The following is a 71221-nucleotide window of genomic DNA, read 5'->3' as shown; positions in this document are numbered from 1 at the left end:
CAAAACCCGTGCCAAAGTCGAACTGGTTTGGGCCGGGCTAACTTTGATAACCTCTAGTCCAAACCCATCATGTACCACTATATTGGGCCACATCATGCATGCGTATCAAAATCAAATTTCACTGATTACACCATGCTTTGTAGAATTGTAGTGCCAAATAGGGCCGAGTTAGGCCTAATTGTGCTTTTCCCAAATAAAGATTGTTGAAACCTTGCTTATTCATGTTGGGATGTGTCATGCCTTTTGTCAACCCACCTTTATTCAAGAGTTCTTACATTAAACGTGTGTTCTTACATACAATTTGATTTTATAATTTTTTTTCTAATGATATGAAGTACTCCGTACTTATTTAGTTATAACAAATGTACATCCAAAAAAAAAAATTACACCTAAAATCTTTATCTTCCGTCTTACTCGTACTTTTATATTACACCCTTTTCATATCCCGTATGAGTGTATGACTCAGGGCCAGGGCCCAACACACTTCACATGACGTCCATATATGTACTTTAAACTGTTTAAAGGATCCATGTTGTAGCCTTGTAGGATATATGGCAATCGGCAAAATCTAGTATGATATGAGAAATCTAATATATGTAGTATATATAAAGTGGAGTTTTTTCCCGAGATTTTAGAGCGCCATGTAAGATTTTTATTTTTAAAAAATTATTAGAGCGCCACATGTGATTAATATTTTTAAAACGCTACAATAGGATTATGCCACCTAAAATTAGTTAACGTGTCACGTAAGATTATAAATTATAGTTATATTCAATAAATAATTCAAGTGCCACATAAGCATAATTGACCAATGAGATTTTAATGGTTACATTAATTAAATACGAAATATAATTTTTTGAGATTAGGAATTTTATCTAATATTTTAAAACAAATACGGAGAAAATGATATATTACGTACAACTAATAAAATAACAAATGTAATCACATAAATATAAAAAATATTTTTTAGAAAAAAATGCACGGGCTTCATCTAGTTGTTATATACATCCGAGTATACAATGTACGGCCTATACTCATGAGAATTTTATTCTCATTTTGATGATTGTATTTAGTTTAATCATCAAACGAAAAGCAAAAACTAATATTGGATTAGTTGGGTGCACGTACACCCAGATGATACGAATACATAATAATTTAATGGTTTTTTACAACAATAATTTAATGTTAAGCTAAGGGAAATAACTGTTAATGTCTTGCTCATACAATGTTAATCATCACTACTATTTGTTTACAAGAAAATACACAATAACACAGTACACGCACAAAGCTGATTTCCAATGTGGTTTGTGAAAGCAGGACTAAAACAAACCATAACGTTGAGAATAACATACACACAATGTGTACTACGTGAACAAGGTAGGCCCTTGGAAGAGTTTATCACACCTATAAAGAGCTTGGACTTGACCAAGAATAACCTTTTTTCGGAAACAAATGTAGATCTTAAACTTAACTAGAAATACGAGTAATCTTTTTTACAACGTAATCTAAACGTATGTCTTAGAATTGACGGAGAGCAACCTTTTCCCGTACAACAAGTGAAAATCAAACTTGATTAACAATAACTTTTTCACAAACAAAACGCTTATTCATACAACGTGTTTCGTATGTCAATCCCAGGAAACACATATGATCAAATCAATAATCTCGTTGAATCTTAAATATGATATGTAATTACAAACAATTATCGTATTAAAAGAAGCTTAGTGTTCTAATCGACCATATTATTACCAACTTACCAAGGCTGATATTGATCCCAAATTAACAAATTACAGTCTCAAATCAATTACAATTAGTAACGTATTACACCATCATCAATTCATTTTTATATGGCTTGCTTGCGTAGATCAAGGTCGTCATTAGTTTAATTTCTAATTTAATTGTGAAAAGATTAAGAATTTAAGATCGTGATTAGGATATCTTAAATCGTTATTATTTATTCTGAGCAAGAACAATTAAAAAGCAGTGAATTTATAATTAAATCGTAATAATTCAATTATTCTGATTTAAATAATTATTAAATTTAATTTAAATGGTAAAAAATAAATAATTGAATTAAAATCATAATGATACATAATTATGCGCAATAAATCAAGGATCAACCTCAATCTGTAGACAGATAATTATTTAATTGGATTTTAAATCATAGTATACAAATTATTAAATCAACATAGAATTATACAAACTCAATCTCAGGTGGAATTCGAATAATTTATTATTATTATAAATAGGGACAAAAAAATTGAGGGGAATATTCACCAACATATACTCTACTCTAAACATAAGAAAATATTTGCCTCAATAAAATGCTCGAAAAAACATTAAAAATATACCAGAGAAGAAAGTATAGGAAGAGAATCATGGCTAGTCGTAAGTTCAATCGAATAATTATGATTAATTAGTTATGCATTTAATTATAATTTACATAGAGTACTAGCAGGTATATATATTGTAATGGAATAGGTATCTTTCAAATAAAAATAAAATTTGTGATCCAATAATTATGATTGTTCATTGGAAGAATATTGTCAAATTATGTTATCAAATCAACTTAACCAAAAGATTAAATTGGTGGTTAGGTTAAAGTGTACCACACTTCTTATGAGTATTTTAAACTTAAGTTATGTGGATGGTGGATCGATAAAGCGTAAGTCTTTTCATATATACCCAATAATGCTAGATATTCCACTTAAAGTGAGGAATGAACGAGAATAAAAGATTTATACTCAATGTTATTCCGGAGTTGAAGCTTTCTAGGTCTTGTTATTGTACCATTGCATGCGTACCTGTACTTGTACCCCGTAAGTGCTAGTTTAGCTAAATGTATAGTAGGACTTTGATGTTGAATATAATAACTTGTCTTTTTTTTTTTTTGAAAACAAGTTGCGATCATATCATTAAAGAAGGTCAATTTCCGCCAGAGTAATCAGGCTCTGCAGAAAGGGACCCAAAGAAACAAATTCATTACAACCTCTAACGTCCCAACGAGCTACGTTGTGTGTTAGAGTATTACCCGCACGCTTGATATGAGACAAATAAACAACATCAAAACAAGAGCCTTGTTTGGTCTTTAGAATGCCCACCTAAGTTGAAGAGCTTGCGACTGTTGTATCGTCACATTGCTATATGATAACTTGTCTAGTTATGCAAATGTAAATAATAATAATAATAATAATAATAATAATAATAATAATAAAGGTTGCGACTGTTGGGAGAGTATATTGCTAGTGCTCCTCTCACACCACTTGTTAAGCCTGGAGGTGGTATTCGGCCTATTGCTGTAGGTACAGTTTGGAGGCGTCTAGTTTCAAAGGTTGGGGCTGCTTTAATTGGTCCGCGTCTGGGAAGCTATCTAGGAGGTCTTCAGTTTGGTGTTGGGGTGCCGGCGGGTGGTGAGGCTATTCTTCATGCTATTAATCGTTTGGTTGAGGCGCGTGGTGGTGATGTTGGTCTCTCTATGTTGTTGGTGGATTTTAAGAATGCTTTTAATTTGGTAGACCGTTCGGCTATGCTGCGTGAGGTTCGTCTCCGTTGTCCAGCTCTCTCGTGTTGGGTTGAATTCTGTTACTCTACTCCAGCCAGGCTTTTTTATGGGGAGCATACCTTATGGTCATGTCAGGGAGTGCAACAGGGTGATCCTCTAGGCCCTTTGCTTTTTGCTTTGGTTCTTCATCCTTTAGTGTGCCAAATCAGGGATTCTTTTGACTTATGTTTGCAAGCTTGGTATTTAGATGATGGCACTATTATTGGTGACACCTTAGTGGTAGGAAAGGTTTTGGAGTTGATTTTGGCGGAAGGACCTCGTCTCGGACTCCATGTCAACGTTGAGAAAACAGAAGTATTCTGGCCCTCGGAGGACCCTCGTAGTCGTCTCGTCGGTGTCTTTCCTCCGGATATTGGTCGTCCTGTGCATGGTGTTAAGTTACTGGGTGGCCCTGTCAGTGCTGATTCCTCTTTCTGTGGTGAGCTTGTTTCACAGAGAGTGTCGAAGACCGTTGTGCTACTGGATGCTGTTGCTAAGCTCGATGATCCCCAATGCGAGTTGTTTCTTCTTCGTGCGTGTACTGGGGTTTCAAAACTCTACTTTGCTATGCGCACTTGTCCTCCTCGTCTTTTTGAAACAGTACAAGTTTCTTTTGACTTGGCCCTTCGGGCTTCTTTGGAGCGCATTGTAACAGCTTCGGGGCCTGGCTTTGGTGATTGGCAATGGCGACTTGCCACCTTACCTTTTTCTTATGGTGGTTTGGGTGTCTATTCAGCGGGTGATGTTCGGCTTTATGCTTTCCTTGCATCGCGTCTGCAGTCTTCTGGTCTTCAGGCTACGCTTCTTCGCCATTCTGGTATTGTTGGTCCGGGACCGGCCTTCGATGGTGCTCTTAGTCTTTTTAACAGCGCTGCGGAGACCGACCTTTTGAGTAACCCTAGTGAGATCGCTGCCCCCAAACTCATGAAAAAGTTGGCAGATATATATTTCACGAAGGTCACTGCATCTGCGGATTCCACTTTCTCCTTAACTCCGCGTCAGGTAGCCTTATGGAAGTCCCAACAGGGGGATCACTCTTCGGCCTGGTTGCGGACGGTCCCGATATCGGGTTTGGGTCAGACTATGAATGGTAAGACTTACCGTAGTGTTCTTTGCTACCGGTTAGGTGTTCCTTTGTTCTCCGTTTCAACACCGTGTTCTGCTTGCTCTAGGGTTTTTGACGGGGATATTTATGGGGATCATGCAGTGTCTTGTGCTGGGATGGTGGGTATTAAACATCGGCACAATGTTGTTCGTGACACCCTTGTTGATATTTGTATTCGGTCTGGAATCTCTGCTCGAAAGGAGGTTAACATTGGGTTGATTGGAGGAAACGACGGGGCTCTACGACCTGCAGATGTGCTGCTTTATTCCTGGGATAGAGGCCTTGATGTATGTGTTGATTTGACGGGGTCTTCACCTTTGACACAATCGGGGTTGTCTGACTTCGTTCCTGGTCGTGTTGTGTCGGCGGCGGCTCAGCGGAAGCGGGACAAGTATGGGGCGCGTTGCAGGGCTATGGTTTTCTTCCTTTCTCCTTTTCTTCGTTGGGGGAATTAGAGAAGGATGCTATTGCGTTGCTGAAGCGGGTTCAGGCGTTCGCTAAGACTCAGGATATTGGTGCTCGTGCAGCTGCTCACATTTTCAGCAGGATCGGGTTCGCTATAGCTAGAGGGGTGGGGGCCCAGATTGTATCTCGGCTCCCTACCAATTTCTTGTAAATTGATTGACTCTGTACGTTTTGTTTTTTATAATAATAATAATAATAATAATAATAATAATAATAATAATAATAATAAAAATAATAATAATAAAAAAAATAATAATAATAATAAAATAATAATAATAATAATAAATAAATAAATAAAATCTTACATTGTACAAGGAAAATTGTTTTTTTTTTTCTTTCAAAAAAAAAAAATTGTTTTTTAAAAAGAAAATGATAAATATAGCCCTTCCTAAAGCCTCTATTGTATAAGAAATAAAAAATATATATATTGAGGATAAACTAACATTAAACACCTATTTGCGCTTGAATTTGTCATGAATTATCAACTTAATTAATTACTCGATTTACAACTAAATAAATCTTCTTTTTTTATCCTCCTTCAAAAAAAAAAAAAAAAAAAAAAAAAAAAAAAAAAAAAAAAAAAAAATCTTTTTTTAATCTACATTACAACTAAATAAGTCTAATTCAACCCATATAATTTTTTATTTATTCCATATTATTTTATCGGTATAATTAATACACCTCGGTGGCAATTTATTACCATCAAAACTCAAAGAGATACGAGGGAAAAAAACTAATCAAAAACAAAGAAAGTAAACTTTCTCAAACATAATGACAACCTCTATGCATTAATTGCATTCATGAAATTGAGCTGGTTACGTAGAATAGGATGAGTATCAGCCGATAACAACCAGATAATTCCAAACTTACAGATCGATCGTGACATACGAGTATAAGCTAAGTCAATTCACGTGTTACAAACATTGTGCATGAATTATATTATGTGCCATGAATGTATGTCATTAAATCATCAAAGGCTTATTATACTTCATGTATGTTGACCCCCAACAATCCTTACCGAGACTTTTTGTGGTGTAGATGAGCCAATGAGTGACTCGGGTTTAGCTAGATCGACTCATGTTAGGTTGCGTCCTAACTCAATCTGTTAAAGGACCATCTCAACCAAAAGCTTAAACTGATGGTTGAGGCCCAGGAATATGTTTTTATACTCTATCACGCCCCCTCACACGAGAGCCCGTTTGGGCTAGAAGTGTGGATGCAGCATGGGCCCTTCTCATACCCAGCGCTTAATATTCCACCCGAAAGCTGGCTCCGATACCATGTTAAAAGACCATCTCAACCAAAAGCTTAAACTGATGGTTGAGGCCCAGGAATATGTTTTTATACTCTATCACAATCTCACGGCAAAAAGGAGAAATGACTAATATACAAGCAAGTCAATTAAGGTTTTGATCATCTTAAAGCTATATAATCAAAATGTTAAAGTAAGCTACAAATTTTATATGTCAGTTATCTTCCTGTCAATCTTTTAATGTGGGATCATATTTCAAATAATAAAATAAATATTCGCCTTATTGATAGTGAATGTATCGTCAATCAAGTGATCAACTATGGACATTTTCAAGGAATGACCCGCTTCCTATTACTCAATAGAGCAATTCCTCGTTGATCCATATCAAAAGTACAATTGATCCATCTATTGAACACTCCCAAGCTTTTCTCTTACTTGCGCAGATGCAAGCTTGATCGAAAACTTCGTGGCGTGGTAGCTTCTTTAATTATGTTCTAAAGCTGCTCAAGACATTTGTAGTTAGGATATCTTTTGACCTAATATTTAATCTTGATTTGAGATTTCATAATGTATAAAGCACAAAACTGATTTATGAGAAAAACTTACTTACAAAAAAATTGATAGAGGGTTATCACGCCTATTCAAAAGATAGATAATAGATTTGTAATTAATTAGACCTCCTAAACTAACAAATAGCAAGACAATGCAAGTAATGCCAAATAATCCATGGGGAAAAATGTTTGATTGGTTTCACTAATAAATTAACTTACAATTGTAATCATAAAATAACGCCTAGGATTAAAATTCAACAATAATCATGGTTGATAATAACTCACAACATCTCAATTTAATACAAAAGTCCAATGCGAAAAATTACGCATTTAAGAGAATAGGTTCACCTAAATAATATTAGCTTAGAGACCTCTCTAAAGTAAAATTACAAATTACACCACTTTACCATCACCCAATCAGAGATCAATTAAGCGACTTCGAGTTAAGCACTCCATCATTTAGTCAATTCCCACCACCTACACGATAACATACAAAAAGCACTTTAAATTTAAAGATAATGTGTTAAAAAATTTTAAGCACGTATTTATACAAAACTAAAAACAAATATCATAATTAGTATCCAATTATCATTCTTAAATTGGTGTCTTACCTCTTCATAGGAGGATCTAATGATAAAGGTTACACATACAATTGTTGTATATGGTCCCTACATACAACCTTACTTTGTCAAGTTTTTATTGGCTACAATAATAGGTCCATGTTCAATTAGAATTCAATTTATATTTGAATCCTAATTTTCTCCCCCTTTTTTATGATGAGTCAAATTTCTAGTGGTGTTGTATGTAAGAATAACATACAATAATTGTATGTATATCAGCTCTCGGATCTAATTGGAGATAATAGTCCTAAAGTTTTTGGGCACATTAAACATTTACCTCTCCAAGAAGTAAATAAAAATTTAAAGACACACAAAAAGTACCCAAAGAAATGTAAGGCATATGGGCAGGATGTCAGGTTGTTATTTACTTAATTAAGATTTTTAATTTTTGAACTTTTGTCAGATGGATGCATGTCATCATGTCACAGATCTGAAAAAACCATAGGTTATACAAAAATATTATTAAATGACCATAGAATATAAACATTTATTGATTAAATTACTTTAATACCCTTAATTACTTTAATTTATTTAATTATTTACCGTAGGTTATACGTTTAAATTATAGGGGTAAAATTGTCTAATTCAAGTCCAAGGTTAGCTGTCTTGGTCAACATTCACTTCAAAAAAAAACTCTACACATCTTCTCGTAAATTCTGGTCCTGTTGTTGGATAAACAATCTGATTAATTAATTAGGCCAAAAAGTTAATTAAATATTAAGCAATCTGATTAAATTATTACGCATATTACTATACTAGAGTCAAATTTTTTATTTTTTTAAATTTTTTTATGATAATGTAGAATATAAAGGGATGATAGATTCTCGGTTAAATTGAAAATTGACATGTCATCACAATAAATACAAAAATAATATAGGGTGGATTATATAATATTTGTAGGTGAAACTTCTTGTCTAGTTCAAATCTCGCACATTTAAATATCTCAAAATTGAAATTTTGAATGTATGTAGTGTCAATTTTAGAGTCTCGATTTCCCTAAAAAAAAATTACTCCTAGTCTCATATTCTCAATTATAGAGTAATAGACTAATAGTCAATATTATGTCCATAAGTCCAACATTCTAAGTATAGTTTTAAAAAAAATCCCGAAATTAGTCTCAAATTTGTTGAGTGGATGCCAAACAATAGAGTACAATTCATCTTTTTTATTTTAAATAAAATGTTTTACCCACTTAATAAATTGGACTGTATTTTATAAATTTTTTCATATAAGAAAAAAATAGTACGTCTTATTAGGCTCATTAACATAAATTTATCAAGATTTCATATTCACCAGTATAGACTCCATAGTTTAGTTAAAGATAATTGTAGAACATGCACAAAATCTTGATCTGTTGAACATTAAGGATTTGGGGAGAAATTCCATTTAAAAAAAAAAAAGAAAAGAAAAAAAAAAAAGATGGGTCCAAGATTATATTCATTTGATCACTTTATATTACCTGAAACACAAATTCTTATATGTGACTAGCCACATGGTGTGGCCACTTCATATAATCACATATAACGATATAAGACAATTAATTGAGTAATAAGGCCTATAAGGGTCACGCTGATGAGCAAATGGGATTGCCCTAACGTTATATGTAGATTACTTAAGTGAAAAAAAATGGGTTACTTTCTTAAATAAGTGGAATTATTCTTTTATTTTTTAAAACTAAATAATAGGGGTTACTCGAATGAACAAATGGGGTTACTTATTTCTAAATGACTTGATTTTACTCGTATAACAAGTTTAAGTTACTTTTATGAACAATATGGGATTAGTCTTATGAAAAAATAAGGTTACTTGTACATCTAAATGAAAATTACTCTTATAAATTAATATGGCCACACCGTGTGACTAGCCACATACAAAACTCTATATGGTGAGGTCATTTCACGTATAATGTAATTAATTAAATAATAGGGGTTACAAGGGTTACGGTGAGTTGGTGATGAGCAAGCGAAGTTATTTTGACGTATGTATAGGGGTTCCTCGAATGAACAATTAAGGTTACTTATATTTTATTAATTACTTGATATTACGATGTTAAACATACAATGAATTTGCGTTACTTTAATGAACAAAGATTAATTTAGTTAGATTAAACAACCTTACTCATACATTGTTACAACTAAGAAACCATTCGAGCACATTATTATAACTATAAAAATATACTAGCTTAAATTAACGATGCGAGAAGGTAAGTTACAAGGTATTGCACATTATTGTAGGCTTGTAGCTACCAATTGGTTTTTAATGTAGGGGTGATTATTGGAACTACACTTGGTAGGAAGGACTCGTGTTCGATCCCCCGTAACAACAATTGGGAGGGGATGAGAACCTAACCACCCATAACTAATACCCGAATCCAGGCCAGATTAGCTCAAAGGGTGAAACGGGTGGAATAGTGGAAAAAAAAAAAAAAAAGGTATTGTAGCTTACGAATGAAAATTACTCTAAGCATGCAAGTCCTTACAAATAGCAATCAATCATTGGGGATGCACTCTTTTATAACTTGAAAGTTCCATTTAAATTCTCTGTTTATTTGCATTATGAGATTTTCTTGTCAATTAGCTTGGAAGCTATGCCCTCTTTTACAAATCACAACTGGCAATAATATTTTAATTAATGAAGTATATTCCTACCTCAATTACAAGCTAGGGTTTGTTTGTTTTCTAAATGTATCATGTGGCAGTAGGGTGTTAATTAAGATTGTTAACTTGTTTAAAATTGACATGTCAACATCTCATCACAATTTAAAAATAGTGTTGTATATGAAATGATTTTTGGAAAGAAAAAAAAAATATATACAAAAGAGAAAATACTTGTATGTAGAATGAAATTATAGTATACCTACGTGAAACTTCTTAGATGTCTATTTCAAATTTGTACGTTTAAAGTCTCAATCAATATTTAAGAATGGACCGTGAGATTTGATTTTAGATATTATGGAGTGTATTATATGGAGTAAGGCCCTGTTTGATTCACCTTAATTTTGCTGAATTGAAATTATTTTTACTGAATTGAACTTATTTTTACTGAACTTAACTTATTTTTACTGAACTGAAATTATTTTTACTGATTTTCTATTATAATTCTTCTTTAAGAAAACTGAATTTTACTGAACTGAACTTATTTTTACTGAACTTAAATTATTTTTACTGAACTGAAATTATTTTTACTGATTTTCTATTATAATTCTTATTTAAGAAAACTGAATTTTACTGAACTGAACTTATTTTTACTGAACTGAAATTATTTTTACTGAACTGATATTAATATTACTGAATTGAACTTATTTTTACTGAACTGAAATTATTTTTACTTAATATTATTTTTTTAAGGTGAAGAGAACAGGACCTAAGTGTTAGGGGTCAATTAATTAATTCCCTTGATGGTATACCAAAGATTTGGAATTTCACTCATCAAAACATAAATTTGAGGGTTCAACCAACAAGCTAGTATTAGCCAAAGGTTAAGCATGGTGTAGATGTATTCCGGCTAAAAAAAACACGATTATATATATAAATGAATTTAGATCGATGTACCCAAAAAAAAAAAAAAATTTGATTACTCTCATTTATCAAAAAATTCAAATAAGTCCATAGTTGTTAATCTAGACACCTCCATAGACACAACAAAAAGTAAAGAGTGTCTATACGGAATTACAGAGTATATTATGATGAAAATTTTGTACTAATTTTTGTCCTTTATGACACATTATGAAAAATAAAATACAATGTATTCTTAATCCGTTCAGATATCCTAAATACGCATTTTGTATATATTTTAGCAGGTTACATGAATTGTGGTACGAAACAAAATGCTTAAAAAAAAATGTCAAAAGAAATTTTTCAAGAAAATGGGCAAAAACCAATTGCCCGTGGGGTACCTATACAAACATGGGTACCACTGTCCGGATAAAGAAGCAAATACTCGTGCTTCACGGAATTGGATATTGTAACATTGTTGTATGTTAGCTTCTTTATTGTCCGTATTTTTTTTTATTTGTATTATGTATGATGTGAAACCTACCTAATTATCTTTTTCGTTGTTAGATAAATTTATCACCAAACAAGCAAACAACCATTGAGAGTGAGGGATAGCTCAAGTGACTAGTGTTTTTCTTCCAGTTCTGAGAAATCTTGGGATTAATTCTCATCACCTATCCTGTAGCTCTCGAAACACCAAAAAATAAAAATAAACTTTAAAAAAAAATTTAAAAAAAATCACCAAACAACCCTTAACTCTTAAGAAATGAATCAAGGGTTGTTATTAGGGTTGAATCTATCGAGAATTGTAGAGGAACATAGATGAAGACATCTTAGGTGCGGCGTTCCGCTAATTTATATGCTATCTTGGCTCACTTTAGCTATAGATTGAAGTTAGAATTCTCACAATACACTATAAAGACTTAAAGAACTTTAGAATTTGTTATATATACCCAGGTGTACCATACACCCAACTAACTCAAGATTAGTTTTTGCTCTTCATTTGATGATTAAATAGTAAACAATCATCAAAATAGCCAAAAACACTTATGGGTGTATGGTGTACACTGGTGTATATATTTTGAATCATCAACAAAAAGGTTTGAACTTAAAATTTAATAAAGTCAAGAAACATAACATTCATTTTTTTTCTTTTTTCTTTTTTTTTTTTTTTTTTTTTTTTGGGGGGGGGGGGGGGGGGGTTGTTCTTAAAAAACAGTAAAAATGCATAACACCCAATTTATTTATTTATTTTCAAAAAAAAAAAGTCCAACATCCATTTATAAAAGTAGCACTAGTATATACTTTCACTTGAAGAGTTTGGATCATCAACAAAAAGATTTCAACCCAAAATAAAGTCAAAATACATATAATTCAATTTTATTTATTTAATTTTTTTTTTATTTTTATTTTTAAAAGTCCAAGATTTATTTAAATTCGATTCCCTCTAAAATATACAACATCAGTTGCATCACTTATTTACTGTTGAAAGCACTAAGCAATAAGCATGCCACAATGCTTCTTGTTCCACGCATTTTATAGCTTGTTTACTGTCCAATGTTATTAAAGAATGGTCTAAAAACATGCACGAACATAAATAATGTGCATTAGCCTGCTCCTTATTCTACGCATGATCAATCCTATAAATCTATAATCTCTTACGAAGTACACATACTTGTTTTTTTTTTTTTTAGTCAAGTACAACGATTGTACTACTATGAGAGTGTTAATCCAGATCAATAACGATGAAATTAGAAGGATAAAGGAAAATCACGACCCCTAAAGTGTCATATTCTATGATCTCGAAGTCATGAGATCGATGTTGCAAGTTTTTATCACTAGTCATAAATATAGGTAATTTAATGTATGTTTTGTATTATTTCCTCAATTACTCCCTTCGATTAATTTAAACGAGGGCATGAGGTATTTCCATTCATTTAAGGGTAGTGTTGTAATTTGAGATGACAAATTTGGTGCAAGTATTTACACGAATGTCACCTGATACGGTAAACTTGACATATAAAGCTTGATTGATGGGCCTCTTTTGATTAATTTACACTTTAGAATTTGTTGTTACAACATCTAAACTCTTTATAACTAACAAAAAAAGTTTTATAAATTGACCAAAAATTTGCTAAGTACAAAATATTGCATTAATAAAAATTGTTAAGTAAAAGGAAGTGATTAAGAAAGAAAATAAAGTAAGCTAGCTCTTCTTCCCTTTCTTTCTTTCTTTTTTGCTCTTTCCAATTGTCTTTAAAAATCAAACAGTACTTTAATAATAATGTTTTGGTGTTTTTTCTGTGCTTTCTCAAACTAATAATTTATTTATTATTTAATCAGTAACCTTTTTAAGTATTTTTATGGTAAGCCATTGTATTAAAGCATACAAACTTAATGATAAGTTTTTATTCAAACTTGATGAAACAATATTCAGAGTACATAAATTTGACTATTAATTTAAAATGGAAGAAGTTTCTGTAGCTTCATAATGTTTTACACATTTTTTTTAAGTACGGTATTCACTCTACATTTGAGTTGAGAGTAGGGGGAAAAAAACATTCGTTCTATTTCACATTATATGCAACCATTCAAAACAACATTTAAACCGATAACTAGTTCAATTTTCAATACAAACCTCGTATAATTTACAAGTGACATGAATTAGTACTACTACCTCCGTTAATATGCAACTTTGGGGTATTATTTGTGATATATAAAAAAAAAATTCCAAAGTTACAGATTACCATTAACGAAGGTAGTATAATTTATAAGGGCACCCTAAACACTCATTAGTCATGACAAAGCAAATTATGTAATTGCTAGTCAAGTCACAAAGACTTTAATCACATTATAACAACACAAATTGCAATTAGTATTAGTAACATAATTATTATTTAATATAATTAAGATGCGGTCTTTGGCAGTAAATATGTCAGATTTCACTCATCTACAGATTCTTCACCCTCTCCATAATAAAATGTACATTATTTTAAAGTTCATCAGCATCTCTGCTCTTCCATTAGATATGATATCTAATTAAATTTAAATGTAACCGACGTGTAATACACTACTGAATTTTTCAAATAGATTTCAAATAATAAATAATAATAAATTAAAATAATATGAGGGTTTGTTGAGAAAATAATGAATTAAGGATAATAACAATAATAGTAATTATACTAATAACACTCAATTTCATCAACATTGTATACTTTCTTGTCCAAAAAAATAAAAATAAAAATTGTATACTTCTTTATTTTATTTTTTTTTTAAAAAAAAAACATTTGTATACTAGCTCCCTTATCGGAACACAAATAGTTGTTACTCCGTATCGTATAAAAGTTAAATGTATTGTTCAAATCATGTCCAAACTATCAAATTCGTATTGAATATACAATTTATTGACAAAAATAAGAAGTTTGATAAATTGATGATTGGAGTTACATATGAAATTTATGATCGATCAACAATAATGACAAGAATAACAAAAATTGGTAAACAACATCATGAAAAGATAGAAATCACTAAATCACCCTATTTTTTTTAGGGCTGAATCTTTTTATCTTGTTAAAAGTCTTAAATGGCGTATGGTTCACGAAAATTAGTTGTATATGAGGCCATGGGCTATTGGTGTTTAAAACCAAGTTCTAAACTCATAGCATAGCATGGTGATTCCTAAACCTCTTACTAGTTACTAACTTACTACTCTGCATACCAAAAAAATGTCCACTAAAAGACCTATAAGACATTATTGAATCCACAAGTGAGATTTAAATTTGGTTGATCATCTTATATAATTTTTATTTAATTTTTTTTAAAGAAAGGATCATCTTATATAATTGACAACTAATAATATTTGTGTGTTTCAATTGACATATAACACATTATTTTCTTCGCCTTATAAAATATATATTACTCTTATATATAGGTAAAAGCTGTCAATATTACTAAGGAAAAAAAAAGAAGAATTTGCTCCTTTGTATGTGCCCTTGAATCAATATATATTTGGCAATAGTCCCACTACACTTGCTTTTGCATAATTCTAATCTAAAATAACATATATTATAAAATTATATCACACTCAACTATTACGAAACTTATTCTCAAATTGCAGACAATAACTCGGAGCATTGTTTGGACCAGTAGCCTTCATTAATTTTTTTTATATATATAATTATTGCATAATAACAATATTGCATAATGCACATCAAATGTTATTATGCACCCAATACACACAATACCATTAGTTAAGTATATAATATGCAAATGGTCTAGCTATTTGTTTCAACTGATTTTATCTGATTTAAAATAAAATAAGTATAGACTACAAAAATTCTGATAAGTTTTGACAAAATAAGTAAGTTCAGAAAATTCATACTCCGTATAAAATAAAATCTCACATAATAATATAACTTGATAAAAATAATTTCAGACAAAATTAAATAAACCAAACAAAGCGTATCTTTTTTAATTTTTTTTTTTCAAGGAGAAACAAAGCGTAATATAGTAATCTACCAATACGAAAAATTGAAGTCGAAACATTGAGCTGCCTTATTTTCATCAATTTGGAATTACTCAAATGGTCAAACAAATTAATAATCACAATTTTGGATATGATCATTATAATTATTTGTTTGATCCAAATCAATTAATTCGGCACTAATGCCCTTATTAAACACATGATATAAAATTATAAATCACATTCTCCATTTATGATACCGTTATATACCGAGTATAACGCCAAATTTATCTTAACATATCTACAATTTTTGCTTTTATTATGAATTTTATTTTAATTATAGTAGTGTATGTCCGAATTTTCCTTCTAAAAATATAAGAAAAAGTAAATCGTACAACGTATTTGTCCAACTATTGTGGAGTTTTATTCTTAGTAAGTTTCTTAAAATTTCCGAAAATATCTAATTATATCCATTTGTATGACAATAATTTCTTATTTTTCAACATTGATGTTGTTAGGTCAGCAATTTGTTTTTATACATGCCTATAATTTGATTAATACTCCGTATCAAGTTTGATCGTCAATCTAAATCTTTGATATGCAGCAATTTGTTACTAAAGATTCTTTAATGAATTTCAGTATTTTTCTTTTGAAAAAACATTACCTTATTTACACTAGGTTTTTTTCCCTTATATATGTATAATAGTCTTTCTTTTACTAGTTGGCAATTTGGCATAATCTTACAAGAAATTTAGGGCCTGTTTACATTTTATTGAGCTGAGCTAAATTGAACTAAATGGAGCTGAACTAAGGGTCTGTTCACATTTACTAAACTGAGTTGAACTGAACTGAACTGAACTGAACTAATTGGAGCCGAACTGAACTGAACTGATTGGAGCTGAACTAAACTGAACTGAGCTGAACTAAGTTGAAATGAATATTTTATGAGAGAGGGAAATTAAGAGCTGAACTGAACTAAACTGATTGGAGCTGAACTGAACTGAACTGAACTGAAATTAAGTAAATGTGAACAGGCCCTAAAATGAACTGAAATTAAACTGAAGTGAACAAACCCTTAATATAGATACTCCGTATCCCTGATGTTTAAAAATAAGTATTCTGTATGGACAAATAACTCTTAATAAAATAAAGGGTAATGCTATATGTAGCCCTAAGGGGTATATATAAGCATTAAATTCACTCTTGAAAATTGTATAAAATTAGGAATTCATGACAAAAACACGCGTAAATCAGTGTAATTAGTGTTTATATTTTTATGATTTCTGAACTTTTTACAATTTTCAAGAGTAAATTTAATGTTTATATGTAGCCCTAAGGGCTATATATAGCATTTTCCTAAAATAAAAGGTGTGTTCAATTTACTTGATTTTTACTTGTTTGAACTTACCTCAACTTATTAGGCCTTATTGAAACTTAGGGCCTGTTCACATTTACTTAATTTCAGTTCAGCTCCAATCAGTTAAGTTCAGTTCATTTCAGCTCCAATCAGTTCAGTTCAGGTTTTATTTTCTCTCTCTCATAAAATATTCATTTCAGCTCAGCTCCAATCAGTTCAGTTCAGTAAATGTGAACAGACCCTTATTTTAGTTGTAATTTGAACTTATCAAAACTTATTAAACTTGAAATAAGTGAAAATAAGGTGAACTAAACATAACATAATACCATTATTTATTATATGCATTCAAATACACGTATATGTGTATATACATATTTCAATTTATTTTCACCAGTTTCATGAAACAAGTTTATCTCGTGATATTTCTTATGAATATTCAATAAGTGAGCATACATGTGAATGATAATCGAGTACAGTTTGGTCAACCACTTTACTTGAGCAAATTGACTTGAGTAACTTGACTTGATACTTTAACCGGTTAAGTTATTCAAATTTAAAACTCTACCTCAAAAGATAGCGACAATATCTGTTTTAACTCGTGATTCCATCTTACCATTATAGAAGATTGTACTACGTATATGTTAGTGATTGTAGACTTAACTTTTAATTTTTAAAATGAAGGGCTATTATATGCCCCATGCAATACATACTTGTATATTACTCCATATAAGAGTATACGTAGTATACATTATGATGGTCAAAATAATGTTGTTTATGCAATCACATTTTTCTTCCTTACCTTTAAATCTTGAATTAACAGTACATTTCATTAGGTCTATAATTAATTACACTAAAAAAAAAAAAAGAGTGACAGGAGGGAAAAAAAAAAAAAAAAAGGAAGACTTTTTTTTAATCTTGAGGGGAGGGAAGACCTTATTGACGGTACCACTCCCATAATTACTTTGTGTGCTCAATTAAGTTTGTTACAACTTACAAGTAGTATTTGAAAAAGTACAAAGGACAAATAGCAAAACAAGAATAGAAAAAAAGTCTCCAACAAAAATACAAATTTTTTTGCCTTTTACTCTCAACACCCCCCTCTTTCTCTTTTTTTTTTTTTTTTTTTTTTTTTCTTCTTCATATCCTCCCCCCACTCCACTGTCATAAATAAAACTCATTAAACCATTTTTTACAATAATTCACAATTTCTTTTTATTATCCACTAGAACAAAGTTTTTTCATTAACACCAATAGCAAAATTTATCAATTAAACACCTAGGAGTAAAAACGCTATTTACTCAGCAGTCTTTATTTTGTACGTCTTTAATTGATCTTCAAATCGTTTATTACGTGAATTTGCTAATTGTAACAGAAATGCAGTTTACAGCAGTCAACACCTTTCAATCTGTTAATCTGTTACACATTCTCCATATATCGATAAATCGATTTCATCAATCATCATCATCAGACCAGAATTAGTCAAGCCTCACTCAACGATCAACAACTCAACACTATCACATATAACCCGCCCTGCATAATCCCACAGTATGATAAACCGATTTCATCAATCTTCATCATTATCATCATCATCAACAAACCGTCTTTTACAAGAATATGTCAAGTCCCGCTCGACAACATCAAAATATCAAACCCCCCCCCCCCCCCCCCCCCCCCTTTTTTTTTAATTCAACTATACAATTAAATTAAATTCATGGTTTGAATTAAAAAAAAAAACATACAAAAGACAAATAACAAAACAAAAATAGTAAAATAAAAAATTACTTTTTTTTTTTTAAATTTTAATTTTTCTTCTTTATCTCTTTCATCCCCACTCCACAGTCTGAATTTTGGAAGTTTAAACTGTGGCTCCTCCCGCTCTTCACTCACTTTCTCTCTCTCCTTCTTCCCCTTCAAACCTTCCTTCAACCCTTTTTATTGAATATCAAATACAACCCACCCACTTTTCTCACTTTCTCTCTCCTCTTTCTCTCTCTTCCCCCCATTTTCTCTCTTCAAATCTTTTTGAATGATCCAATTCTTCTAAACCCTAATCATAATTATTATTTAATTTTTTTATTTTTTCAACTTTCATCACTTTTTATTTTCTCTGTAAATTTTGAAACTCTTTTGGGGTTTTCTTCAAGCTTCTGTTCTGTGTGTCTCATTCTCCTTTAAGTAAGATAACTTACTCAATCTGTAATTTATATCATTTTTTTTTTCTGGGTTTTTATTTTTAAGATTACCCACATTGTTGTTTTTTGTTATGTACTGGGAGAAAATTTCCGGGTTTTCTGCTGATTTTTTGTGAAATTTCCGGAAATTTTGTGGTAGATCTGTTTGTTTATGGTTTTTTTTTGAAAAATTTGTGTACCCTTTTCTTCAATTTTATGATTTTGATGTTTTTTTTCTTACTTGTTACCCTTTTTATTCCAGTGCAATGATTTTTCTGGGTTTTTGTTTTTCATTTTTTTGGGAAAATTATTGTTTTTATTTCGTTGATAATCGGATGAACAGGCTGAATTTTGTTCCTTGTTTGCCCAATTTTGAATTTTGAATTGGGTTTGAGCTGATTTTTTAATTAAGAATTTTTTCTTTGAATTTTTTTAGTGAGTGATATAGGGTTTTGAGGGTTTTAAGGTTCCTCAACTTTTCAGTCAACAAAATTTGTTTTTAGCAAATTCCCAGATTTTGTTGGGGTTTTTTTTAATTAACTTATGTTGGAAACCTTTGTTGCCTTTGATGATTTCAACTTTTTTTTAAAAAAAATAAAAAAATTGCTCTGATGCTTAATGAAATCAATGGATCATTGAGTGAAAAGTTTTGTACTTCTGATTACATCCGATTTCATATGTTTAGCATCCGATTCGTGGTTGTTTTCGAATGGATTTGTTATGTGGTACATTTGTATGGTGGTATTGTTCATATACTTGCTCCATTGGCTAACAAAACATGGTTGTACAAGACTGGAATACATGGGACTTGATTGTGCCTCTTGATATCCATTACTCTTGATTCTTCGGGTTTGATATACGGTCGAAGAGTGTTAGTAACTCAACTCATATCTTAGCCATAGATTTGACTGATAGTTAAGGAAATGTGGATATAAATGAGAGATAAGACAAGATGATGAGCTCTTATCAAGGAACATTCACATTTTCCATGGATGTTGCCTTGCAAGAAAAGTTTGAATGAAAGGATTGACATAATATGGTGTATGTTAGTCTTGGATTAAGTGAAGGTTGAATGGCTAATTCCCTTTTACTGCCATTGTTGCTAAGTGGGGCGAGGGCGGGGGTGAGGGTGGGGGTAGAGATTGACTTGTTAGCCACCGGGTTAGGGTTTTCACTACCAATTGTTCATTGATTGATCCTTAAAAACATTGTGAGAACTGAGAACCTTGTCAACCATATTAAGAGGGTTTAAGGATTCTTGATAATCTCTGTTTTTAGAAATTAAGGCCACCAAGACAGCAGAGGGTTGTGATATTATGGAACCTAACTCAGATTCGGGCACTAAGGTCATCAAGGCGGGAGGGGGTTGTGAAATTTACTGAACTTGAACTTAGATTTAAGGACTATGCTTATTTTGAGCACCCATTTCAAATGCCATTGTTCTATAGTTAGTTGTGAACTTGTGATCACTTTAAAAATTTTGGATTTTTTTTCCTGACTATATGTTGACACCTTCTAATTGTGTATATGTTAAATTCTGAATCCTTTTATCACCCTTTTAATAGAGCACTTTATTTTACAAGCATTTGTGGCATGGAGTTGCTGATTGAGTTTTTATGTGCAGAATTTGAGACTGAGGCATACAGTGCTCTTCTACTAGGTTGATATGAACAAAGAAAATATATCCTCGACCAAAGTAGAAGAGCCTACTCTTCGTGTAACAAGAGCACGGGCTAAAGCTCTTGGTACATCAGGAAGGTTGAACCAGAAACCTCCATTGCCCGAACAGAGTAGAGTTCTTAGAGTGAATTCTAAGAGATTAGCATCGGATGAAAACAATTCGGCAGCTCCAGCTTCCGGTGTTCAAAAGAAGAGAAGAGCCACACTTACAGATGTTACTAATGTGCTTTGTGACAAATCATTTACGGGCTGCTTCACTGCTGGGAAATTTCAGGCAAGAATTCGTGATTTCTTTCTAACTGATCAGTCTATGATTGTATTCATGCCTACTTATTCATATCATATAAAGAAATTTATACAACTAATTGCAAGTGGAAGCTACTAAATTAAACTTTCCTAATACGTGTAAAATTCGTATTACCAATAGTTCTCCTTTGGGTCATAGTTATTTGAAAGAACATTTACTCCATAGTGTCTATAGCCCTGAAATTTCTCCTCTTTTTTTATTTACTAGAAGCCGGAGAAGAAAGTTCCCTTCAGAAAGAGTGTTAAGGTTGCCCCAGCTGTCTCAGAAATAGCTCATAATCATGGTGATTCAAATGACAGAATTGCTGAAGATATATCAAAATTGACAGTAGCACCCCTAGAGGTTGCTCCACTGGCAAAGAAAATGATAGCTAGTGATACTTCAAACTTAGATGGGGAACATCATAAGCGAACAAAATTGGAACATGGCTTACCAATCAACCTTACTCCCTGTGAAACAAGAGAGAGACCTGTAATTACTCAGACACTTCAAGAAGGTTTGTATTCTGCTCTCTTTTTGCCACTTTGCTAGTATTCTTTGTAATAAATATAATTGCTGATGCATATGATGCTATCTGAAGTTAGAGTATTCTTCTTCAAGGTTATTCAGTACAAGCAGTAGAAAACACAAAGCATATGACTTGAATTTTTGGATGATATATTCTCTAGCCTGAGAAATCTGTCAACTCTAGAAAGTGCATCCTCTGATATGCCATGTAGGTTGTAGCTTAACGGTCCATTGTAAGATCAGTACATTGCATATGTTTATTGTGTATTCAGACCCTAATTTTTCTGTAGCTTCCTCATCCGCAGAGTTAGATTCTTAACCATCTGTACATCTTTGAAGTTTGTTGCATTATTGGTTTCTATCAATTATGAACTAATGACTTGTGATTTGTATTAACATCATTTCATGGTATGTTTTATTTGGAAAGTATGGATTCTATTTGAGAATTTTAGTAAAGAAAATTTGGTAGTATTGATCATGTAATTGAAGAATTATTAGTGTCACATTGAAGATATGTTAGTTAAATATGTTAGTTAAAGAATAAGTACATAAAGTATGCAGGCTCCATGATAAAGTATACTATTGCACATACTATGTAAATTACTTTCATAATTTCATTTTCACAACGAATGTAGAAAGCCTGACACTTTTTGGTTTTTGACACAGAGGACAGACTTCATGACAAACCTGGAACCTCCAAGCATCCAAATGTAATAGATATTGATTGGAACGTAAAGGATCCTCTTATGTGCAGCCTTTATGTTTCAGATATATATGAGAACAAACGTGTTACAGAGGTATGTTTGCATCTATACAAATGTTGTTTGCATTTGAAGTATCATGCTTGTAACAGGGGTGGGGATCTCATTTTGATATAGCCAATCTGTTTTCGGCTCTAAAGATGTTGTAAATTGTTATGGTCATTGTAGTGTGTCTAATAGAAGAAGAAGATTTTCTTGCCATGTTAGACTCTTTTGTTGAAAATCAGATTCTTGTCTGATCTAAGTTGGTCTGGTAGAATTTGCTTTCTCGCTATAAGATGTTTCTTATTCGTGTTATGTTTTTTTTTTCAATCCTGTAGCTTAATCAAAGGCTTTCAGTTGACTATATGGAGAAGGTGCAACATGATATAACTCCAAGCATGAGAGGAATTCTTGTTGATTGGCTTGTGGAGGTTAGTGTATGTGTCTACCATCTTGAGAAGCTATTTTTGGTTAACATCGATATGTGAACTTGAATAAATTAAAATCATTATCTAGGACTATAAGATGACACATGTGAAGTATTATGTGAGAGACTGAGCGGTACAAATATCGCTTGCACACTATAAACCAGGCTTGAATTATCAATTTATGTTTTGACAATTAGGCTATGTATCTAACTATCCAATTATCCTTCTAATGAATTAAGATTATTTAAGATTATTATTTTTATCGTCTAGTAAACAATGCTCAACTGCTCAAGTTTCTCAATAGGTGAATCAGGGATTAAGCCGAGTTTTTCTTATGAGTTTGCGCCTTTTGCTGATCTTAACTCCACGACCATTATGCCATCCTTTAAATGTTCCTACTTTCTTTTTCTTCTTCTTGAGATGTTCTAAATGTTAATTAATGTACAATTATCTACTTATCGTCAATTTCCTTCTATGCCTATCAGTTGATTGCAGTTCAGCATTTGATATCTATTTAGAAGTATTATAAATTCACTACACTCTTTAGGCATAAAAATACTAATCTTGTATGAAGAATGTTTATTGTGAGTTTCTGACTAAGGGAGTTTCATATCACTCATAAAGTCACAAGTCATATTATTGTTTTAACTAGTATCTTAATATAACATATTAACATGTGCACTTATCAATTGAAGACTATGAAAAAACTTCCTGTCAGTAACTTTGTTAAATTTTGGGGATTTGCATTTTATTTTGCATGTTTGAATTTTCTCGTGCACACCTTAATTGTTCTAATCTTTTGTTTGTGATTTATCTTAGGTCTCTGAAGAGTACAAATTGGTCCCTGACACTCTTTACCTGACCGTGAATCTCATTGATCGTTATCTTTCTGGGATTTACATTGAAAAGCAAAAATTGCAGTTGCTTGGAGTAACCTGCATGTTGATTGCCTCGTAAGTGGTTATTTGTGCATGCTTAAGGAATATACTACATCTTAGACTATGATAACAAAATAAAAAATAATTACTGCCCTCGTCTAAAACTAGCTAATTAATTCTATATTGTGCTAATTCTTATGTTGATAAATGCAGAAAGTACGAAGAAATGAATGCCCCACAAGTGGAAGAATTTTGCTACATCACAGCAAACACTTATGCTAGAGAAGAGGTCTGTTTTTCTCTTTTATATACATGAGCGTCACTGCTGAACTCAATTCTGATATTTGAAGTCTGATTTCTAATGATAAATTAAGATAAATTTTCTATTTATTTTTATTTTTTACACACTACACATTCTATTTGCAAGTGAATGGTTTGTTTATGTTCCTTTTGAATTATCAAGATTTCTTAATTGAAGTTTGATTTATAGGTATTGAATATGGAGAGGAAAGTTCTGAACTTTCTCTGCTTTCAACTGTCTGTTCCCACCATAAAAACATTTTTGAGGTTTGTACGTCTTCCTTACATCATCTCTTTATATTATCTTGACCTGTTGAAAATTATAATTAATAATTATCCATGCCTACTTCTACAGGAGATATATCCATGCAGCTCAAGCTACGTATAAGGTACATCTTAATCATGAGCAGTAATTTATCATAACCTGTATACATGACTGAAGATTAAGCTAGTAGTATAACATTGCGTCGACTAAAGCTGTCATCATTTTTCATCATTATTCATTTGTGCAAGTGCAATTGCTCAGAAGCTAAAACTAACAAAATCCATTTTCAAATTTGCAGGATCGTTTGGCAGACTTAGAGTACTTGGCAAATTACCTAGCAGAATTGACTCTTGTAGAATACAGCTTTCTCAGATTCCTCCCCTCACTCATTGCTGCATCTGCAGTATTCCTTGCCAGATGGACACTTGATCAATCTGATCATCCTTGGGTTAGTGATTTATTTCCTTGTCTTTCCTAGTTTGTTTTTGATAGATATCATTTACCCTGCTAACTTTCTGTGTAACTTGTGCATTATCTTTTGTAGAATCCAACTTTAGAGCACTATACTAGCTATAAGTCCACAGAGCTCAAAGTTACAGTAACTGCCATGCAAGATCTGCAATTAAACACCATTAATTGCACGCTGAACGCAATTCGTGAGAAGTACAGACATGAAAAGGTAATTCACATATCTAAGTTTTTATTGATTTAGTTTATTACTTTTCTACGTGCTCAAACAGTTTGGTTAGATCAGATTTGGGACAATTGATCTAAATTTCTGTGTTTCAACCTCAAGAGCATTTTTGTGCCATCTTCTGGTGGGGAAATTTTCATTGATGTTTTGTTGGTCTTTTATTGGTTGGGTCAGGTTGAGCTCTCAAATGAAGTGCATTTTTGTGATCTTTCTGTTAAACTTGATTATAGGGATTAACTAGATTTGAAATTTTCAAATAAAACTTTTAGTGGTTTGGGTGCTTCTCAATTTGGTTCAAGTTATCGTATTAATAGGCCTACTTATAAAACGGTGCATGTCATAACCTCAAAGTTAATCTATCATTACATGATACCTTCAACCTATATCTTCTAACAGAAAAATTTTATGGTTGCAGTTCAATTGTGTGGCAAATCTGTTATCTCCTGAATCAGTTCAGTCCCTTTTCTGAAGTTCAAAGTGTAGCTGCGATCCAATCTTGTACAAGCTGAGTTAAGATAATTATTCGTTGACATCTTGAGAACGGCTGATCTCCCTAACCACAGCCATCTCTCCAGCTTTTTCCCCCCCTTCTCTTCATGTTAAAATTCTTTCATTTTTGTTGTAACGTCCAATGTCGTTAAATTTAGTTCTGGCTCTCTCAGAACTATTGTTAAATTTAGGCACCTAAGGCGTTAACTTAAATATTTGGAAATGCCCTTACAGGAGCTGTCTTTTTTCTTTCTTTTTTTCTTCTTTTTTTTTTTTAACCTTCTAGGTTTCAGGAGCACCCTAGAATTGCTTAGGGGTTGCTATAAATGTGAACATCTGTAACTAAACCTGAAATTAGTATATTCTAAAATAAAGCATCACTTTTATACATTGTATTTTATCTTGTTGAACTGAATGTGTTCCAATTTGCACTATATGAGAAACCGCCATTTTAAAGGTTCATACTTGAAGGTTATAGTCGAGTAATGTATTAGCAGTGGCTAGTCGATAAGCCTAGCGCACCTGAACCGCCTTGGTTAAGCTATGCAAGCCATTGTGACACTGTAATTTAGCTGCTTGACCTGGATTGCACCATGAGCAGCTTTCAGCTTTGGACCAGTTTTTCAGCAAAAATAAATTATTGTTCAGGCACACTTTTGAATATTGGGAGCCAAGTGCTGAACTGAATATTGAAAGCTCAACAACTTTCTGACAATAATCAGCCCCCCTTCCTCTAATGTTTCTTAAGAATCTCAACCACTCAATCTCTCATTCTCCTACTAGTCTACTACATTAAACCAGGAATAATAGTTCTTACTTTGGTTGGTTATTTAGACATATTTCCTAATTTTGCCAGTTCACTATATCGCTAAAAGATGTGGATGTCAACTGTTTTAGTTGATTGAAATCATAAGTATGGTATTAACTTAAAATCAAATCATGTTTACATCATTTGTTCTGTATGGCTTTCTACAATTTTATCACTTGGAATGAATCTCGTACACTTCCAACACTCTTTAGTTTAATAAAAGATTGATAATTTACTTGTTTCTCTCTCTCTCTCTCTCATTCTCTGAATTCCCTTTATGGTATGAAATAATAAAATTGAACGCAAGCGCACCTCTTTTCATAAGTTCTTAAACGCTCACAACATTTCTTCTGACCTATTCTATTTCTATTTATTGCGTAGGTAAATATAAAAGCTTGTAAATTTTTAACTAAATATACCCATGCAATTTTTGTATAAATGCTTCATTTGATTTTTTTTTTTTTTTTTTTTTTTTGTTTGTTTCATATAATATAATCTCTCGCACTCCCTCATATTTCTCAACACTTTTCTCATTTTTGACCATTCCTTCCTCATCATGAAATCTTCCCTCTTCACAATTTTGATCCACTCAACCACTCCACTCTCAATTTCTCAGCCAAAAAAATTTTATCCATCTTTGTCACATGACTTTTGCAACTTCAAGGCCTCACTTGTAGCCCTCACGCCTATCATTGTCTACCCTATTTCTTATTAAGGTTTTATATTATGTGTGGCTACAATAAACAAAGCAGTCATTAGAATGATGCTCCATTCATTATTGCCAACTAAGTCAAAAATTAACCTTTATTGTCAAAACTTGTTCTAACACCTATGTATATGGTAGGCGGTAATAGAAAAATGAAATTAAAAGAGTGAAGAAAATCTCATGTTGATATCCATGGTTTAATGGTTATGCAACTATTTTCCTTACAAAAATTATTCCCTTTTTTTTTTTTTTTATTCTTTATGTGTGACTTTTATAGTCAACTTATAATAACTTTGACCATAAAATCATATAATGTGAAAAATTGTTAGATTTAACTTGAAACACATTTTCAAAATATTATTATTGTTTAAAATTTTTAGTCATATCTTACTGAATATATTTAAGGTCAAAGATGTGTAATGAAAACCATAAATGTTGGGTTCCGATCATTCATCTTGTTGAGCCGCACTCACACCACAACTCCACATTAGTATGATATTGTCTGCTTTGGGCTTAGCCCACACTCACCAAGTCCCATTGGATACTATGTTTGTCCCCAGCCGAACCATCGACTTCGATACCACTTATTGGACCTAGGTCGTCCACCTTGTTGGGCCGCACTCACACTTCAATTCCGCATCAGTGTGATATTGTTCGCTTTGGCCTAACCCACACGGATTGTTTTTGGGTTCCTTTCAAAAGACCTCATGCATCTTAATTAAGAACTTGAGGTATGCTTATAAGTCTTTTTTTCCTTCTATTGGGACTCGGATTGCCTATCCCAACAATAAATTGTTACATAAATAATAGAAATAGAGAGAATAATAGTTAAAATTATGCATTGATAAGTGTAAAAATCAAAATGTTGATTCTTACATATTCAAACTATCATCCCTTACCACACAAATAAGAATTGTAGATTACGTAAAGTGATAACTAAAGTTATCAAAATCGGAATCCTACTTTGAATCGGAGGGGGCTATCATAAGTCGTAAAATCAAATCGTAGAATCTTACCGACATGCATAATCAAGACGTCAAATCTAAAAATTAATTAAATATATTGAAATTATAAGTTTGAAACCTAATTATTGATAGATAATAATTATTTACCCATTAAGCAATCATTACTTGACAATATATATTTTTTTTAAAAAAATTAAACATGTTTTAAACTTGTAAGGATTTCGCTAGTTAAGAAAAATATGTAAAGTCGGGCAGAATTGTAAATCGAATCATATGACATATATGAATCGTTAAATCAAGATTCTAAGATTTAAATCGGGATTTTAATAACAATGGTGATAACAAAAGATAAATGGAAAAATTAAAGATAATTAAGGGTAGAAAAGCATTAGTGTTGCCTTAGTTTAGTTTGTTTGCTCAATCAAACTTGCTATCAATGCCAATTTTACGGGAAGCTAAGTTTTAATAAATAAATAAATAAATCGAAACCGCAAACGAGTTTTTAAAACTTATTATTTGAAAGTAAATTAGCTCTACCAAGATATAACTTGGCAAAAATAGTATTAAAAAATGGATAAAATAAACAATAAAAGAATTAGAATAAATTCTAGCATTGCACCCCGAAAAAAAAAAAAGGAATAAGTTCCAGCAATTAGGAATTTGGGACTTGTTGTAGCCAAAAATAATGTAGTTTGAAAATGCTTTCATATGAACTTATTCAATTCATCATTCTTAGATTATGTATTGTTACAATTTTTATTTTATATTTTAAAATTATGTGATATTGGGGATAGAAATAGATTATAATGGAGTGTTAAGGTAATAGACATATACTCCATAGTCCATACTATATTACTATGCATATGTTTTGATAATTGTGATGTATATATATGCCAAAGAAAGAAAAAAGATGGGTGAGTGGTAAATTTGTCAAAAAGAAGAAAAGTAAAACTAACAGTTCATCAAATTTAAGGAGATACTTTTGCTTTTATATAGTTGTGCGAAAAATTGATCATTAAAAAAAAAAAGACAATATCTTGCAGATTACATAGGTAAAATAAATTATAAAAAGAAGAGAGATTGAGGCTGTAAATTATGAACATACAATACATTTTACTTTCTGAACATTATCTATACAAGTTTAGCCTTTTGTGTTTGTGTTTGTGAGATAGATGGATAACATTTTTTTGTCTAAGATCCATATTGGCTTTGAATTATACTGGTACATTTTGTAATTTACAAAAAAATATTTCGATGTCGATGTTGTGTATATGCAGTCGACTTGCAAAGTTTAAGTACTTCGTAAAAAAATTTAAACTTATATTCAACCAAACAACCACTACGATTGTTACTCTTGTAAAGTTAAGTAATAGAAGATCAACTTAATTTGCATTTTCACCTTAGTTGAGTTAAACAAGAGACAAGTTTTGTGTGATCTGTATCACCAATTAAACATGGTTTCTAGGCAATGATATCCGAAATCTAGGTTCGAAATTCATCTACCTCGGCTGAAAAGAAATAGGAATAGAGAGAGGTTCACCCATCATGTAAATTTCATGGAAACAAAAGAGGCTTTTTACAATTGCTAGGAAATGGGCAAACCCTTTCTTACTACTAACTTGGCAGGGGAGCAAAACCCAATTAGCCAATCAGTTACAGAAGATGACATCAAAGCGAAAGAAGCATCACAAGAAGATCAAAAACAAGTTACAACAACAGACCTATTCACTCGACATTCCGTATAAAAAAAATGCCCAAGCGAAATTAGGCCTTTACACCTCTCATACATTCCTTCTGGTTCTCCCCCCAAACTAGACAACACTCCCAACCCCATATGAAGAAAGCATGGGGTCAAAAACAAGTAGAAAGAGAACCAAACTACAAAGTACAGATTTAAGTTTACGACATACTAACAGGCAACTGAAGGCGCAGATGTTGTTACCATAACAGCAATATTTCCTGTTATCGGCTGTAGACGGGTAGCAGCATCCTCTAGGCGCTCCCAATTCACTTTCCGTTGTTCTGCAATCAAGGACAGTTTTGCCTCATCCTCCCTATATTGCATCTGACACTCAAGAAAGAGCGGCTCATCCATTTCCTGGAAGATTTTTCTGACATTCAAGGTTAGGTTGAGCACTGCTTGGTTCCAGTGGTTTTGAGCATTCCTCTCCAGAGCTGGGAAGATTATAGGAAGGATCACTCCACGGTTGTGTCCAATCAAGTTGAGAATTTGATCATTGTTCCATAGAAACAGTGCCCTTTCAGCCACCTGAAGTGATTAAGATGGAGCATTATATTCTTGGTGATTTCCTCTTTCCAATGTCATATTCAAAAGAACCCCAAAGAAGCACAATTATTACACAAATAAACAATAAAAACTAATAAGGGTATGATACAGTAGGCTAGGTGGAACAACTGAACACTGTGTGAAAAGTCTGCGATGTCCTCGACTTTTCCCCTCTCTCGGACCATCAGTCTCTCCTTTCTTACCAAGACCAAATTTGTAAAGATGGTCTATTAGATATCTAACTTGTTTACACTTTTCATAGTTAAACTCCATAACTCATACATTGTATCAAACTATATATATTCAGAAAAAAGGACTGGCAGCCATGAATCTGAATAACAATAGCTGTTGCAGGAGACATATTGGCCAGCAGAACAATGCTCTCATCTAGTCATCTGTTTATGAAACGCCTTTGACAGCTTTGAGTTTCTTCCAAAAGGGAAACATAGGATTAAAAGTGAATAAGAGCATATTCTTTGAATGTAAAGCATACTTCCAATAGATGAGACCAAATCTAAGACAGGACAAACAACTGCAGATCTAGAAGGATAAGCACTTTGGTAGGGTAGGGAGGCTATCCTTCAACATACTTTTCTTTTTATGATTTTATCCAGCATTATTTCCGAGTTCAATGAATTTACAGCATCACATTAAAATTTCTCAACTAATTGAAGCACGATAGTATACTGGTAATAAATTGGATATGTCAGACTCTCAGTGATGTTGGTTCAAAATTCTTAAGTCTTATAGCTGAATAAAATGCCATACTAAATTATGCAAGCGGCATCATAGAACAATTAGCTCAGTCAAAAATTGGAAGGGCCGAGGGGGGGGGGGGGGGGGGGGGGGGATACTAGCTTTGAGTATGGCATATTAGCAAACACAGACAGCAAATCACCTAAGCAGCTTGAAAGAAGCAAAAGCAAAGCAATGCAACTTCTTGCAGTAACCATAGCCGAAATTCTAAGGTCTCGATTTTTTCTTCCCGGACAGGATACCACAGTTATATTAGTCAAAGTAATTATATACTTAATGTAAAGAAGACATCTCTAGTCCATAAAAAGTTAAAAATCACCAAATAGCATAAAATAAGGGGTTTGGAAAAACTTTGATGTTAACTTATACAACTCTTTAACCACATATACATGCCCTTTCGATTGCTATCTGCAGCTGCCCCCAGCAGGTCACACATCCGACAGAAAACAGAATCAAACACACGTATTCCATAGTTCCTTACGTAGCAAAACAAATTTCAAGGATACTGAATATATATAAGGGAGGAGGTGGAGGGGAAGGAAAATCAATTTGGGAGAAATATCTAACATATCCTCTAGCTATGCTTCAAAGTGCACAAATAAAATAAGATAAGGATGTAAATATGCTACCTGAAAGTGATAGCTGTTGATACAACACGCAATCCGCGAAAACAATGGGATCATGACCTTTTGAAATTCAAGCATGTTGGTAGATTCTAATATTTCTTCCAACTCACCCAAGAACATCACTTCCTTCTGGCTGTTTGTAATTGGCCAGTACTTCAACAAACCTTTAATCACGGTGCTCGTTAGCTTCGGCTCCTTATCTATGAACTGTGTAATGCAGTAAGACAGCTGCTGAAAGTAGACACCTAAAGTTTTTGGTTTATGCAGAGGAATCAAAGCTCTCCACAAAAATATCTTGTGCTCCTCTTTCAAGGGCAAGGCAAACCCACTAATAACACTCCCAAAGATTTCCAACAGTTCTGCAATTCCATTATGTTTCTCGGTCTCAAACACAAACCGGTAGAATATATTGCTCATCGCCTTCCGAATATATGGTCTATGGACCATAAATTTACCATATACCCTATGCAGGATAGTCTTTAGACATTCTCTTTCCCTAGGATCCTCGGAATCGAAGAGATCAAGCAGCTTCACTATGAATGAGTGGTCTAGGTATTTCTTTGCTACTTTTGCATCAAGCGATGGCGAAGTAATAAACTTAAGCAACAAATCATACACAATCTGCAGGTGTGTCCAAGAAGGATCAAACATGGGTTCATCATCATCATTCTCAGCACCACCTCCACCAGACCTATAATTCGGTGGGAAGACCCGAAACAGATTAACAGAACACATTCTACTCATAGCAAAGATAGCAGGCTCGGGGAACTTAGAAGGCGGTCCCGAGGCAACGAAATCAACGAGTTCAATCAGTGTTTGCCGCTTAATGTCCTTCTCTGAAGTGTTCTTACTAGGGTCATAGAAGTCGAAAGTCACACAGCAAAGATTCAACTTACTTAGGAACAAGTTCATCTTCTCCGAATTCGGAACATCCTTGAAAGACACAAGGGGCTCAATCCCCGCAACCACACTAGTTGGGAACACAGCCGACGACGTGCGCTTCGTGGCATTCGCTTTGCCCGGAGCAGCATTGCCGTTCTGTGCCCGAGCAGTGCCATTGCCAGAACCATTCATATTGGTGTTCAACATAAGATCCCCATTATCAGATTTGAAGGATTTCCTAGGAATCTTGCTAAGAATTTGCTTTAACATGATGAACTTTTCAACTGAATTTCATGTAAAATTCAATCAAAACACTTCAAACCCACATCCCATAAAGAACCCCCAAGATCATAGATCCCCATTAAAGACTACAAATCAAAAATACTAAACAACACACACAAAAAACCCAAAATTTAAAAAGAAAATATAAAAATTGTACAGAAATACAGTGCTAAACCATGAACAAATCAGATCTTTATAACATCAGAACATACAACAACAAAGCTAGAAGTTGCTAAAATTACCAGAATTAAACCAAATTAATCAACAAAAAGGTGAAAAATATGGTAAAGAAAAAGTCAGATCTGAATGAAAGAAATTTGAATTAAAGCTACCCTAACCAACCTTAATCTCCCTCTTTTTTTTTCGTTTCAAATTCAAAAAATTAGGGTTCAATTTCACAATCACAACAATTAGAAAATCCCCAATTCGAAAAACAATTATTCAAAAAAAGAAAAAAAAAAAAAAAAGACCCACAAAAATTTGAGCTCCAAATTTAGAAATACAACCAAATTAAGAAAAAAGAGAGAAAGATCAGCGTTACCCAGAATCTGAAAATCGAACCTAAGAGCTTGAGTAGTTAATAAAGATCCATCAATGGAGCTCAAATTGAAGAAAAAGGGTAATCTTTAATGGTGGTTTTGTTGAAGAGTAGCTTTCAAAAAACACAAAAAAATTGTTTAAAAAATCAGTTTTTTTTTTCTTTTCAAAAAGGAAGAAGGTGGTGTAGTAGCTGGGTTTTTGTTTGGATCCTAAATGAAAATTTAACCTGATTAAATCAAACAAAGAATGATTTTTTTTGAGAATAATTTATAAATTTTTTTGGGGATGAATAATTTGAGGAAAGTAAGAGGTGTATTTCTCTCTCTCTTTCTATGTTCCTCTTTTTTGTTTGATTTTCTCTCTCCTCTTTGTTTTGAGGAGGTGATGTGGGGTGTGTCTCGATTAATGAGAACAAAATATGATCAGAAAAATAATGGTGGATAGATGCAATTTTCTCAGAAATTGCTCTGGATTTTGTAACAATTTTTTTTAATTGTTTGGACAAAATTAAATTTGATATAGTTAATCTTGGAGATTAGTTATTATAACAACAACAAAAAATAAATTATTTGGGAAATGGGGAACATAAAATTAGGTTCTTTAACATATGGTGATTAAAATGTTTTTTGGGTTTCAATGGTACTCCCTTCCTTTCATAATATAGTTCTTGTTTGTGTTTTTTCACATTATGTAAAAAATAGGAGGAGAATGTGGATAAAATACTTTAATAAAAATGAAAAGTACAATCATAGACAAAAGTTAGAAAGATATAAAGTAGAAAAAAGTACAAATCATGTGCAAAATTTAAGGGTAAATTAGGAAATACAATGAATAACGTTAAAAAAGTGAGGGCATAAAGTAGAAAAAAGTACAGATCATGCATTAAATTTCACATTGAATCCAAATTTTTGGTTATTTTGGATATTAGTCATCATTGGATTAAACTTATTCTAGGTAAATTAAGTTTGTTTTAAGTTGCAATTTAACTTCAATTAATCTAAGTTGATTTGTAAAAAATAAATGTCGTAAACGGGCAATTAACATTAGTGAGGGTAAATAGACAATTAAAGCTAAGGGTCGTATAAGTGTGCAAACATTATTATTATTATTAAGAGTCATCTAATTTTTTTTTTTTCTATGTGAATATGACCGCACACTATTATTCTAAATAGTTTTTTTTTTTAAAAAAAAACAATTATCATTAGTGACGGTAAATAAATAATTTAAAAGATATAATTGTTCAAACACTATTCATAAGAGTTATCTCAAACTTTATATTAGGTAGGGATATTGAGCATAAAATTCGTTTTTGCAACATCAACAAGCCAACTCGCCTCTACTCTCTCATTAGGCTTAATCGTAGCTACATATAAGTTGATAGGTCACCTCACTCATATCGGTTCACCACATTTTATTAACTTAAATCATTAACTACCTTACATTGCAACGGGGAGGAGGAATTTTTATTATCAATGGTGATTCCTTGAATGAATCTAATAATTGTCTTAATTGTCACCGTTAAAATCATTTTAGCTCCTTGTTATAAGAGAGTTTTACTATAATTGTAAATTTTTTAATTTATTACAATAATTTTCATTCAATGATTTTTTTCTCACTATCCTGCTTTCAGTGTCAATTTTTATTTAAAATTTTATGCAATTGTATGAATATCATACGAGATCGGTGTGGCCTCGAAAGAAAGTCGTAACAAGAGACCCTAATTGGGCAATCGAAGAAACATTATTACTCATTTACTCGCATTAAATATAGGTCTCGTACTTTGTAATTATAGTTGTATTTGATTGCCCTTAAAAAAAAAGTATTTGATTGAATTTAATGTCAGGGAGAAAAATTTTCTTAGGTGTTAGAATTGTTACAAAACTTCACTTTGGGTACATGAATGAAGTTTGCTTGATTCCATTTTGTACTTAAAGTTTATAAATTTACTCTACTAATTTGGGTACAACCGTACAAGGAAGTCTTAATGCCTAATTGAGAGACATTTTACCCAATGTCTCATTGGGTATTATGTTATAAAAAAAGACAAAAATATATGATTGAAATTTAAAGATAAAGGACAAGAGAATTAGGTTGTTGTGTAAAAAAACTGTTAGTAAAGGAAGAGTGAGAACCGCAACACTTTGTATGATAGTCATTTGGTAAGTTCCTCATAGTTGGTCACCAGGAATCCTTTAATTTCTTTTAATACCCAACTCATTAAAACACCATTCGTTTTTTAAAATTATCACAGTGCCGATACATCACACGTTACTACTTTCTTTCCAAAAAGAAAAATCAAAAGACCTTTTATTTATAACTTTAGAAGTATCTTTTGGTATCTATTTATCTTTGAGAAACAACAAAAGTTGCAGTTCTGTATATATGGATTTATTTCTTGAAATTTGTTGGGACATTTTTTTGTTGTGATTTTAAAGAATTTTCCTATATGTTTTTGGACAATGATCAATTTTTATCAAGATGATTATGTAGAAAATCTATACTTAGGACCTGTTCTCATTGGCTGAACTGAACTGAACTGAACTGAACTGAAATGAGCTGAACTGAACTGAGCTGAACTGAACTGAACTGAATATTTTATAAGAGAAGGAAATTAGGAGCTGAATTGAACTGAGCTGAACTGAATATTTTATAAGAGAAGGAAATTAGGAGCTGAACTGAACTGAGCTGAGCTGAGCTTAACTGAACTGAACTGAATTTCAACGTAAGAAAACAGACCCTTAGTATTTAAAAACAAAAAACATCATCCCTATAATGCCACATGTACATTTCATTTTTTTTCTCCAATGTCACATGTCATTTCATTTAATCTTTTTTTTTAATCCCTTTTTCATATGAAAAAAAAAACTTTAATTCAATACATGTACAAATTATTGAATGTTGTTTGGTTCACTTTCCTCCAAATTAATTTCAATTACAATTGCATTCAATTTTTACCTCTTCTTCTCCTTTATAAACTATTCATTTGCCAATATAAATATATTTAAAAAAAATTATTTATATATTATACCTATACATAAACCGTGAAGGCTAGTTATTTTTAATTTAAAGAGCCAACATCTTGACCTAAACTTATTGATGTTAAGGTTTGTTAAGATAGGAATTCAAAAGGTAATCCTTATATTATAAACACTACATAAACTAGTTCTTTTTTTTTTTTTTTTTTTTTTTTTTGAAGAAAAGTTTAATTAAATAAATGAAATTATTTATATTTCTATTATTTAAGTTGTTCTTGTTTGGAATCTTTAATTTTTATAAAAAAAATTTAGGCAAAGATAACTTCTATATTAATTTACGGTAAGGAGAAACCTCACAATGACTATAATTTTCTCTAATTTGTTAATCCCTAAAGGACACTAATCTAGTTGGGTGATGGTGATCAACAAAATTGTTGTCCCTTCTTACATGAGACCAATAAAACAATATAACTAAAAGAAGCTATAAACATACAAAGTACATAACATCTTCACAATCAAGAATGGAATTATGTCAAATAATGAATCGAATCATTGAAGAGACGATAGACCAAATAAAGGTTGTTAGATTCAAGGATTACTCTTGTAAGATCATATCTTCATGTTTGTAAACATGATATAGCTGTGTGTGATCGTATTTATTTATTTATTTATTTATTACAAAAGCAACTAAACGAAAACTTACATCGAGAAACTAACTAAATTTTTCAGTGTAAACATAATAATCTAATACTCGATCAAATATGGCACCGGGCGTGATTGAGCCATCCGCGATGAAGAGAGCTAATACGCTATAGGGGCTAAGGAATAAAAATATCACTTTTTTATATAACAGCACAAGGATATAGCTATGTGCGTGGGATCTTGTTAATTTTTCTCTTGTCACAAATCACAATGTGTAGTTTACAAAGAAAAACTTATTAATAATTTTTAGAGAATTTTAAAATTAATGCGTGCATTAAAAAAAGGGGGCAAAATGCGAAATAGGGACAAAAAGAAACTTAAATTAAAAGGGAATAAGATTGTGACATTTTTTTTTTTTACAATAGCAAATGGTACAACACAAAGAAACTACGCATAGTTAGACTTGGAAAAATGACATCTTCTTGCAATATCGTTTGCCCTTTGTACCTGTTATCTTGGGACCTTCAAGATTGCGCACCTTTGAAATATAGGCCCCACTTCCTTTATCTCTTTTAACATACTTCCTCCGTTTTTTTAGTTGACACCTATTCCTTTTTGGGAAGTTTATATTTAGTTGACACACTTCCTTTTTTGGTAAGTTTTTTAGGGTGAATTTCCTATTTTACCCTTAATAAAATAACAGATTATATCCTAAACATCTTTTGTTTAAACATATAATTGTTGATTATAACTAATCACTCCCTACTCTTTTATGACATCCCACCTACCTAACTACTCTACTTTGATTGTTGGCAATAAACCCACTTACCCACGTCTTCCTCCCAAACATCTTTTTTTTTTTGTTTGAGGGAACTCCTACCAGAGCTCTTAATTGTGTTCTTGAAGTTCATCTAGAAAATTCTACCACTTTCTCTCTCCTCAAATATCTTTGAAAATCCACAAATCTATATGCAATTCTTACTCTCTTTAATTATCTTTCCTTAATTTGAGGTAATCTAACTCAAATTTTTTATACCCAATGGATGATAATTTATACCCAATTTCCACTTATAGTAGAAGGAGGAAATTGTTTCAATTGCCTTCAAGATTGAGTGACATAGATGAAAAAAATATCTCAAAAAGAAGGAAGAAATAAACACCCAAAAATAGGTGACATTATTGGTATCTGCTCCAATTTTCTGTTTTAAATTTAATTTCTTCAAAAGCTTACCTCTTAAAAAGTTATGCTTTTAAATGATAATTATGTGTTGATTTATGGGGATATTTGATGATTGAATGAACTTGCATGTTGGTAATTGTTTGGTTAAATGAAATTACATGTTGGTAATTAGTTTTAGTCCTTGTTGGTGAGTATAACTCTTTGATATATAGTATAGTTTCGTTTATGCTCATACAAAAATTAAAAACAAAGTACCATAAATCATTCATATATCCATGTTTTTTACAAAAAAAGTACAGCATGTGTTTAAGGAAACCAGTTAATCTGTACTGCATATACAAAATTAAAGTGGGATCTTACCTATCTTAGGAGTACATTCTAAGGTCATTCTCAAGTTAATTGTCTAGTAATAATACTACTACAACTACTATAATTAATCATCCCCACTTGCAAAAAATTATCAAGCCTTGTACTACAAAAGATGTGTAGATTGTCTTTGTACTACACAGAATTGAGACTTAAATTGCATCTTCCATTTCATAGTCTTGACCATTTGTAGCTGGAGCTGCCACAAACCCTTCATTCAAAAAATCCACGGCTGATTCTATAATTTCATTAGAAATGTCAACAGTTGTAGGAAGCAAGCCAAGTCGATCAAGTCTTTTCTTACCATGATGTGGGTTCTTGTACTTGTTCCCGCCCATATCTTTGAGTATTTCAACCATTACCTACTGTAGTTGTAACCAAGTGTAACTGAGACTCTTAGGCTCATACTCTGCATAAGCTTCTTTCACTGATTTCACTAGTTCAGTCACATTAGTTGGGAATTTTTGATGTTGTATTGACTGTATAGCCCTAAAAAATCCCAAATCCAAAATATTCAAATCCGGGGATTGAGGGGGCTGACAGATTAAGTGCATACTAAACCCATCTTTGTTTGCTTCTTCTAAAAACTCAACATCATTAGGGGATATATGTGGCCTCGTATTATCTTGTTGTATCCAAATTGTCTTACATGCATTACTTGGCCACTTGGCTCTAATTGCTGGTAATAATTCATCAATCATCTTCCTTCTAATGACAGCCTTGGTGATAGATTGTGTTGGTTTGGTTTCAATAGTCTCTTTCTCCCTGTTCTTGCTTGATCTGATGGCTGCTACTTCCTCTGTGAATTCCCAAATCCCTAATTTTCCATCAAAAGTGACTTCCCCATTGTGTTGAAAAAGCGGTGATCCAACCCCTGCTAAAAACATGACCTTCTCAGTGAAGTTTTTGGACTGCACATGTCTATATGGCTCTTGTTCTCCTTCTTCTCCTGCAAGTAGGTAATACCTATGTGTGTTCTTGCTCATAAAAAACCACTTCTCGTCGATGTGCAAAAAATTGGATAAATTCACAAATGTTGATTGTTGAGTGACTGATCTAGGAAGAGTGAGACCCAATATCCATTTCAATCTCTGTATTTTGTGTGCAGCTGAAACTGTAGGCCTAATAAAGTTGGTATGCGACCTGATTATCCCCTTTTTGAGCAGCTTATAGACAGTGGAAACACAACATTCTAATGCTACTGCAAAGCTTCTAAGGGTGGTTCTTTGTTTTTGGCTGATTGCAAGTAAAATTTCAGTATCAAAGTCTCTTTGTTTTCTACCTACTCTACTAGTTTTTTTATGTTGAACATTAATCAGGTCAATACCATTTTTCCCTTGTTCTCTTACAACTCTCCACATTCTACATACAGTTGATCTACTTAGATTGAACTCATCCTGACATTGCTTAAGTCCACCTCTTTCTATATCCCAATCAGTAGATAATGCCATAAGTTTCTGTGCTAAATGAGTTCTTTTTTTGTTGGTCATTTCTGGTTTTTTATTAGCTAAGTTGGGATTACCTTCATTAACATGCAACTCTGTTTCATTTGTATTCAGATTATTATCATCATCACTATCAGTTTCAACTTCACTACAAAACCATACCTCATCATCATGACTCTGGGAATCATGTGCATCAGCATCCCCTTCCGGCCACTGTGTAGCAGCTTCAAGTTCTTGCAGTTCTTCAACTGAAAATTCCTTCCCCATGACATTTGTAGTATCAACATCTTCACGAATATTGGACCTGAATGTGTGCATGTGTGTGGTGTGAAGTTTTTTTGGAGTAGTTTTTGGGGAGGAAATTTAATGTTATTGTACTGCTTTTATAGTAGGTAAAAATATCCCCTCAATTTTGAATTGTAAAGTTGTAAAGTAAATGTGAAAATTTAAATTTTCATTAAAAAGTTTGGAGGGAAACTACAAAAAGAATTTAGCTCCTTCATCAAAAAATAGTGTCACGGTAGATTTATTACTAAAGGATTCCCACTCACTTTTTCAATTAGCTTAAAAAGTAACCCCGCTCACTTTTTCAATTAGCTTAAAAAGAAATGCAATACCCCTCTCTTTTTACACTCTCTCTCCTTGTCTTAAATTGTGTGCCAAACCCAATGGTGTCAACTAAAAAAAACGGAGGAAGTATAAGTTATCGTGATGTCCTTACCATAGTTACTGTGTAGATAGTTGAGAAGGGAGATAAAATCTGATAGGATTATGGTCCCCTGTTTTGCTTTTCCTTGGGCCCATTTCATAGCTTTCAGGCAAGCTCAAGCTTCACATTGAATAGCTGATGATGTTGCTCCGTGTTTTCCGCCCTCATCCATTATGTAGTCTTGATTATTCTTGTGATTGCCCAACTAACCCTTGCTCTAGTAGAATTCTTATGCCAAGAACCATCCACTTATACAATGAAATTGTCATAGCCTAACTTTTCTTTTCCTAGTTGCACATGGTTGAAACCTGGGGGATGATTGGGTCGTCTGTTGTTATCACCGAGTCAACCTTGTGGTGGCTACTATGTTGCTTGAAAACCTCATGGTCCTTCATCGCTAAGTTTTTGAATTACGCAAATAAGCTGGCGATTCCACTAGCACCATTGAAGCATCTTGCATTCCTAGTCTCCCATAAGTGATAAGTTCCATAATGTCGCAATGAATCGGACGCTACGAGTGCTATGCTTACCATTCTCGCTATAAAAGAGCGGGATATAGCTCTGAATCCATGTCCTCAAAGAGTTGGACCTAGGAGAATCAGGGAAAATTGTCAGGGAGCCATTCTCCTGGACTTCCTTTATCAGAATAAGAAATCGAAAGAGATTTTGGCTATCTTCCCTTTCCACCCCGCAAAAGTCACAAGTTTCACTGACCTGTATTCCTCTTCTAGCTAAGTTAACCTTAACTACAATATCGTCATGAAAGAGTTTCCATAAGAAGAGCTTCCATTTCAACTGAATATTCAATCTCAACACCAGCTACATGATAGTTTGATCCGTAGTGGAGAAGGAGTATCTTTATAGCATCAATTCCTTTGAGAGGTAGTCGTACCCTATCTTGACTGTGTATCACCCCGATGGATGGTGATTCTAGTACAGGAAATCATCTTCTTTTAGTCCCTTGCATATGGCAGCTCCATCGACAGAATTGATTTTGCACTATTCCAGTCAAAACACTCCCTTATCTTCCCCGCATTCCAAGAAATCCTATCTTCATTAATTTATAAATGTTCATCATGCAATTATCTAAAACATCGCCTGAGTCTTAAAACTACTCTCAATTTCCTAAATATTTGCAGTATTCAGGCTGACACACGTGTCAATTCACAAGTTTGACTATAAATAAATACAATTATATATGAATAACAAATTAACAATCATAAAATATCTATTATTTTATTAAAACTCAAAGAAACATTGCCCTTATTTTCGTAGGAAATTTGAATGAACCGAGTCTAATTGTGGACTACATGAATTCTTAATAATTTTTATTGGTTTTAAGTTAATTGTTGATTTTTAAAATATGTTACTCCTTTCTTTCCATTAAACTCATACTCTCCTAGGGTGATTCTCATTTAATAATCCTTTTGGATCTTTTACTTTGAAAGATTTTAGATTTATCTTCTCCTAATCATTAATGAATATTTTTTTTTACAATTTTTTTTTTTTGAATGAGTAGTTGTGTGGTCCTCTCAATTTATGTTAAAGATACTTTAATTCATTGTTAGTGCATGGGGCTAATCTAGTGTTATAGTAATTTGAGGCATCATTCAGGCTAATAACTAGTTACTCCCTCTGTTTTAAATACTTCCTCCATTTTTCTTGGGCATGTATGCATATGCTAAAATTTTTTATCAATAATATCTTTAACTATCAATAAGTATAAATTCTAACAATTGAAAATTAATAATCTATTCATTGAGACGTTTCTAACTAGTACTCACGAGACTATATTTTTTTTCTTATGTATAAATCACAAACATTAGTCAAAGTAGGACAAAATGGACCAAATATTTAAAAATGGAGGGAGAAATACTTAAAAACATGCATCAAGACTAAGGGCCTATTCTCTTACGTTGAAATTCAGTTCAGTTCAGTTCAGCTCAGTTCAATTCAGCTCAGTTCAGTTCAGTTCAGTTCAGCTCAGTTCAATTCAATTCAGTTCAGCTCCTAATTTTCTTCTCTTATAAAATATTCATTTCAGTTCATTTCAGTTCAGTTCAATTCAATTCAGTTAAGTTCAGCTCAGTTCAGTTTAGTTCAGTTCAGTTCAGCTGAGTTCAGTCAATGAGAACATGCGCTAATCTAACAACATAATGGACAATAGCATCTAACTAATTTATATTAGTAAAAAATATAGTCAAAACTAATAGGAACAAATGGAGTATTAGATTACTCAAATCCAGGTTATTAAAATAAAAAAAATTGACAAATCCTTTTTTTTTTTTTTGAAAGAAAAAAGTTGACAAATACTCCCTTTGTCCCTGATTGATAGTCACTTTTGTCATTTTTTGTGACTCAAAATGTTAGTCACATTTGCTTTGTTCAAGTACCATTAATATTTTTTTTTACCAAAATTCTTTAACATTTGCAAATATATTTGTGCAAATTTAACTTTCCCATGTAAATTAAACGTTTCCATGTACTTTAATTCTTTCTCTCTCTATTTTTTTGCATACCCAATGTAAATTTACTTTTTCAATGTATTTTCTTTATTTCTCCTTAATTCCGGTGATTTTTTTTAGCAAAAGTGACTATCAATCGGGGACGGAGGGAGTATGAAACTGAAAAAATTCTTATTATTACATCATTTCATGTGCGCGATTGATTAATGAATAAACAAGTCAAAAAGCCTTCCATTTTTCTACTAAAAAAACATTAAAAATTTAATTTGCTTTAATTACTACTCCCTCCGTCCCTTATTTAGTGGCCTGTATTCTATTTTTGGCAGTCAAAATTTATTCCCCCCGTTTTAAAATACTTGCTCCATTTTTTTTTTATGCGCAGAGTTTTAGGAGAAAGTAATAAATTATAGAGGTAGTGGGGTAGATGGAAGAATAAAAACTGTAAAAAGCAAAAGTAGTTGAGAGAATTAGAGGAGAAATAATATGAAATTAATAAAATATGATTATGTTGGGTCCACTAGGTGATAAAGATAAATTAAATATAGTAAAAACTTTCCACATAAGGAAATGAAGTAAGTATTAAAAACGGTTAAAATTGAAAGTAGAGCAAGTATTTAGAAACAGAGGGAGTAGTGATCTATTTCTGTTTTAAGTGTGTACTTTTTTGACAATATTACACTCTTTTTGATGAATTATCATCATTTTCTTTTGTACTCTTAACATCATTTCACAACACTTTATCTCTTCCTCTCTTTAACACTACCAACTACATTTTCTTCTTTTCTTTCTATCTATCTCTCTCTAATCTCACATGCATATTTGTACTCCCAATAATTAGTTTTAAAGAATGTACAACTTTATTAATTCTCGTGAAAAAACCCAAATAGATCACTAAAGAAGGGCCAAAGAGAGTACTTCTCCCATATTAAAGAAGGGAGTATTCACATTTGAAATCTAGCAACTTTTAATAGAGTAGTACGATTTGACAAAATCTTTTAAGGTTGTGCTTTATTTATCCAATTTTCACCTAATTAGGACTTGTTCGACAAAATATAATTGTGAAAGTAACTGTTAGCTGAGTAGGTAGCTGTTAGATGTGAAGATAGATAATTTAGGTATGAGTGATTGACAAAGTAATGGTTAACCAGTTGCTACATATAAAAAGAGTATAGATAAAAATTTCAACAACTATCTCTACCTTCAAATGCTAATATTTTAAACTTTTGATACTCCCTCCGTTTTTTTTTAAATGCATCATTTTGATTTTTACACTATACACATACCATGATTGACTTAATTTTTTCACCTTTATAAAATAAATAATTGTTATTATATAATGTATCAGTAGATTCGTCATAATGTCTAGTTTCATAATATAATTTTGTTATAATTTTTACTAATTAACAATTAAAGATATTAATGGTCAAAGTTGCGTTTCGGCAATTATGCCGGTCAAAATGATGCAAATAAATAATAATAAAAAAAAAAACAGAGGGAGTAAAAGTTACCGCTCCCACTAAAAACTATCGCAACCACAATATTGCCAAAACTCATATTTTTTTTTTGTTAAGTAGGGGAGCTACTAAAAAGCTAATGCGAAACACGCCCTTAAACTTCTCAAAATCATGCAAAAGCTAAATTATACTTCGGTATATAACTAAAATTTTGTAGTATAAGAAAATACATAATCACTTGAGATACAATGAATTATCTTCATTTACTATCCTAAATAATTATTCATAAATATACGTAAATAAATTAAATTATGCATTAACAAATATATTCAAGCACGTGAACGAATATTCAAAAGAAAAAGGAAGTATCTTCCAAAAGAAAACAGTAAGAAGGAAAACGATTTAGAGCAGAAACTTCACTGAAATTTCTTTCTTCCACCTCTTTTTAAAAATCAATAAGATTACGATTTTTTTTTTTAATATTTTTTCTTCAATTTTCATCACCTTATTACTATATAAACTTTATTTTCATTAAAAAAAAAAGCAAAAGAAAAGATAATGTTTGAAAAATCAAAGAAATTAATGTGCATCTCTTGCTGACTGACACACAAAGTTAGTCCAAGTATATTCCAAAACGACGCGGCCAAGCAAAATAGGTAAGCACAAAGAATAATTTTGCTGACGCTATTTTTACTTTTTTCCTTTTTATTTTTTTTTTTTATTTTTGCCATTTGTTGAATTTGCGTAAATCTTGTAAACTCCCAAAAAAATTAAAAATAAGAAGAAAAAAAATAAATAAAAAAATCAAACCCTGGTGTTTAAAACCCCATAAAAAATCACTGCAAAATTATTATCCTCATTAATTTTTGTTATCAGCATTTTTATGGTAAGTTTTTCTTTGATTTTGTTGAGCTAAAATAATGATGATAATGGTAGGTGGATAGATTTGTGTTTGTTAAGCTGCTTTGAAAATTTAATTATACTGTATTGAGATATGAATTGGGTCAATTTTAGTTCTGAAATTTAAGTTAAATCTGTTAATTTTTCTGGGGTTTGATTGTATTTTTAGGGATTTTGAATCTAATCAGTGTGTTGATTTTGTTTGACTCATTTTGGGTTAGTACTGATTATTAGTCAAAGTTTGAATTTAGGTTTTTTATGGGAGAATTTTAAGTGATTTTGATTAATTTTACTGTGATGGGTAGTTTTTGATTTTAATCTATTTTGTGGGGTTTTCTTCTTGTTTGTGATTTTGCTGAAATACAATTTTGGAAAATTTCTGGGTTGGTGTAATCATCTGGGCTTAGCATTTGATGATTTTGCTGAAATTTTATGGGTTATTTTCTCTCTTTAATTGTTTTAAGTTTTGTATATCATGTGTTGTGACCCTTAAATTCTTGTAAAACTGGGTAATTGGAGCAAACTTGAGCTCTTCATTGCGCCTTTTACTCGGTTGGTACGTGGTTGTGGATTCGTGGGGGAATTTGAGTAGTTTAGCATCTGTTGCTTGTAATTGTACTGCCTTGGGTTCTGATTTAGTGTAAAAATTAGAAACAGGGTTGCATTTTGAGAACTAGCAAGCTGAACTGGGTGAAATTGTATAATTTCTTGGATTATTAGTTCTTTAATTTGTTTAAAATTTTTGAGGTTTTTATAGAGGCTTCCATTGCATGTATTGAACAAATTTCTACAATTGAAAGAGAACAGAGATTTTAAGTCTGAGTGTCTGACAGTGTTGTTTGTTGATTCTATTAACAGAAGGACCAGGGTTAAGATTCAGTGTACCTTTTAGACTAGTCAATAGCTTGTTATTGGTGGTATCAAGTTATCGCATTAGGCAGGCTCATTAGTGAACATTTTGATTTCTATGGTCTTAAATCGAATCTCCATGCATTCATTCCTCCCGTTTCTATCGGTTGTCTTGAATGGACCTGCGGTTTGCAGATTATCAATGTAATAGCCAATCTGATAAATACCCGTTATTGATGGAGCAACCAGAAAGAAGAAATGAGAATGAGCATGTGATTGACATAAGGAGGAGTTTAGAGGCGGCTTCTTCTGGTTCTGCTCATGATAGAATTTCTAATGAGTTGGACTCTACTCAACCTGAAGACAGGCCTTCAAGTAGTGCCAGGGCTTCCGTTTCTCAGCTTTCACTTCCTCTTTCCAACATTTCAACCTCCAGGAATTCATCAAGCAGAAGAGGGAATGGTCATAGCCGAAGGCGCAGAAGCCCACTAAATTCAGGGTTGTGGATATCTATTGAACTAGCTCTCACCTTAGGTCAGATTGTGGCTTCTATCATAGTATTATCTTTGTCGAGGCACGAGCATCCACGGACTCCATTATTTGCTTGGATTGTGGGCTATGCTACAGGGTGTGTTGCAACTCTCCCTCTTCTCTATTGGCGTTATCTTCATCGTAACCAATCTTCCGAACAAGATGTTTCACCATCCAGACAGCCTTCTTCTAATGGTAATCCAGCTGTTGGACATTCATCTTCTCTTACTACACAAGTTATAGAAGATGATAACCATACCAGTAATTCCAACAGAAGTGCAAGTGCTTTAAGTGTCGCAATGGGAAATGCCAGGTAATGATTGGAATTTTGACACTGGTCCTATGTTTGAAAATCTATAATGCTCTTTTCCATTGCTGATATGCTTTATACATTACTGATCAATTATTGTCCTAGTATTTATTTTGCTGACTATCTATTCATTTATTCATTATGCTGGCTCTTTTCCTTTTGATCTTGCTTCCTACATGTGGGCCCCTATTGTGGACAATGTTGAATTTTATGTACGTTCGAAAACTGTCAGATCATGCACTACTGTACTAATGCCATATACAGAGTAGTATTTTTATATTGAACTGTTAAATTTCTCATGTTTTATGTTACTATTCATGTACATGGATTCAGCTTGTAAATTTAGCTCGGTGCCTGCTTTTTGTGCGTTGACTTCTCTGTATTAAGAAATATGACTTGGATAATAGCAAACGGTTTTTTGTTGTTGTTTTGGGGTGGGGGGTGGGGGGTGGGGGGTGGTGGGGGTGGGGGGGGGGGGGTTGGGGGGTGGTATTGGTAAAGGAGTAAATTGATATGGAGATGGACCATCTACTTCAAAGGGATGCTCTCCTACACTCTTGGGTAATGCCAATTAGACTTCACATAATCACATTAATTTGGTCCTGGCACTTATTTTTCAATTTTAAGGCCCTAAGGGCTTTAATGAAGCAACTAAGCAATCATCTTTTTTCCTTGAGCATCGCTAAAAATTAAAGCATTAAGGTGATTAAAAAACCAGTTATCATTTATTAAGAGGGGTTGAGATTGTATAGGTAAGACTTAAGAGGTTTTGTAATAACATATTACTTCAGTAGTTCAGTTTTCTTCTGATGTATGTGGAAATCCTGATGTGGCCCCTTCTTTGCAATTGAATTCTTTGGAACTTGAACTGTTTCAAATCTTGTTTTTGGAAGCTGTGGCTGGTACCAAAAGTGTTGCCTTGCTGCTGTGACCACAGCAAATAAGCCTTTTTGAAACACACCAGAAAGTGCTCTTAATGACAATAAATGCCCACTGTAATCCTTGTAAGTTGCAAGGTGGCTGTTTTCTGTGAGACACACATGGTTTATATGTTTTCCATTGTAAACACTTGACCTCCTTGTTGTGCTCCCTGTATAGGGCAAATTGTTGCATGAGGTCAAGATGTTGGCCATTACTTGCCAATTAAGCTTCTTCTTAGAGAGCTAGAATGAAAGTCGGATAACTTCCACTTGACAATTGGTTTGTGATCTGAAAACTCTAATTTACCACCCAAAATTTAGATCTTTTGCCCATGTAACTTCACTTTTTAAATAAATTTGTTATTGATAACTGATAAGTATAGCAGCATCACTTTCCAAACCATCATTGCTGCATGTTTTAATAAAAAGTAAAAGTGTTGCGATAACAAATCTGTTTTAAAAGTTCAACCTCTAGTTGCGCAAAAACAGAAATTGGAGCCTTAAAGATCCCAAATGTTCATAAAAAACTGGTGTGATGATGCAAAATTATTAATTTTTTTTTTTTAAAAAAAAATTTTAATTTTTTTTCCCGACTGACTAATATAGACTATATAGCTTAATTAAGCTTCATAGACCTGGGTTTTCTGTGCCATGCTTCTCTGTGGCCTTTTGTGCCAAATTTGTTCAGGACTAATGCCTTCTGTAGCTAGTCCATTAATTTGCATATTATCATGTACGGCATTTGTTAATAAAATTGTACGCTTGTATATGCAAACACTCAAGTATAATACTCGAGCATGCCAAATGAATTGCTTACCTGTCCTATCTTCACAAACTGTGCTCTAAATTAGGAAACCTGGACTTAAATAACTATTACATTAAAATACAAAACTAGTGTTAAAGAAGATTTTTTTGCTTGATTTTTGTAGAAGTATGTCTGCGTTGTGTATTTCATGCTTTTCCTAAGATATGATGATAGAAAACAATTTTTGAAGTCGACAAGGTTTGACTACAAAAGTCATACACATACTACTATTTTGGAACTGCGGATGTATTCATTCTTTTTACTTGTGCTCTATGGTGAATTGATTTCATTTTAGGCACCCTAAATTAATTTACTGTAAAATTTGCTAATGTAACAAGATAACAATTTGGACTTCTGCAAGTATTCTGAGAGGTTGGGTCCCGAAGCTTGATTGATTCTTTGTACTCTTTAGTCTTTACTAATAACATAATTACTTGGTTGATTTTTGTTTTTTTCCTGGTGCTTTTATTTTTGGTTGCAAGTGATATTTTAGAAGAGCAAAAGAAATTTATGTGAACTTCCTTGTGCTACAGGCTAAAGGTCTCAATTGAGTACTTTAAGATGGCCCTAGATTGCTTCTTTGCAATCTGGTTCGTGGTTGGTAATGTGTGGATCTTTGGGGGTCATGCTTCTTCTACTGAAGCTCCCAACTTGTACAGGTAAATGGTCGTGTTTGCGGTTGATCTTCGTAGATTTTCTCCGCTTTGTCTGAGTTACTAACTCAGAAAGTTTCGCTCTTATCAGGTTATGTATAGTGTTCCTCATCTTCAGCTGCATAGGATATGCTATGCCATTTATTCTCTGTGCAACAATTTGCTGCTGTCTTCCATGTATAATATCTGTACTAGGCTTTAGGGAAGATTTAAACCAAACCCGAGGAGCAACATCGGAGTCAATTAATGCTCTTCCAATCTACAAATATAAGTTAAAGAAAAACAGACACAATGACGGTGGTAATGAGGCTGGGGTAGTAGCTGCAGGAACAGAGAAGGAACGCGTAATATCAGGAGAAGATGCTGTAAGTGCTTTCTGGCCAATCCTTACCAGCCATGATACTTTGTAATTTGTTATTCTGTTGCTTTATTTTCTTAGTAGTTGTGAACTATATGTCATGAAAACAGAAACAGGAAATGGGTATCTGCCAAGGTAAGTCAGGAAAAGTAGGAAAGTAGAAACTTTTAAATTAAATGGCCGTAAACATACAATGCATTTTTATGTAAAGCTAGAAGTCACTTTTTGATAATATTATTGTAGAAATTGAAGTTAAGTGACTTTTAAAGCATGAAAATAGATCAATGAAAACCAAAAATTGCACATGGATCTCCAGCGGTTTGAATTTTGCGTGAGTTAATAACCATGAGGTGGCTGTAAATCTTGAAAAAAATTTCTCAAGATTACAAAGATGCATTTCAGGAACAGAAACAGGAAAAAGTTTTCATGACAACGAAGAGCTATACTGCTATATAATGACTACTGTAGAAATTTTATTATTGGAATGCTCTATTCAATTGTCTAGACTAGATACTTAGCTACTGGCTTATTCACCTTGTTACAATCTCTTGCTTTTAATGAACTGGAAGTGTAAATTCTAATTGCCAATAGTTTTGCATAGTATCAGTTTTCATGTGATTGCTTGTCTAATTATGTAGACAGGTTTGGAACACAGTACAAGGAGTTGATATGTGCAAGCCATAAGTGGCTCACTGCACCTTGAACTAAAATCGATCTAGTTAGATGGACTAAAACAAAACAGTCTGCATGTTTAACTTATAAGCCCCAGTATCTAACAATATCTTTGTCCGTTCTTCTATTTATTGGTTGTACAGCCATCTACGCCAAAAGAAGAATTATGTTAGCCATTAGCCAAGGATGACCTTTCTATGATACATAAGATGTAGTTAGCTACTTCCTAAGTTCCTTTTAATTGCTGAAGCTAAATATCTGAATCATGATTAAATTATATCTATTCTTGGGTGCTAAATTGCTTGCTCTGTATATAGCAGTACAAAGCTTAAATTGCCTCACAATGACACTAGAAATGGGTCTAGATCTTATTCTTGTTTTGTGATGCCTGGTTTGGTGATTGTCCAGATCCAGTTTTATGACTTTGTCCTCTCTTCTTACAGGTTTGTTGCATATGCTTGGCGAAATATGCAAACAATGATGAACTTAGGGAGTTGCCATGTACGCACTTGTTTCATAAGGAGTGTGTGGATAAATGGCTCAAGATTAATGCACTTTGCCCCCTTTGTAAGAACGAAGTGGGTGAGTCTTTGCTCAGTTCACTTGCTGGGGCAACAGCCAGCCTACGACGAGCTGAGAGTAGGGTAGTTAGCAGTTGAGGAGGCATTGGCTTGTGATATGACCAAACCACCCTATGTTTCTGCAACATCAGCGCCAAGACTATATTATATTCAAGTATTAGAGCCATTCTCTGGCATGATTCGAAGAAGCACCCCGTCATTTGGAGGTTTTATCATGCGGTTTCACTTCCATTGCTGTCATGTATCATAATGTCTTAATTAGACCAGTGTTGATAGCTAGAGTTGGTTCATAAACTGAAGAAAAAAGTTGAAAAAGTCTACCTTTTGTAAGATATACACACCTTTTCTGTTTTGTTGGTGATGATTGGCCATGTTCTAAAGCTATTTGGTTCACAATTTCATTATTGTATAATGCTATCTTTAAAATTACAATGTGTTTGGAAAATTAGAAGTGTAGAAAACTCCGGATCTCTAAGATTGTGTATGTTATTCGGAGGAAAATCTATGGAAAAACTACAATGGAGAAATGTATATAAAGTCTTTTTATTTTTGGTATTGTAAGTTTATAGATTTTCTTCAAAATTTGAGTGTAAACCGAGTAAAATAAGAAATGGAAGATATAGATTATTATCTAAAATGTAATAAGAAGAATTACTCTACCGGTTTGGAATCTCTTATAGTTTAACCTAACTTGAGTAACTGGGCTAGAAACTTTGAGTTCAAGGGGTTAAGGGGAGTCCAACTTTCAAAGTGCCCTTAGTGGGTATTGGACCTCCAATTTGAATGTTATAAGACTTTTTTTTTCTTCTTCTAATCACTAGATTGACCTCGTTTGGTGGAAAACTGGAAATAGATTTATTAGCCAATAGCTTTTCACAAGATAAAGCAATCATGAAACATACGAAATACTCATATTGAAAAAGCTTTGTCATTTAATTCCAGTGAGCAAATTACATAATATTTGAAATTAAGAAACTTGCACACTAAATCGGTAAATACCATCTTGGCTCTATTTGTCAATATATACAACGTGCCTCTTAACATGTGGGGTTTGAAATTTTAGGCCATGTCTGATAACACATTTCAGGTACCTTAAATGATAAGATAGTGAAATTTTAAGGCACTTAAATGACTAAGCTAGAACTGTTTGATAAGCATCTTAAATCAAATTATAAGACTTTTATTGAGATGTTAATTAGAGTACCATTTCAAATTAAGGGTTTTTTTTTTTTTTTTTTTTTTTTTTTTTTTTTTTTTGTGGAAATCTCAAATTAAGGTTTATAATTTTTTAGTTATCCCTTTAAATTCTTTTTATTGTAAAATATATATTATTATTTAAAAGTAATTTATGCTACCTAAAAAAAAATGGTTCTACCAAACATCTAATGAAATCTAATACCTTATTAATTTCAGCAACTTATCAATTTTAATTACCTTACTAATTTTAGCAACTTATCAATTTCAATTACCTTACTAATTTCAGCTAATTTATCAGTTTCAGCTCCATTTTAGATATCGTTGCCAAACATAGCCTTTGAAAAAGGATGTTACGTGTTTCGATGATATCACATTTACACGTTTAACAAAAATGTAAGGCCTCATTTAATAAGGGACCTGTTATGATTGGTGTCCTTGTTAGGTTGGCCTTAGCCGAGCAAGGAGATATGAACACATGACAATAAAGAGAGTTTAAATTTATTCTTGGCCAAGATTCTTTTTTCACAGTATCTTTTCATGAAGAGTTACTTAATACCCAAAAACTCTTTTGTTGATGCAAAAATAAATTCTCAAATTTCTCTCTTTCTCCCTTCCCCCCTAGGTTGTTGGTTCTTCCTTTTGGTTGAATTTCTCTCCCTTTCAAGAGCTAGTTGGAGAGTTAAAGAACCCCATCATATATCATATACTATACTAAAAGAGAAGCGGATCAATGTGGAGCTGCCAAATGTCTGTCTCTGATTCGCTTCTCTTAAAATAGTAAAACAATAAAAAAAAAAATATATATGAAGCACAAAAGATAAAGTAACTAAATTCAATTATGGTAAATAATTGAAAATAAAAATATTACTCTATTTATATCTGTATTTTGTATATGACTTAATGCATATCATCTATTCATATTTCAGAGTATTATTAATGTATGATATTCTTCTTAATTCTTTACTAAGTAGTTGCGTTAAACGACTGTTTAAGGAATCGAGCTGAGTGTTTTTTTTTTTTTTCCTCCAAACATTATGAGATAAATAATGATCGATTAAATATATGACTTTGGATATTTTGAGATTATATGATAAATAAATGCTAAATACTTATTAATCATTTTGCAAAGAAGAAAAGTTAATTGTTAGCAAAAATTGTGCCAAAAAATTATGACAAGCGAATCAATGTGGATCTTAGAGGTGTCAATTTTGAGTGTTTGAGTCGCATTCGGCAAGGTCGGGTAATTTTGAGTGTTCGATTTATATCTTATATTTGTAGTACTATATACGGAGTATTAAATAAGAAAAATTTATGCAAAAATTTATGACAAGTGGATCAATGAGAACTAACAAGTGTCATTTTATGTCTCGCTTATCTTATATCTGTAATATGATATGACAAGTGGATCAATGTGGAGCTGTCAAATGTCTGTCTCTGATTCGCTTCTCTTAAAATAGTAAAACAATAAAAAATACATATATGAAGCACAAAAGATAAAGTAACTAAATTCAATTATGGTAAATAATTGAAAATAAAAATATTACTCTATTTATATCTGTATTTTGTATATGACTTAATGCATATCATCTATTCATATTTCAGAGTATTATTAATGTATGATATTCTTCTTAATTCTTTACTAAGTAGTGTTAAACGACTGTTTAAGGAATCGAGCTGAGTGTTTTTTTTTTCCTCCAAACATTATGAGATAAATAATGATCGATTAAATATATGACTTTGGATATTTTTATGAAATTAAAATTTTGATTTTTAAACCGTGCATCGCACGGAAACTATACTAGTTGCACCTATTCTTATACGGGTTTAAATCCTCTGTCCCATTTTTCATGTTCCATTTGTGTTCCACTTAATATTATTGGTTGTAATAATTACAAGGTCCCACTTCTCAAATTTTAAAAGGCAAATAAATATTTTAAGAACCAATCATATTTAGTGGAACACCAATGGGACACAAATCATACATAGAAATGTTTTTGTAATTTAATTAGAATAATTATTTTCTAAGTTGAAGAAATTTATTCTCATTCTTTAAAACCCAAGATTTTCAAAACAAAAAAGCAAGAATTATAGGAATATGTATATATATCTTCTTGGAATATTAGTTTCAATTCCTCCCACCTATCACTAAAAATCTATAAATATTCTAAATTTTATTGTAATATTCTTGCTTTAGTGCATAACGTACCTTGATGTCATCAATTTTCTTTTGGAAGTTTTACAAATTTTAGCAATATGTGAAAAAATTATTCCACCTCCTGATTTTATAGATTCATCATATATCAGCTTTTACTCGTAATAAGAATTCAACGAGGGTCCTATAAGGCTATGATAGGTGGTTTTTACAAAAACAATGTCTCGTATTTTTAGAATACAATTCCACCAACGTTTTTACTTATACATATAGGGTCTATTCTCTTACGTTGAAGTTCAGTTCAGTTCAGCTCCTAATTTCCTTCTCTTATAAAATATTCATTTCAGTTCAGTTCAGTTCAGCCGAGTTCAGTCAATGAGAACATGCCCATAGTATATATATTGTCGTAACATTACTTTTATACTCTATTATTTACACACTTACTTTGACTCACGTTGTTGATTTAATGTCTTTTAAAGTTCTTTAACATGAATAATTACTAGTTTATTTATTTATTTTTTATACATAGTTATATCTTCGTTTGAATTAATACTGTCCAATACTTTATATAAACAACTTGTCAAAACCGTATTTTACAAGGGATGTGTTTGGTAAACAACTTATTTGAGCAAAATTAACTTTTTTTTTTTTACAAGAAGAAGAATATTATCATTAATAAATAGCCATACGGCATCTACATCAATAATAAAGATTTGTAAACCACAGATCTAGAGAAAATAACATAACTTTTACAATCAAAATCATAACTAATTTGCATATCGGGCATAGCTCACACTCCACCGCTTCAAACTTGACGCGAGTAGTGTTTTTCGATGTCTTTGCATCTTTCCAAGTAGAGACCTTCGCAATCTGCGTTGATGTTTTGATCGTAGAGTTGATGACGAACCCTAAACCCATATGAATCCAAATCACCTTCTCAATTATTATTAAAACCCTAAAATTAAAATTCTCATCCATAGATGAGAATCAAAATCCCAAAAAATTGGGAAAAACCCAAAAGAATTGGGACAGACTCTCACAAACGGAGAGAACAAAACAAAGCAAAACCAATCAAATAACAAAAAGGCAAATTAAATTGAAGAAAAGGGTCGGAAATAGGCTAATTTCCGAAGAAATTAGACTATTTCCGGCCTAAACGGCCAAGAAAATTAAAACCCTAAAGAGAGGAGAGAGAAGAGAGAAAAGAGAGAAGAGGGAGGCGGCTTTCCCCCATTTACTGAGCAAAAAATAGCTTATTGACTACAGTATTAAATAAGCTAATTCAAGGTGTTTTGTGGGAAGCTTATTTAAAGATCTTATTCCACTAAATAAGCTCTTAATAGAAGCTTTTTCAATTAGCTTATTCATTAATATATGGTAGAATGACACTTATACCCCTATTTAATTTAAAATCCTACCTAAACTACATATCCCATAAATAGCTTATTGTTAGTCATTTCACATATTTAAACAACTTTAAGCTATAAGCTATTTACCAGACACTTTTATACAATTAGCTAATAAAATAAGTTACTCAAATCAGTCAATATAATCAGCCAGTCAAAATTAGCTAACATAATGAGATTCAGCTTTGAGATTTAGGCCCTGTTTGGTAGTTAGCTTATTGGGGGTATATTAGCTTATTTGACTAACTTTAGCTGATTGACTAGTCAAACAAGCTAATACAAGTGTTTGGTACTAAGCTTATTGAAAGAGCTTATTCCACTAAATAAGCTCTTTTTGAAAAAGCTCATTTTAGGAGCTTTTTCAATTAGCTTATTCATTAATTATTGTGAAATTACACTTATAACCTCATTTAATTTAAAATCCTATCTAAACTACCTACCCCACAATTAGTTTATTGGTCATTTCACATACTCAATCACCTTTAAGCTATCAGCTATTTACCAAACACTTTTATATAATCAGTTAATACAATAAGTTAGTCAAATCAGTTAATAAAATCAGCTAGTCAAAATCAGCTAACTTAATCAGTTTCAGCTTTCAGCTTTCAGCTTTCTCCCAAACAAGGCCTTAATCTATTCACCAAAAACGACCACTTTTTTTATCATAAAAAATAAAGCTAGAGCTTGTAAAAATAAAAAGACAATAATAAATTGATTTTTCATGAAAATTAAAAGGTTAGAAATTAACACAAATTGTAAACTCCTGGAACAAAAATCTCAACAGTAAAAGCTTTCTCTTTCTTTCTTATCTCTCATTTTTTAGGGTTCTAGCTTCTTCTCTCACTTTCTCTCTCCTTTTCCCCAAATTTCATTCTCCTTCTTCTTCTTCGACTTCACTTTGGGAAAAATCATTCTATCGGTAAGCATATAAACCTAATTTATCCATCAATTCGCTTTCAATTTTATTGCTTTTCAATGATAATTTTTCGATTTTTAGTTTAAATTTGATTATTCTGCTGATTCGATTTGATTTCAGCTCTATTTCGGTTTTATTTCAGAATACTTTTTCGATTATTAGGGTTTTTCGGGATTGAATAATGCAATTTATGAAATTTTATTTATTGGTCCTTAATTTGACCGGATGACGGTATTTTGATTTGGGTTTTTATTTTTAATTATGTTTTGTGAGGTTGTTGTACTGTAGTTTTTGAATTTGAATATGATTTTATTTATTGAGGGGATGGTTTTTTCAATGTTTTATAGCCTAATTGGAAGAAAAGGCGATTGCTTGTTTGCTGAAATTAGGGTTTTTGAGGTTTGGTGGTTGAATATATAGCTCGCAATATTTTGGGGTGATTGTTAATTGCTGTTTTCTGGAATTGAAACATTGGTAGATTGGGGTTTTAAGGCATTGGTGTTCTTCAGTGAATTAGGGTGTTTGAACATTTGAAGTTATTGCTTGTAATTAAATAAATCTTGGTATTTGATGTTTATGTGAACAGAAGTACATAAAGTATGAAGAATTGCCTTTTCAAGGTATTGGTGTTCTTCAGTGAATTAGGGTATTTGAAGTTATATCTAGAAGCAAAATAAAAATTGTTAAAGTTATTGGTATATGTCATTTTCTGGAATTGAAATATATTTAGAATTGGATTATCAAGGTATTTGTGCTCTTCAGTGAATTAGGGTATTCGAAGTTATAATCGTGAATGAAAGATATCTTGTTATGGTAATTGGTACTTTTTTTTTCTAGAATTGGAGCAAATTCAGATTTGGGTTTTTAGGTATTGGTATTAAGCTTGACTTGATTTAAGAATGTTTTCTCATTCATGTGTCCTTAAATCAGGTATTTTGAGGTGGGATGCTTGGATCCTTAATCTATTTTTTTATTTTTTTTCCTTTTGTAATTTCCTTTTATAATGAATTGTAACTTTTTAATAGTGTGAAGAATCGCCATTTTCTTCCAAATAAATGGAATATGCAGCGGTATCTCTGTATGTGTGATATAACATTATCTACACCTTTGATAAAATACACCATTGTGTTAGATTACCCGATTCCCCCCCCCCCCCCCCCCCCCCCCCCTATACTTTTTAGTACATTGACCTTTTTCCTCACCAAAACATTACATATTTTTGAATGATTGCTAGCTTTTTAGCTTATATGACTTTGTTTCTTAGCTCTCACATTTGTAGTTATGATTGAAGATATGAAGCAATTTTAGCTTACTGACTGTTGTAAATAAAACAGGTCCTGACACTGTTCCATGGTCTTGAAAAATTAGCGTGCCTCATTTTGAAACTTAAGATATATCATATATATTTTTAAGAAAGCACTCTACCCAGTGTTCTAGGTAGGGGTGTTTTTTTTTTTTTTTTTTTTTTTTTTTTTTTTTTTTTTTTTTTTGTGAGAAGTTAAGTAATTCAGCATATGAAGTTTGTGGCTTTGTGCCCTGCTGTAGGCACAAGCACAATGCCCATTAATCCTATTTATTAAGATCTCTAGATATTGTGCTTTTACTAAAGGTGGGGATTAACTAGATGATAAGCTTCATGCATTATGTGCTCTACTCGCAATATTTTAAACAGCCAAACAGGTAATCTTATCAACAAATGTATCGACTAGTGTGATTGTACGGGCTTTTAGTTTTATTTATAAGTAGATTTTCTTTCTCAAAGTATCTGTATATCTTGTCTGTTAATGCTTATAGTTTTCATGTGTTTGCACTTTAGCTGCTTGCTCTATAGTAGGTACTTGGTTTACTGCTTCAGATCCCAGTTTCAGCCTAAATAATTTATGAATATAATTAAGATTTAAACACACACAAGGAAAGAACTAATCATGAATAGTTCATTTATAAGTAAATTGGGAGGGAACAGATTTAGCAAAGTTCATCAATGAATTACATTATGGATGCATCTTGCATGGGTTCAATTTCTGTTGTCCACCCAAATGATGCCTGTGACCAAGCTCTTTGTAGAACTATTTCTATTTTAGCTGTTTTGTTGATTTGATTATTTTTTTCTTTATATAATTTACAAATATACATAGTTCTGATAAGTATTATGTTTTTGTCTTTGCAGACTGCCCTTCATCATTCCAGTGGCAAACTTGGATTTACTGTTGTGAAGCACAAATTGCACATCTGTTTATATGCTAGCCCAATATGTTGAATACTCTCGTCTCAGGGCAGTTATCTCTACCAACGTTGCCTGATAGTCAGATGAGTCACTTGAATTCAATTATGAGCAGAGCTGATTCCTCAATTTCAGAATCATTAGAGGGAGCAGTTGAACCTTTGAACAGCAAAATAACATCAACATCTGGTAATATGCATGAGCAATTTGAGTATGTGCCAACTAATATGGGTATGCATTCTAATTCAGGCCATTCAGAAGTGTTAGTGCCAAGTAAGCGGAAGGCGACGACTGAACCAATACCTGATAATTGGGATTTACAAAAGATTGCTTCTAACAAGAGAGCTGCTTCACTGGGGTCAAATGCTAAAGGTCATAGTGTGTCTTCTGCTATAAATAAAAAACCTATGCCAAACACATCAAAGATTAGTGCTTCTGGTAAAAAAGTGATGCACTTGGATTCTTTTGTGAATAAGTCTCAGTCAACTGTTTCAAAAAAAAATTCACAGCCAGAAGTCTCCCCAAAAAGCCAGGGAGAGTCATATGATTCTGTTAGGGCCAAGCTGAGGGAATCTTTAGCTTCTGCGCTGGCCCTGGTTACCTCAGATGGAAAGATGAAGACAGAAATTGAGGTTGAAGCAAATACTCAGGAGGGCTTAAAAGAGCATAAACCTATAGTTTGTGAATCAAGTGCTGGAGCTGCTAACATGGAGCTCAAGGGTGAAGATTCTAGTACCTCTGGCATTCTTACTGATGGGTGCAATGATGACAAGAAAGCATCACTGGGAATCCATTTAAAAGAAACATGTAGTGATGACAATCAGGCATGGAGCTTTATGGGAACAGAATTCCATTCTGATCCCATGTTAGCTGGTGATGATTCACTGTTTAGTGATGGCCTGTTTTTCAAAGATGATCTTTTGCAGGGGAATGGTCTTTCATGGGTTTCAGATACTTCGCATATATCAAACTTTAATGAAGTTGACAATATTGTGACGTCTGATGCGATGCGTGAGGATGTAAATTTTAATGTTAAGGAGAAAACAATTCAGTCTCCAGATTCTCTTGCCTTTGAAATCGAAACAGAGCTTTTCAAATTATTTGGTGGTGTAAATAAGAAATATAAAGAGAAGGGAAGATCACTGTTGTTCAACTTGAAAGATCGTAATAATCCTGAGCTGCGAGAAAGGGTTATGTCAGGTGATATACCTCCTGATCGTCTATGTTCAATGACAGCAGAGGAGCTAGCTTCGAAAGAACTTTCAGAGTGGCGAATTGCGAAAGCAGAAGAGCTTGATCAGATGAAAGTCCTTCCTGATTCTGATGTTAATATGAGGCGCTTGGTGAAGAAAACTCACAAAGGTGAATACCAAGTGGACTTCGACCCTGATAACAGTGCTTCTGAGGAAATTTCACCTGAAATTAGTGCGTCTTCTCAAAAGCGTTCAAAGACCATTGTGTCTGATGCACGCCCTCCTAAAGTTGCACCAACCAAGGTAGAACAGTATGATCAGTGTGAGTTTACTATACCTAATGATGGTGCTGATATGCAAGGACTAATGGTTGATGATATGAAAGATCTTCCTCCTATTGTATCCTTGGATGAATTCATGGAGTCACTTAATAAAGAGCCACCATTTGAGAATTTACCAGTTGATTCTAGGACTTCCACCCTTGAGATGGATAAGGAAACCTCGGAGGTGGGCTTTGAATCCAGGTCACCCGAAGAGCCTTTGAAACAACCTGTGACGAACTCTCAGAAAACGGAACAAGTTAGAGAGGAAAGCAAACTTACAGAAGCCAATAAGAAATTATCTGACAGTCAGAAGGAATTAGATAAGAATCCTGTTCATCTTCCCAAGCAAGAAAGTGTTTGGGAGGGACAACTCCAGCTTAATATATCCTCCATGGCCAACTTTGTTGCCTTGTACAAAAGGTTGGCTTCTCATTCTGTTCAGATGTTTTTTTCTTTCTTATTGGTGTCTCAATTAGTTGTATTGCATCCAATTCTATTTTTTTCATCCATAATTTGGATGATTGATGAGTCTGCTTGATGATATTATTATTATTATTTATTATTATTTTTTTTTATATGAAACCATTTAATAGTGCAATTGTCCTTTTTGGAGATGAATATGGTAAAGATTTTTTAATACTAAATACTTTGCATGGTTCTTTGCACTGATTAATTTGCCAATTCTAAAATGAGCTTTTTAACCAGTAAATGTAGCTATTACAAGTTTTTTGCCTGGTTTATGTCCTGCCAAACCATATATTTAAAGGATATGCTACATGGGTTAGTTGCTTTAAGAAACACTGATTATCTCTACATGTCTAGATTCCCTGCTTTATTAAGCCTCTGTTTGAGTTTTGTCACTGCACATCTGTATGGCTGTCCTGCAAGATGGCAGTCATGTGATTACAATTACATCTGAACTGATGTTGTTGGTAGATCCAAGTGTACTTTATGTTTGGTTTCTTTTTGACATCTTGTCTTCCGGGAGTGTGCGGTGAGGAGCTTGAACCAACAATGGGGCTGTGGAATGAAGCTGCACATACTATGGCTTATCTTAGTCCAATACATTAAGCTCAACTAGAATTTGGGTAGAAGGTTGTTCTTTTGTACTTGATGATGTCATTGTCATTGACTTTTGCTTAGCTAATAATAATAATTAGTTGCCTGGGCTGTTTAACCTACCCCCCCGCCCCCCCTCTCCAATGTTCCATCCCATATTTTCCAGTACCTGTTTTTCTCATGAATGTGTGGTTAAGGCTGAAAAAATTTCTAAGTTGTGATTTAACTGATCCTAGTTATTCTTATATGGTTGCAGTGGTGAAAAAGCCAATACTAAAGAGTGGGCAGGTTTCTTTGACATCAAGGGTCGGGTTAGGCTTGATGCATTTGATAAGTTCTTGCAAGCGCTTCCGATGTCCAGGAGCCGGGCAATTATGGTATATCCAAAGCTCTTTTTCTTAGGCAACTTTGCCTTTTTTTTGCTTGACATGGCTTTTAATATCTGTATATTAAGTTTTCTCTCACTGCAAAAGCAAGATAAACAGAAATGTGTTTATCAAAATAAAAGCAGAGCGTGTATTAGGCTTGTAGCAAATACTTTAGGGATTTGCTCCTGCTCTTAGATTGCCGAGGTTTAATGCTGTTTGCTTGAGATGCCTGGTTAATTTTATTATACTTGCGCTGATTTCATGCTGTCTCATTATTCCTTCGTTTGACCTGAGTCTTTAGGTCTTTGGCTTCAAAGAAACAGTTTTTTTGTCATGAGCTTTTGCTCAAAATTATGTGGTGTATAGGCATTTCTCTTTCAGGAAAGTTGATTCCAGATAGTTTCAATGTCTAGTATGCCTGACTAAGACAATTGCTTCTCGAATTAGATGTTTGTGTGACCTTTCTGTTAAAACCACCAACTTTCCAGCCCCCTTTATTAATTATATATTCCTGATTTATTTGGAGGGCTTTGTTTTTTTTTTGTTTTTTTTTTTTTTTTTGGGGGGGGGGTGGGGGGGTGCGTCAATATCAACTCTTGTAGACAGCTCTCCAAAGGCTTATGTTGAAATAACTGAAACTGCACTTTTGTACATTATAATCTTTGGTGTTGTTTACCCAAATATAACCTGTGCTGTATAATCTGTCAAAAACTGTTTGATGGTAATAATGTCATGTTTTCTTTTTATTTGCTAGGTATCGCATTTTGTACTTAAGGAAGGTGCTATGGATAGTGAACGCTCCGATCTTGTTGAGGTACTAATATTTTCTGCCATCCTTTTGACTTCCAGCATTTTCTTAACTCAGGCTGTGGGTCTCCTTTGCTAATTGCCACTCCCTCCCTCTTCTCTTAGGATAGTTTGTCCAACAAGGCCATAACAACTTTAATTTTATATACTCACCTACTCTGTATTTCTTGCAGTTGGTTGATTCTTACATAGCGGATGAGCGATTGGGATTTGCAGAGCCTGCTCCAGGAGTGGAGCTCTACCTGTGTCCCCCACGCACAAAAACAGTTGATATGATAATCAATCATCTTCCTAAGAGTTACACTGAAAAATTAAATGATATCGATGATGGCCTAATTGGAATTGTTGTATGGCGAAAAGTTCAAATAACACCACCTGTGATTTCACCGAACTCCTTGTCTCATCAGAAACAAATGACTAAAAATCACACTGGAGGCCAAAATGCTGTAAATGATGATAGGAACAGGACTAATGTTGGTTTTGCCCCTAGAAGTGCCCCCTCTCCCCCTATTCTCTCTAAACCCCCCCAACCCGATGAAGATGATGATGATGTGCCTCCTGGATTTGGCCCTCCTGGTCACCGGGAGGATGATGATTTACCAGAGTTTAACTTCTCTAAAGGGCCTAACCTGCCCTCATCACTCCCTAAACCGAATGCTGTCCCAGGTCATGGGACAGTTTCTCGGCATCATAATCTTCTTCGGGCCCCGGCTCGGCAGGTTGACCAAATGAGAGAATTGATTCAGAAATATGGACAAAATGGTACGAGTAGTGGTAGTGGTGGTGGAATACCCACAGAACCCTGGAATGATGATGACGATGATATACCTGAATGGCAACCACAAGCATCTCACCCAGTACCACTAGCACCAGCAGCCCAACCTATCCAAAATCCTGCATTGGCCCCACATATGGCACATTATCAGACATTTCAGCGGCCGCCTTGGCCTCCAGTTGTACAGCCTATCCAACCTCTTCAGCCACCTATGAGTGTGCAGCAGCAGGGAGCATGGTGGCCTTACGGCGCTAACAATGTAGGAAGCTTACCTAGTGGACAGTTTAATGGGGCGCCTGGTTCTGGTCACCTAGCCAGGGATTGGAGAACCAATAATGGTTCTAATAACAAGGGTTTTTGAGTTTTATTTCGACTTGTAAATAATAAGGTTTTATTTTCTTTTTGTACTAGTTTTAGAAGTCTTGCACGTCTATAGACTTAGACGTAAATGTAGACATAGGTTTATCTTTGTATGTCCTGTTAGTGGGTTGTACAACTAAGGTTTTATTTTTTCCATGTACTTTTAGCTTTCTTTCGGAGCTAGACGCTACTTGATCTACAAGAGCCATAAGGAACAAAATAGCCACATTAAATGAATATTCCCTCTGTTTCCTTTTGTACCGATATTATTGACAAATTTGACATAAATTGGCTCTAGTTTAGTGGTTAATCTATTTGAGTACCATTTTGAAGGATAAATTATGATCTTTATGAAATATACAATTATCTATTATTTCGTAGTAATAGGGCCATTATAAATTTTGAAAACCAACCTGCAAAAGCTATCGAACATCTCAGGGGCGTCTGGATAAGCTAGCTAAAAGTAGAAATATTAAATTAAAATAAACATTAATTACGTCGATCGATGCGTGATTTTGTCACGCTTTCCCAAATTAATACCATTTTAGGCAGTATTCTAAATGCTTATCCAACACCCCGTGGACGTTCGTAAGCAAGATCCTTTATATATTAGCCTTTCTCGTTAGAATCATTACTCAAAAATATAAACCTTGTGAATTTGAATCTCTTTTTGATTACATGATTTATTTAGGTTAATATTTGAGATGTACTTGAAATTATTATTTTTTAAAAAATGACTCAATTGGAACCAATTGATTCATCACCAAAATATGACATGAACAAATCAAACCCAATCTGTACAACTCATGCATCACTTCTACATGTATGCAAGTGCTTTTAGAAGTTCATTATATCTGTAAAATGCGTTAAACCTTTTCTTTTAAAGATCACTATGTTAAAACAGTGGTAATCACTTTCTTCAATTTGTCTTTTACAACCCTTGTTTCCAAGAGTAAAGCAAATGTCCTAGTTTGGTGTTGTTTTGTTGCTCATAATAGCAGTTGCATTGGCTTTGTATCAAAACTATATGCTAATATTACGCGCGTATTCTCTATGATTAATCTCGTTGATAAAAATGCAACAAGAAAATGGTCATGAATAATGTATTACGGTTTTAAGGGCCATAAAATGATACATGAATAATGTATTACGGTTTTGATTTTTTTTTTTGTTAGAGTTTTAGGGTTTATATTGATTTTGGCTCTGTTACCATGTCAAATTAGAGAGGATAATTAGAGAGAATTATTTTTTGTGTCTTATATTAGAGAGGATAATTAGAGAGAATGATTTTGTCTCTGTTACCATGTCAAATTAGAGAGGATAATGTATTACGATATTCACAATATATTTATGTTGGAAGTTCTTGATATAAAATAAGAGGGATGGGGAAAACAAGAGAGAGAGAAAAACAAATGAAAGGGGAAAATCCCACATTGGTTGGGGGGAAAGGTTTTTCCTTGTTTTTATATTGTAGTGTCTTAACACTACTTAGTTGAGTGAGTGGGAGTTAAGTGTTATTCCACACACACGCGCGCATGCCGGGTCGGGTCGGGCTCGGGCCTTGGGTCTTGGGGAATGCGCGGGCGTGGGTCCTTGTTATCTTTTTGGAAGAATTTTATTTCTTTTCCTTGTTAAACAGAATATTCTTTTTATGTCTCTTGGGAATATTCTTTTCTGTCTGTTGGGAATATTCTTTTCTGACTGTTGGGATTACGGAATTAAGTCAGTCATTAATCCCTTGATTATAGCTGATTAATTAATTCCTTGTTTCTTGCTTACGTTGTTGACTGGTTGAATGAATCTGGTCGTTTTCTTAGCCAGATTCGTACCTCGTTTTACGTTTCATGTCTCCCTTCTTCTGCCTATATATACTCGTTGCTTTTCCCAGTCAAATATATACAACACATTCAGTTATCTCTCCTCTCTAAAATTATCTAAACACGAGTTTCTTCTGTTCTGTTTTCTGGGCAAGTATTCTGAGTTCCAGTCGGGTTTGTGAGTGCACATAAACTCCGGCGCCGTGCTTATCCTGGAGGGCGACCGCTTCTAGTCTACTGCACCGGGAGGTAGCGCGGAATCGTCTTTTAGGTCAGTGGTTTTCCACGACGCGGCTATTATCACTTTGGTTCACGCATCAACAGATAAGTAATTTCTGTTTTATTGCTTAGTAGTATAACAATTTATACAACCTAAGGGTAAAGATCAGGGCTTAACATCAGCACATTAGCTATACATGATACAAGGTTTACAAATAACAAGGTAATTGGCAAATTATCATTAGACTAATAATTTACCCTTTTAAATACAGGGGTAGCTACTTAAACATGAAAAAACCACATACTTATTTATGAAATTAGATGCAAATATGCAATAAATTGGAAAAACAACACTATATATACATATATAATTTGAGTTATTATGATGCAATATTTTGTTCTACTTTCAACTAACATAGCTACTAGAATATAGATTCTACAAAATTTCTCCCTTGGTTTCCTCGAAAAATCGACTGCCATGAAGAGATGGGAGAAAAATAGACAGTATGAGTAGTAGAACTTTCAGATTACAGAAAAGGTGTAATTTATAAAGATGTTACAAAATTATACAACAAGATTGATCATTAGTTGTTAAAAGCGCGTTTTAAGGCCTTTTTCTGTTCTGAAGTCAATTTAGTAGGGAACTTGATCTCAAACTTGATTCTCATATCACCTACATTTTTAGGATCTTTCGGTATAGGCATCCCTTCCTTAGAAATTACGAGCTCATAGTCCGGCGTGATCACGTCTTTAACTGGTATGGAGAGGTTACGACCATCTAATGTAGTAATCTTCACCATAGTCCCTCCAATGGCCTCTGCCAAAGTCACCTTCTGAGTCATGATCAAATCGTTGTTGTCTCTAATGTACACGTCGTGTGGTTTCTCATCGATGACAAAAACTAGATCTGCTGGAAGCTGGTTTGGCTTCTCATTTCCCTTATCAGGAAATGTGATCTTTGTTCCTTTTTTCCAACCAGGCTTTACTTCGATTGTCAGTATTTCTGTTTCGGGTACTTGACCTCTGATTTTTGTTCCAACAGACAAATGAATATGTTAGTATAAAAATCAGTTTAATCAATAACGATCTCTTTAATTCATAACCATCAGTTGAAGAGAACAAGGCCTAAAGTAATATACTCGAAAACATATGGAATGGTAAGAGACTATAGTAAAAAAAAGTCAAATGCATATCAAAAATAGATATTGAATCTTGCAAACTAATAGCATGTATAAATGTTATAAGTTTTGATTATAAGCAGATTTCTCTAGGAAAGGCATATCACTCGAAAACAAGACAAACAAAAAAAGAATCAACTACTTAGTTAAACTCTGCCTATATATAGTCGCAACAGTCTGGTTACTGTTGTTGCAACTAAAAGTGAACAGAGGAAGTATATAACAACAATGCAAGTAAAAATTGCACAAAATGGGAAATGTACCATACCCATTAGCGTCGATTACTGTCCTAGAGATCTTCATCTTTCGGGTTGATCCGGTGTACAACTCTTCTAGGGTGCAGGGCAGCTTATTTTCAATAGGAGGCGGTTTCTTAGGCAACACAGTTGTTGTACCGCCTTCACTATATGTTCGATGCATATTCTCAGTCCCACTAAATGCTCCACCTTCACCATATGAATATCTTTTTCTGGCTCTTCCACCAGTACTTGGTGATGATCCAAACTCGAAAGGACTTGTACCGAAAAATTCAGCAAAAATATCCTCTGCACTTCTAGGATTGAACCCGGTTTTGCTGCTTCCGTAGGGAGAGCCACCCCCAGAGCCCGGGGGTGGCATGTCCTTTAGCCCTTCTTCACCGTGTTGGTCATAGAATTGTCGCTTTTGTTCATCACTCAGAACCTGAAACAACCTAGTGTTATTCCTCTAAAGATAAACCATGTATACAAAACACAATGTTCGTAGAAGAATATTAAGTGAGATCTTGTTAGATTCGTCTCAAGGTTACAGACGTACCTTTAAAATCATAAAAAAACCAAAAGGGTAAAACTTAAAAGAACTCAATTTGATCTCCACAATTACTTACACAAGAATTCTTCATAAATGCAAATACATAAATGTTGAACAATGTTTTCATAATCAAGATCAAATATTTCTTTAATACCTTAAATTATATTTGCATAATTACCTAACTTAAATTAAAATTTTTACCTAAGGACCCAATTTCCAATCATAAAAAGGGTTAATAAAAAAAATTAAGGATTAAATTACAAAAATTAATTACCTCATAAGCTTCAGAAATTTGCTTGAATTTGGCCTCAGCTTCTTTCTTATTAATGGGATTTTTATCAGGATGCCATTTCATTGCCAATTTTCGGTATGCCTTCTTTAAATCATCATCTGTTGCATTTTTATCAACCTGTAACACATTGTAATAATCCACCCCCATTTTAATTAATTTTTTTCCTCCTTATAAAAACCAATTAAGAAATATTTCAATTTTCTGCATAAATTTTAAACTTTGAATAAATCCTGCAATCAAAGTTTTAATCTTTTTGAAGGGTAAATTACAAAAATAAGTAACAGGAACTTTAAAATTTCAGGGAAATTACAGGAGGAAATAGTAGAAGGAAAATTTAGCATGTTTTTAATTTTTTTCATAATTTTAATGTCATGAGGAAGATGATGATGCACAATTTTCGGGAAAATATTTAAAAATTAGGTAGTTATGCCAGGTCATCGTGTAACAACTAACTTGAACGCCACTACTACAAAACTTTCATATGATGTCAGCATATCACCTTATATATAATTTAAGAGTTTTTTTTTTTCTAATATTCATTCACATCACTCCAAATTTCCATCCTTGCAATTCTAGCCCTTAACAAAGTACCACCCGCATATAATAGTCATCCCTGTTTTTTTATTTTATTTTATTTATTTTATTTATTTATTTTTTTTAAGCAAAGCAGTGAATGAATATCATATTTCAGCAGAGCAGAACAGGTGTCGGCGGTTTACTAATATTCAATAGAGAAGATTTGAACAGAGCATTGTAAAGTAGATCAGACCAGAATAACTCTAAAAAAAATGGATTAAGTTACTACATCAAATCAACTTCCCTATTTGAAACATATTTTTTCTTATATTATATATTTAATTGTTTCTAATAAAAAAAAATAAAAATAAAAAACCCTCTAAACAAAACTTCCACTATTATTTTTCCTAATAACACACACTACCCAAAAACCTACCTACATAGTATTTTATTATACTACCCAATTTCTCTTTAAAAACAACAATATTACAATATGCACATTTTTTTTCCAAAATTGTGTGCACTTTTTTTTTTTTTTTTTTTATTTTTTTTTTTAATATCGTTACTATAAGTTCCACTATTTTCCTTTTTTAAAATTCTTCCAGTTATTTATTTATATTTATAAAAATCAGTTAACCTTATTATTAATTCAATAATCATCGAAACAAAAAATATATACATAATGTTTTTTATGCAACAACACTTTTTTTTTTTCGACAAGTAGTGTGACTGGAGTAACCCCTATAATATTGACGAAGTAACCCCTTATAACACTAAACGCATGACCCTTATAACACTAGCGGATAACACTGAACGGGATATATGCATATTTAGGAAAAGCGTGCAGTTATTTGGAAGTTATTTTATTAAACACACATAAAAAAAATTAAAAATAAATAAATAAATAAATAAATAAATAAAAGGAGTGCATGAGAATTGAGAGTTGGAGGTTTGGAGTGATATGGTTAAGTGCTGCAAAAATAACTCTTCAATTATATATTAGATATCCTCTCATAATCACTTGCCCCTCTATCGTGTGTGTTACCTCGCTTTTATACTTTTATTAATCGTCGCATGCATATTAGTACTCCCAAACTCTATTGCCAAAAGACGAGAATGTCCCTTGATTAGGATTCAGACTCTCATTTGTATTGTTTTGTGCTCACAAGCCCAGTTCCGCAAAGGCTTGCGCTTTTGTCACCAAAACGCAAGGTAGTGCCACACGATCTTAGTGTCAAAACACTTGGATTGTGAGTGTGATTGTCTTACTAAGAAAGTCCCATATTCTTCTTAGATTTTCAATTAAATTTATCATATTTTCTTTTAACCGAGTAATGTATTTTTTCACTCAACAACACATGTTATTTTAAAATAAACAAATCCACATGCTAATAAATGAGCTATGTAGTAACTACTATAAAAAGTACCCCGTAAATAAATATATAAAACAACTTTACTGAAAAGTCTCGAATGTAGAAAGTAGCGAATAAATGAATTCAAATATCTCACAATTCACATAAATATTGTGTCACACATTTTTGCCTTAAAGTTGAACTTATAAGTTCCATCTAGTTAAGGGGAAAACAAGTGGTTCAAACTTCGAAAGTGCATGATTTAATTTCTTAATTCTTCTTTTATGATAAGGTACTTTGGTATTGAGAAAAAAAATTGTCATAACCTATGATAAATAGATAGTTAAAGTGTAGCGTGTCAAAAATCAAAACATGTACTTATCGAATTAGCTAGAGTATAAATGGGCATAAATTTATTGTTTATTAATAAATTATAGATTTTTATTGTTTAAAATGGCTAATTGGCAACGGTATGTAATGGGCTTTGATATATTTTGCCGGATCATAAATTCATTAATCCATTTGGATTTTGGGCTTTTTATCATTTTTTTTCATATATTTTTTTTGGAGTAATTAGTGACTAGGCAGAAGAGAAGTTGATGGGTGCAAATTGGCGGGCTATGCACCACTCAAACACAGGAGCCGATATCTTGTTTAGCCAATAAGCTTGTGCCACTTACATTTATCTAGATTTTCCTCATTTCATATTAACATCTTAATTAATTTCTCTTTTTTTTTGAAGAAAACATCTTAATTAATTTCTAAGTAACCTTTTTATTTATTTTATTTTATTTTTATTTTATTTACTTTTTTACCACTTAGCTCTAATTATATTTATCAATTCTATTGTTTCTTGATCATGTTACTAAAATCTAAAATAATATGGAGTAATTGTTTATATAAGGAATTAGTTACTCTCTTTGTTCTTTCAATTATTTTACTTTTCGTACGTATATATATATTTTTTAAAGCTTTATCTTTCTACTAGAGTAATAAATCGATTCAAACATTATAAAATTTTATAGTTAATAATCAAAACAATACGTAATATATACTTCGTAGACGATATCAATGGGGCATTAATGGCTTGATATAACATATACATGTTTTCTTGGTACGCTCTTTCATGATTTCACAATATTGCAATTGTTGTAATTAGTGGATATACTATAGCTAAGTTGCTAGGGCATCTTTAATGCCGTGGCATTAGCACATACTTGCTTTAACTATATAGTTCTTTGCTACACGGAGTTCAAAATTTTCATTTAAATCGTGAATAACACTATTGGATAGGGCAAATTAGAG

At 32.7% G+C, this 71221-nt stretch overlaps 6 protein-coding genes across 8 annotated transcripts; 3 read left to right on the top strand and 3 right to left on the bottom strand.

Annotated features, from left to right (window-relative positions):
- The first annotated feature begins 18589 nt into the window (after positions 1 to 18589).
- On the top strand, positions 18590 to 25904 carry LOC145555613 (cyclin-A2-2-like). 2 transcript variants are annotated; one of them, XM_081617354.1, is made up of 12 exons: positions 18590 to 19022; positions 20643 to 20972; positions 21213 to 21501; positions 22179 to 22309; positions 22594 to 22692; positions 23503 to 23636; positions 23775 to 23850; positions 24052 to 24128; positions 24217 to 24250; positions 24425 to 24574; positions 24671 to 24805; positions 25236 to 25904. In XM_081617354.1, exons 2-12 carry the CDS (start codon positions 20685 to 20687, stop codon positions 25287 to 25289), a joined length of 1467 nt encoding a protein of 488 aa, XP_081473480.1. In that variant the 5' UTR covers positions 18590 to 19022; positions 20643 to 20684; the 3' UTR covers positions 25290 to 25904. The 2 variants fall into 2 exon arrangements, with proteins under 2 accessions (XP_081473480.1, XP_081473481.1); XM_081617355.1 differs by having other exon boundaries at positions 18592 to 19022; positions 22594 to 22686; positions 25236 to 25903.
- A 3457-nt stretch (positions 25905 to 29361) lies between these two features.
- Positions 29362 to 33591, bottom strand: LOC145641548 (serine/threonine protein phosphatase 2A 57 kDa regulatory subunit B' kappa isoform-like). The gene is made up of 2 exons (XM_081692385.1): positions 31461 to 33591; positions 29362 to 30057 (listed from the first exon to the last, which is right to left on the bottom strand). Exons 1-2 carry the CDS (start codon positions 32607 to 32609, stop codon positions 29698 to 29700), a joined length of 1509 nt encoding a protein of 502 aa, XP_081548511.1. The 5' UTR covers positions 32610 to 33591; the 3' UTR covers positions 29362 to 29697.
- Positions 33592 to 38686: 5095 nt separating this feature from the next.
- On the bottom strand, positions 38687 to 40087 carry LOC145642570 (uncharacterized). The gene has a single exon (XM_081693771.1). It carries the CDS (start codon positions 40085 to 40087, stop codon positions 38687 to 38689), a length of 1401 nt encoding a protein of 466 aa, XP_081549897.1.
- Positions 40088 to 44898: 4811 nt separating this feature from the next.
- On the top strand, positions 44899 to 51537 carry LOC145641547 (E3 ubiquitin-protein ligase At1g12760-like). 2 transcript variants are annotated; one of them, XM_081692384.1, is made up of 5 exons: positions 44899 to 45053; positions 46156 to 46990; positions 49246 to 49371; positions 49457 to 49730; positions 50839 to 51537. In XM_081692384.1, the coding sequence occupies exons 2-5, from the start codon at positions 46323 to 46325 to the stop codon at positions 51052 to 51054; spliced, it is 1284 nt and encodes a 427-aa protein (XP_081548510.1). In that variant the 5' UTR covers positions 44899 to 45053; positions 46156 to 46322; the 3' UTR covers positions 51055 to 51537. The 2 variants fall into 2 exon arrangements, with proteins under 2 accessions (XP_081548510.1, XP_081548509.1); XM_081692383.1 differs by lacking the exon at positions 44899 to 45053 and adding an exon at positions 45116 to 45283.
- A 4971-nt stretch (positions 51538 to 56508) lies between these two features.
- Positions 56509 to 64063, top strand: LOC145641545 (uncharacterized). The gene is made up of 5 exons (XM_081692382.1): positions 56509 to 56650; positions 58815 to 60804; positions 61700 to 61820; positions 62566 to 62625; positions 62792 to 64063. Exons 2-5 carry the CDS (start codon positions 58898 to 58900, stop codon positions 63752 to 63754), a joined length of 3051 nt encoding a protein of 1016 aa, XP_081548508.1. The 5' UTR covers positions 56509 to 56650; positions 58815 to 58897; the 3' UTR covers positions 63755 to 64063.
- Positions 64064 to 66343: 2280 nt separating this feature from the next.
- Positions 66344 to 68200, bottom strand: LOC145555612 (uncharacterized). Its single transcript, XM_081617353.1, has 3 exons — positions 68031 to 68200; positions 67236 to 67672; positions 66344 to 66812 (listed from the first exon to the last, which is right to left on the bottom strand). Exons 1-3 carry the CDS (start codon positions 68193 to 68195, stop codon positions 66374 to 66376), a joined length of 1041 nt encoding a protein of 346 aa, XP_081473479.1. The 5' UTR covers positions 68196 to 68200; the 3' UTR covers positions 66344 to 66373.
- Positions 68201 to 71221: the final 3021 nt, after the last annotated feature.

Source organism: Chenopodium album, chromosome 8, assembly GCF_948465745.1.
Source record: "Chenopodium album chromosome 8, dcCheAlbu1.1, whole genome shotgun sequence".
Lineage (NCBI taxonomy): Eukaryota > Viridiplantae > Streptophyta > Magnoliopsida > Caryophyllales > Amaranthaceae > Chenopodium > Chenopodium album.
This window is presented reverse-complemented; position numbering and strand designations above follow the sequence as displayed.

Bases quoted from the DNA above. Each gene is read 5' to 3' on its own strand.
- LOC145555613 (XM_081617354.1), top strand. From the start codon at position 20,685: ATGAACAAAGAAAATATATCCTCGACCAAAGTAGAAGAGCCTACTCTT. The intron at 23,637-23,774 runs GTAAGTGGTTAT...TGATAAATGCAG, and splicing joins ACCTGCATGTTGATTGCCTC to AAAGTACGAAGAAATGAATG. The intron at 23,851-24,051 runs GTCTGTTTTTCT...TTTGATTTATAG, and splicing joins ACACTTATGCTAGAGAAGAG to GTATTGAATATGGAGAGGAA.
- LOC145641548 (XM_081692385.1), bottom strand. From the start codon at position 32,609: ATGTTAAAGCAAATTCTTAGCAAGATTCCTAGGAAATCCTTCAAATCT. The intron at 30,058-31,460 runs GTAGCATATTTA...TAATCACTTCAG, and splicing joins TCAACAGCTATCACTTTCAG to GTGGCTGAAAGGGCACTGTT.
- LOC145642570 (XM_081693771.1), bottom strand. From the start codon at position 40,087: ATGCACACATTCAGGTCCAATATTCGTGAAGATGTTGATACTACAAAT.
- LOC145641547 (XM_081692384.1), top strand. From the start codon at position 46,323: ATGGACCTGCGGTTTGCAGATTATCAATGTAATAGCCAATCTGATAAA. The intron at 49,372-49,456 runs GTAAATGGTCGT...CGCTCTTATCAG, and splicing joins GAAGCTCCCAACTTGTACAG to GTTATGTATAGTGTTCCTCA. The intron at 49,731-50,838 runs GTAAGTGCTTTC...CTCTTCTTACAG, and splicing joins TAATATCAGGAGAAGATGCT to GTTTGTTGCATATGCTTGGC.
- LOC145641545 (XM_081692382.1), top strand. From the start codon at position 58,898: ATGTTGAATACTCTCGTCTCAGGGCAGTTATCTCTACCAACGTTGCCT. The intron at 60,805-61,699 runs GTTGGCTTCTCA...ATATGGTTGCAG, and splicing joins TTTGTTGCCTTGTACAAAAG to TGGTGAAAAAGCCAATACTA. The intron at 61,821-62,565 runs GTATATCCAAAG...TTTATTTGCTAG, and splicing joins CCAGGAGCCGGGCAATTATG to GTATCGCATTTTGTACTTAA.
- LOC145555612 (XM_081617353.1), bottom strand. From the start codon at position 68,195: ATGGGGGTGGATTATTACAATGTGTTACAGGTTGATAAAAATGCAACA. The intron at 67,673-68,030 runs GTAATTAATTTT...GTTTATCTTTAG, and splicing joins AAATTTCTGAAGCTTATGAG to AGGAATAACACTAGGTTGTT. The intron at 66,813-67,235 runs GTATGGTACATT...AACAAAAATCAG, and splicing joins ACAGTAATCGACGCTAATGG to AGGTCAAGTACCCGAAACAG.